General features: G+C 38.3%; 4 protein-coding genes across 8 annotated transcripts; 2 read left to right on the forward strand and 2 right to left on the reverse strand.

The window, feature by feature from the left end:
• The first annotated feature begins 4078 nt into the window (after positions 1 to 4078).
• On the forward strand, positions 4079 to 5449 carry LOC107788082 (transcription factor PRE3-like). Its single transcript, XM_016609734.2, has 2 exons — positions 4079 to 4592; positions 5118 to 5449. The coding sequence occupies exons 1-2, from the start codon at positions 4461 to 4463 to the stop codon at positions 5265 to 5267; spliced, it is 282 nt and encodes a 93-aa protein (XP_016465220.1). The 5' UTR covers positions 4079 to 4460; the 3' UTR covers positions 5268 to 5449.
• Positions 5450 to 21061: 15612 nt separating this feature from the next.
• LOC107788086 (vacuolar protein sorting-associated protein 29) lies at positions 21062 to 25487 on the forward strand. Its single transcript, XM_016609742.2, has 3 exons — positions 21062 to 21401; positions 24009 to 24146; positions 24888 to 25487. The coding sequence occupies exons 1-3, from the start codon at positions 21270 to 21272 to the stop codon at positions 25185 to 25187; spliced, it is 570 nt and encodes a 189-aa protein (XP_016465228.1). The 5' UTR covers positions 21062 to 21269; the 3' UTR covers positions 25188 to 25487.
• A 1095-nt stretch (positions 25488 to 26582) lies between these two features.
• LOC107788085 (uncharacterized) lies at positions 26583 to 28896 on the reverse strand. Its single transcript, XM_016609741.2, has 5 exons — positions 28644 to 28896; positions 28489 to 28538; positions 28238 to 28361; positions 28047 to 28145; positions 26583 to 27347 (listed from the first exon to the last, which is right to left on the reverse strand). The coding sequence occupies exons 1-5, from the start codon at positions 28813 to 28815 to the stop codon at positions 26731 to 26733; spliced, it is 1062 nt and encodes a 353-aa protein (XP_016465227.2). The 5' UTR covers positions 28816 to 28896; the 3' UTR covers positions 26583 to 26730.
• Positions 28897 to 32171: 3275 nt separating this feature from the next.
• On the reverse strand, positions 32172 to 40778 carry LOC107788084 (ABC transporter A family member 7-like). 5 transcript variants are annotated; one of them, XR_012710973.1, is made up of 18 exons: positions 40529 to 40778; positions 39585 to 39966; positions 39401 to 39480; positions 39143 to 39287; positions 38384 to 38503; positions 38161 to 38285; positions 37424 to 37582; positions 36252 to 36414; positions 36037 to 36162; positions 35805 to 35888; positions 35068 to 35423; positions 34786 to 34983; positions 34508 to 34617; positions 34314 to 34398; positions 33773 to 33901; positions 33582 to 33687; positions 33170 to 33272; positions 32172 to 32898 (listed from the first exon to the last, which is right to left on the reverse strand). XR_012710973.1 is itself a non-coding variant. In XM_016609738.2 (18 exons), the coding sequence occupies exons 1-18, from the start codon at positions 40604 to 40606 to the stop codon at positions 32599 to 32601; spliced, it is 2724 nt and encodes a 907-aa protein (XP_016465224.1). In that variant the 5' UTR covers positions 40607 to 40778; the 3' UTR covers positions 32172 to 32598. The 5 variants fall into 5 exon arrangements, 3 of the variants coding, with proteins under 3 accessions (XP_016465224.1, XP_016465221.1, XP_075112066.1); XR_012710972.1 differs by having other exon boundaries at positions 33170 to 33355; XM_016609738.2 differs by having other exon boundaries at positions 33170 to 33258; positions 34572 to 34617; positions 34833 to 34983.
• Between the last annotated feature and the right edge of the window lie 30764 nt (positions 40779 to 71542).

Genomic DNA, 71542 nt, shown 5'->3' on the forward strand with positions numbered 1-71542 from the left:
CCAGCCCACTGAATTTTGAAGAAAATGGAATAAAGAAATAAAGCTCCTTGTGAGTTAGAGCTCAGTCCTCGCTGTCTATTGGATCAAAATCATGTGCTCTCTCCCAAAAGGTCGCTGAGCCTTCTTATTTTCCACTTAAATTAATCCCAGTTTATTTTAGTCCTCACATTTAGTTAAAAAATATTAGTTGTTCTCTTTGTCCTTCTCCCTCTTTCTCTCTCTTTTATTTCATAATGATATCCCTACACATGAAATAGAACCTCTTAGAAGCTTACAAATTTTAATATTAAGAAGAAAGAACGTTACCTTGTATTATAATAATGGACTTTGGATTGGTAAAAAGAAAGGTGGTCCGAATGGTCATTTAACAGTGCACTACCGCTAGCGGTTATACTTTCGTAAGTGACGTAAGTTTTACTTGCACATACAACAATAATAACAAGTTCAGTAGAGTTCCACTAATATGGTCCTAGAGTTCCACTAATATGGTCCGGGCAAATTAGTGTGTACGATATCCTGGAGAGAGACTTACTTGCACATACAAAGTTTTATTTTGATGAGAAGTCCAGCCAACTTACTATTTCTAGTAGACTAATCTAATGTTAATTAAGTTATTTCCATAACTGAAGAATGAAGTGCTTGATATCGTTTCATTTGCATTTTATTAATCAACGATGCTTTCTTTCAATGAGGATACCTAAGCTTGATTTGTAATTTCATTACATGGTGATTAATATAATGTTTAGTTACCCCAAAAAAAATCTTTCAAAGTTGGAGTTTGAAGGGGGAAAAACTAACTAAAAAACGGAATTTTCATAAATTTGTTTCATCAAGCCCCGATCGAAGTATAAAAATGTCGAGTGTTATTGTGTCCAAGCTCATTGAAAAATTGTCAAAATAGCACGTACTAGCCATTTTTCGGATTGTAATCGAAAAATAACTAGCGTTTGCGAAGTCATTAGAAAATAGTCATTATTTTGCTAAAACACGAAAAGTTCCAGCATAATATGCAGTACTCCCTCTGTTTCAATTTATGTGAACCCATTTGACTGGGCACGGAGTTTAAGAAAAGAGAGAAGACTTTTGATCTTGTGGTCTAAAATGAGGCACATATATTATGTGTGGCTATAAATCTTTGTGTAAAGGTAAATTATTTCCAAATAAGGAAAGGGGTCATTCTTTTTGGCACGGACTAAAAAGGAAATAGATTCACATAAATTGAAACGGAGGGAGTATTATGAAGCTCCCGCGTATAAGCATATTAGTATGTTGGAACTCCTGGACACGAAAAGTTCCAGCATAATATGCGAAATTATGGAGCTCCTACATATGAACTTCCAGCATATTGATGAAACTCCAACACATTATACAATTTTAGCATATTATGCTGAAAGCTCTTACGTGAAAAATTCGAAGTCCAATATATTATCCTGGAATATTTCCGGATTTTAACAGTATTTTTGTTCAAATTTTATTTCTACATGAAAAATGACTAAATTTTGATTACTTTTGAAACTATGACTATTTTTCAATTGCCAGTTATAAATCTGGCTATTTTTGAATTTCACTCCTCATAAAAATTTCCTTCTGCCAAAACTCCAAATTACACGTTTGGGCATCAATATTCAACCGTCCATATACTATATATGACCAAATCTATCTTGAAACACCTGAACAATAGGGGATGGAAAAGACAAATACATTATTTCCTGTCGATAGAATCTCATTCCATACAACTATTGGATGCTTTACAAGCATGTGTTCATGTAAAATCATGTCAAGTACATATTTGTAAAAAAATAATAATAAAGTAAATTTTAGCTGAAAAATATTACAGAAATGCAAGTACTAAACAGACAGACCACGTTAATGTGCACATAGTCTCCTCAGCTATTTAGTTAAAAGAGAACAAAAACGACTTCGTATGTATTGCACAGTACTCAATCAAAATATAATACAGGTAGACAAGTCATGAAAACGATAAAAATGTGTACTTGAGATACAAAAACCATACTTTCATAAGATTCCTTTAATTTGGTCTTTTTCTTCCTCTTCGGAGGGCATAGGCACCTTGGTTCAAGAGGTGTCACGTGATACCGCTTCGTCGTAATTTTTTCTTAATTAATCTATATCTATAAATAATAAGTAAAATTAAAATATTGAGTATAAATATATAAAAAACGCCTTGCCATTATAATAATTTATTCATTTGTTCATTTTTTAAATATTGACATTGCTTACGAAAATTCATGCACTACCTCTTAGAATCAGCTAAATTAAAGGAAGCATATTCATGAATAATAGGCTACAGAAGCTTATGTTTTAAACTACAAATGAAGCTTCCTTGGGGGGAAAAGAGTGAAACTTTCCTATTAGGTCTCTGCTAGTTTTTTACCACGCAAATTAAATCACATTGAGAGAATATGACACAAGTAGCAATTGGGAGATTAAGAAGGGATATGTATTAACAGAATGTATTTAAGGTATATACCATGATAATGTAAAGAAAATTTTCACTATTAATGTAATTTAACACAGCTGTCAGTGTAGTTTATAACAGGTAGTGCAATCTAATTTTCAGGTTATGCTTGCAGTGAAAACTTATCTATTGTTCAACTTAAAATATTATACAGGGTAAAACATATTGTATTTAATAAGAAGGTATTGAACTAGTCGTTTAATTTGTTCAAAGTTGCTTTAAAATTTAGTTTACATCTCGTCGCCTTAGAAAAGAGTAGAGAATATTGTACAAAGTAGATATATGAATACATATATAATCGGTTTTATCGTCAATTACAAATGTTCTTAGATCTAGTTATACGACTCTTTTCACAAAAAATCGGCAATATAATTTGGAAGATGAATAAATAAAATATGGAAGACCTTTATATAGTCGTTTTTCTACAGATTTAATTGTAATTGGTCGTCATTAGAGATCAATTCCTTCATCAATGTTATATTTATGCTTGGATTTCTTGAATATGAGTGCACCACTTAAAAAAAGAAAAAAATACTAAGTGAAAATTGATCCATATTCCTGTAGGTAAATAAACCAATATTCAACCAAGTGCATCCTTTAGTGCTTTTGGAGCATGAGTGATGCATGCCAACAGATAATATTTGACTAATTCTAAAAAATACGTATATAAAATAACTAATTTGAGGGAAAGACCATCGATTCTCGTGCCCCTGATTTGGGCTATAAATCCACCCCTACTTATGCGACGTAGTAATATATGAGATGGACCATCTACAAAATATCTAACACATTTATTTATAAAGGTAAATAGAAAAGCCAAGCTATTGAATAAACTTCTTAAAAGAGCGTAACTGAAAATGTAAAAGAAATATAGGTGTAGCAGAACTCGGAAGTTGCAGCAGATCAGTTACTGGACAAAAAAAGCTGTTAAACAGGAAAGCTAAATTGATCTGTCAAAGTTCGTAGATAATATACTGGGGCCGAGAATCAGATATGGATTCATCCCCTTTATAACCGCTCATGAATCATAACCTCATGACTATACTACAAACCTATAATATGTCGGTAATTGCATATATTCTATCGAATAACATTAATTAATAATCTAGATTAAATGACAGTTATAATAAATTAAATTACACCGATACTGATGAAATAATAATCTCAGCAAGAGAGTCGTCGAGAAGCAACGCTTATTTTTGCTTTTCTTGACGTGTTGTTTATATGCTTTCGGCTTTCCGTTTGAGGAAAATATATACATATCTCTGCATGCAATGTGAATCATATCCTTGACTGGTCAACTCCCCCATCTTCTCCAATCTTTCTTAATTTCCTCTTCCTCTTTGACTACGATACTAGAAGTCGAGTTTGGAAAACTTCCCTCAATTTTATTTCACATTTTAATAAAAGATTTACTTTGCCGATATCTTGATTAAGTTCTCTTTTTCTCTACACACACAAAAATAAAAATAAAAATCACATTAGTGCATAAATGCAATAAAATAACACGGTGTCTTACGTGTAGTTTCTGACGCTCGCCCACTGAATAGAACAGTGGTGCACCCTACTCCGATGGGAGGGTGGGTAGGAGATGAAAGCTCGTTGTAAAGCCCATTTGAGATCTGGTCTAATTAATTGGCAACTCAAGGAATTAAGAATTTCATGTAGAAGGGGATATCTCCCGAAAGTTGATATTTTCTTCTATCTCCCAAAACCCTATTTAAAGACAAACTAAGCCCACTTCTTTCTCCAATCTAATTGTCTTCTTCACTATTTGTGTTCTTATGCATTAGTCTTGATCTCTTTCATTCCCCTTTAATTAATTAATCTTCTCCAAATTAAAGCACCATTATATTTTCTCACTCGATCTCCATAAGGTTGTTCTCCACATTGCACACTCAAGACTCAAACCGCCTTATATCATCACTAGCTGTATTAATATTTCTTCAGAAACATATTTTAGAAAGTTTACGTTTGAAAAATGTCAAGCAGAAGATCGTCACGCTCAAGACATTCAGGAGTTTCTTCAAGGATATCTGAAGACCAGATAAATGATCTTGTTTCCAAGTTGCAGGACCTTCTTCCTGAGCTTCGTAATAGGTCCTCTGACAAGGTACGTACTTGTATGTTTAGCTCCCTTTGAAAAAAAAAAACTCAGTCCGGTGCATTAAGCTCTCGCTATGCACAGGGTCCGGGAAAGGCCAGATAACAAGGATTTATTGTATTAATTTTGATCTTTTTTGTTATAATGGCGTATATACGAGGTGCATGGAGTATAAAGAAGGAAGAACCTAGTACAAGCTATAGTCTTTATATATGATTACCTATATTAGTTAATCCTAGTACAAGATAAATTAAGAAGTTATAAGTCCCAGTGGTCCCGATGACCTTTCCTAGGTTTTAAGTTCTTGGTTTCTCAAGGACCTTAGAAACCAAGCGAAGCGATAATATAGTTAATTTTAACCAAAGGATTCCTTTTGTCCCTTGATTCATTGAACTTACTACACTTTTTCTCTACATATATAGATTGACTCTAAATATATAATCTTACTATTACACAGTACAATTTATGTTTAATAAATTAAAACATACAATATTTTGATATGAATTAATGTTCTTTTATTTGTAATTGGCGAAGGTTTCATCAGCAAGGGTGTTACAAGACACATGCAACTACATAAGAGGCTTGCACAGAGAGGTTGATGATCTTAGTGAGCGCTTATCTCAACTCTTGGCCACTTCAGACACCGCCCAAGCTGCACTTATTAGAAGCCTACTTTTGCAATAGAGACCATATCTTCTCCCTTTTTTCTTTTTTTAATTTCTGTTTCCTTCATATTTTGTTTTTGCATTTCAAATTATTCTTCTAGGAATTTCCGCACACTCTCTCCTTATTAATTTTGTTGACTACTAGAAAATCCTTACGTAGTAGGAGTATCTAAGATCTTTAATTTCTTCGATCAGTTTAAGTTGTGTGCAATAAAAAGAAGAGCATTTTGATTCTCATTGTCTCTAATGGAATGATGTTACTTTGGGTGATCATAACGGGTGAAATATTTGGATAATGGGTTGGAAATATGGGTAATTGGTTGAGTTGGGAGTTTCTAGAAATTTTCACAAGTATAGGTATGTTGTTTGGGAATATATAGTCGGAATTCATATTAATTTCGGTGGTTTGTAGTTTGTTTAATATATAAGTATAATTTATGTATAGTCATCTATTCTAGTTACTGAATTAATTTCGATACTTCTGTATGATAACTCATTAATTTGTGTATCACTATGAAATTCGTCCGACAAGTAATCAAGTTTATCTTCCACTGAGACTAAGAGGTAACTGGCTACAGTTATATTATATATACATATGAAGCAAACTACCACCATTGCACAGCCAACCAATTAAGGATAATAAAGGCCTATTAATGCATATTGAGCATTATATCTTGAATATCTAATATATAGAATTTACCGATAGTAAAAGATGAATAAATGAAAGGAGGATGTGGAAAAAGGGGGTACTAGGCTATATATACTAGCTAACAAAGTTATCCGCTCCAGATTCAAAGCAATACGTGTCTTCCGTAGAAGAAAAAAGTACACAGTTCAAACCATTCTTAATGAGTGGTCTTGAATCAGGTCCCGAGTGGTTTAGAAAGGAAAAATTTAAATAGGAGAATACCTTTCTTTAATGGACTTACACAACGTGAAATTTGATTAGAAGGGGTTGATAGAACCATTAATTGATTATGAAAAATGAAGCCTCCTGTGGGCAAATGATATACTCATAAGAAAAACTAAGAATAACTTAGAACCTTTGCAAATTTCGACATGCGAAACTAATTAATCATGAAGAAGCTTTGCCTGAGATCCATTCATAGCTAAAAACTGATAAATAGGGTGCCTGACTAAGCATATTTTGATACGGTATAGTTCTTAAGTTGTCGCGAACCATGAAAGAAGATAATTACAAACTGGAAATTATTATTCCAATTATATTCAACGTAAGTGCTTGACCAAAAAGTCTTAAACTTTTTTGTTAAACTAAGTGAATGATAATAGGTAAATTCTAATTAAATATAATAAGTTCTAAATTCAAGATTGGTGGGAAATAACAACCTAGAAATCGCATTTAAAGCTATTTAAGGCAAAAACGTGGTTTAATGATATTCTTGTGAATAAATGATAGAATAAAGACAAGCAATAAATATGATGAATGGTAATGGTTGTAAATAAAGAGAATAAATTCACCCAAATGTGTCATGAGGTGGATGATTCTCTTTCTGACGATGATGTAAGATGGCCAAACATGTGAACATCAAACACTTTATCGGACCTAGTGTGGAAAAGCTTGGAACAACACAACAAATCGAATATTGTATAAAGATAATGTTTGTAGTTATATGGGAGTCAACTTCTCTAGAGAGAGCTTATCAAGATCAATAATAATTTGATCCCTTTCTTTCTCTCTCTCTTTCCCTATTTATATGGGACATTCCCCTTACCTACTGAAAGTACAAATACAGAGAATATTCCTCCGAATATTATTTAGAAATTTCTTATTGCTAAATTAGTCGTTTGGCCGATCTGGGTGCTCGACCTCGGCATTCACTGCTCGGCTCGCCAATGTTGCTTCTTAAGTATGACCTCGGCCTAATTGATTCTGGATTTTCCTATTTCAGGCGAGGTTTCTTCGATTAGATATTGACCCATACAGTTAGTCCCTCCACCCGTCGGGGTTGCTTTTGGGCAAGCTCGGTGAGCTGATGTCGCCAGTTGGAATTTTGAGAAGTCTGAGCACATTGAACGAAGAATGACCCTTTTTGGCGAGGTGGTGATGTGGCGCTTCAAGAGCCACATCTGACTGTTACGTCAGTTTGAAATGACATCATTTCCATCATGCGTCATTATCGTGCTTGTTCCCCATAGTTACATCATTTCCCGTGCCTCTTTCATTTCGAAATTAATGAGGCGGCGTTTGGGCTTTCTCGATTGGGGTGCCCATATTCTTATAAATAGGGATAGGCACTCCTCATTTGAATTGTTGCATTTCTAGAGCTTTTGAAACTTGATTTCTTCCTTCTTCGAGTTTCCAGCTTCTATGTTTTCTTTCTCCCTTCTATTTCCTTTGCTATTGTCATTTCCTTCATCTTAGTATCTCCTTTTCACATACAATCAGGAAAATGACCAATGCTTCCTCTGATCTTGTGACGCTGGCTATGGACGCAACTCCTCATGAGGAAGGAACAACCACGGTAGAAGATGAAAACTTCCCCACTGTGGATAAGATAATCCCACGTTTCGGGAAGGCTAGGTCAGACTTCAAGAACCTACCTGAGAGTGAACTGAACCTTTTATTTCTGCGATGGATGTGGTGGCGATTGCTGCATTTAGGGCTAAGTGAAGAATCCCAGCCCACGTTTAAATCATTCCCGCTAGTAGTGATGTAGTGCAAATACAACGCTCGGGGTACTGCACATTTTACACGTACCCATTCGCCGTCGGCTACACACTTCCCCTTCCTTCCTTGGTGGAGGATTTTTGCCGTTTTTACAATGTGTGCCCGGCTAAGCTCTCTCCATACATATACAAGCTATTCCTCATGCTTATCAAGTATGCGGAGCTGTCCAACAGTGGTATTTCTCTCAGCCATCTACTTCACCTCTCCGCCCCAAGTTTTCATAGAGGTACGATGATTCATATGCGCCACCATGGGACCAAGGGGTTGGTGGTGAAGATGGACGATAAAACTAATCATTGTTTTTGGGAAATTTCTTCTACGTAAAGACTGAGCACATGGTATCGAACCCCAACGGATTCCCCAAGGAGTGGGACTTTGCTCGTAAGTGTTTTCCTTCCAAATGACTTCGTTGTTTATTTTAGGTAATCTTATCGTTCTCCTTTTATTTTTGTAGCCGAGCGCGAACCTCCTTCACCAATCGTTGACATCCGCGATTAGGTGAGTCAGGTTTTGCCTCACACTGTGGAGATTCGTGAGTGGTCGCACTTCAATGAGAGGTTTGGCCATTGACCTGCGGCCGGATAGTTACCTTTGACTTTGATTGTTGACCTTTATATCGCCGTTTCTATCTTCTCTTATTTATCTTTCTTTGTTTAAAGGTCGGAGGGCTTCAAGGAGGGCGAGGGCTCCTACGCCTGATTTTTGTCAGTTGGGTATCTCGGCCGAGCCCGTACTTACTGTAGCTGCATGTGAACCTGCTCAAGCCGCTGGTATTCCTCGGACCCCGGCCTCACATGGTCCTAGTCGCCATGTCACTACCACACTTGATGAAATTTCGCCTTCTATGGTGTTTCACTTGGTCGATGAGTTAGACCAAGGCAAAGACGGAAAGGCTCCGCTAAAAAGGCGAAGGGTAGAGGCTGATAGGAGAGTGGTTAGAAAGGAGTCGGTGGGGAGTGGTCCTGAGTTGTCTACGGCCAAGCCGGGGGGTGGTATGGCCTTGGATATGGAGACCGCGCCTCCTTCAGACGTAGAGATCACCTTTGTGGAGGAAGGGGAGCGACCGGAAGCTATTGTGATCACTCAAAGTGGTCCTCAACATCAAGGCAGGCAAACGTTCCCCCGTCGGCTGAGGAGAAGGCAAATAGAGTGTCATAGAAGATTACGAGTCTGGCTCCGATGTCGATCCTGAGGAGGTGAGGATATTCGATGAAGGGCTTATGTGCGTGGAGGTTAGAACGGATGGATCCTCTCGCTCGATCCTAATTCCTTTGGACTGCAATTTGTTGGAGGATACGATGAGCATTTTTCCCTCCTTTGCTCATATTTGCTCTATCGCCGAAAACAGCACTCTTCATGCGCTTCGGGATTCCGACTTGTCACTGGGCATATCCGGGTTGGCTTTGAGGGTAAGTTTTCATATTATTTCTGCAACTGGCATCTTTTTCTTCTTTTTACTGGTCTTCTTCTTACTCTCTTTTTCTTTTTCAGACTTTCATTTTGGAAATTGAGAGTGCCCTCTGAGAAGAGAGGCGGAAGGTTGTTTTTCAGAAGATGCCTGCGAAGTATGTCCATTATCGTGACAAGTCCCGTGAGATGCGTGTACGGTTTAGAGCAGGTGGTAACTCCCAGTCCCTTAGGGAGGAGTTGAATCAAAAGGACGAGGAGCTTGTGCAAACTATCAGTAGATGCAGTGATCTCGAGGGGATGCTCAGGGCCAAGGACGAAGAGCTCGAGGTGGCAAGGGGGTCGTGGCCGAATGCGTCGACCTTCAAGTGCATGTGATGACCTTGCGGGTTGAGATTTAGAAAAGCTCGATTAGAGTTACCGATTTGAGTAGTGAGTTGACTGAGAAAGTGGCCGAATTGGTGAGGTCCGATGAGGCTTAGGTAGCGGCTGTGGCAAAGGCGGCGACATTAGAGATGTCTATTCGACTCCTTTGGTCTGAGGGTGCAAATGATGCGGAGACGGCTGTGCTGAGTGAGACGCGTCTTGATGAGCGGATTGGTGGTCTTGAGAAAGAAGTTGAGATCCTAAGTGAGCAGGTCGCCGCCCTCGAGGCTGAGAAGGCACAGTTGTTGGTTCGACCCTCTTCCTCTCGTGCTTCCGCTTTTCTCGATGTTCCTCGTGATTTGTACGAGATGTGGATCCATGTTGAGGCGAAGCTAGGAATATATAGAATTTTGATGGCGGCGGGGAAGGTTCCTGATACCAACTTCGAAGATGCCCGTGCTAAGGCACGTGATGCCAGGCTTGCATGTGGTTATGACCCCGCTACGTCGGGGAACGACGATGATGAAGAGGACTTGGAAGGGTTTGCATTCAATCCTTGGTACGCTGATGAGTACGCTGATAGCGCGGGCGAAGGTGGAGATGGTGCTGCTGGGCCGGATGGCGAAGGTGATGATGGCTCAGGCGGGGATGATGCAACGTGATGATGTAGTGTGATTTTATTGTACTTAGTTTTTTTTCTCTCTTTTTTTCGGAGGAGGGGGGGGTCTTTTTGTCCCTTTGTAAGATATTCTATTTTGGAATGGAATGGCTATTGTCTTTTGGTTGTATGTTTTGGCTCCTTTTATTTTTTGTTCGTATGTTTTTCCTTTTTCTTCGTCGGTTATTTTGAGTGAGATTGAATGCGAGTCTATTTGAACGAGGTCAAATGTGTGACTCTTTAAATGATTTAAACGAGGTCGAATGTAGATAAATTCAAGCGAGGTCGAATGTGAGTCTATTCGAACAAGGTCGAATGTCTGACTTTAAATGATTCGAACGAGGTCGAATGTAAATAAATTCGAGCGAGGTCGAATGTGAATAAATTCGAGCGAGGTCAAATGTGAGTCTATTCGAACGAGGTCGAATGTCTGAATCTTTCAACGATTTGAACGAGGCCGAATGTAAATAAATTCGAGCGAGGTCGAATATGAATAAATTCGAGCGAGGTCGAGTGTGAGTCTATTAGAATGAGATCGAATGTCTAACTCTTTAAACGATTCGAACGAGGTCGAATGTAAATAAATTCGAGTGAGGTCGAATGTGAATAAATTTGAGCGAGGTCGAATGTGAGCCTATTCGAATCGAGGTCGAATGCCTGACTCTTTCAACGATTCGAACGAGGCTGAATGTAAATAAATTCGAGCGAGGTCAAATGTGAATAAATTCGAGCGAGGTCGAATGTGGGTCTATTAGAACGAGGTTGAATGTCTGACTCTTTAAATGATCCGCACAAGGTTGAATGTAAATAAATTCGAGGGAGGTCAAATGTGAATAAATTGGAACGAGGTCGGATGTGAGTTTATTAGAACGACGTCAAATGTATGACTCTTTAACCGATTCAAATAAGGTCGAATGTAAACAAATTAAAGTACTCAAAAATATAAAACTAAAAATGTTTATTGACAAATGTTTTGTCCAAAACTAGCAAATATCGACCCAAATAGAGAAAAATGTACATAAAAGAATATTTTATCATTAGAAATGTCTTGTTACTTGTTTAGAGTTAATTGATGAACTTTGAGAATAAAGGAAAGTAAAATTTTAGATTTTTCTATTTATGTTATAATTGATAATATGTGTTTTGTGTAATATAATATATATTTCGGTACGGTATCGGTATTTCGGTATTTTATCTTAAAATACCAAATACCATACCTAATACCATTTTTTTAAAACTTAAACCAAATACCAAAATACTGTATACCAAATACCAAAATTTTCAGTTTCGGTACGGCAATTCGGTATTTACCAAATTATGCTCAGCCCTAGGTCGAGCAATGAATTTATACCAAAAACTCTGAGACGCTCCCTTCGTTGCCTCTTAAAAACCTCCCCGAGAAAACCCAATTGGGACAAAACTCGAGTAAGGAAATGTAACGACTCGAACCGTCGTTTCCTGTATTTTCATCCCGTATTCCCTGTTAAATGCTTATTCATGTTTCAATATGTGTACTTGGTGAATTTGAGTCAATTCGGATCGAGTTTGGTATGAAATGGGACAATTAGTCTCTTTAAGGAAAAATAAGTTTGGAAAAGTCAATCAGACGTTGACTTGTGAGTTAGAGGGCTAGGAATTGAATTCCGATGATTCGGTTAGTTTCGGGGGATGATTTAAGGCCTAGGAGCGCAATCGGAATTAATTTTGGAGGTCCGGTGAAGAAATTAGCTCATTTTGGCGAAGTTAGTATTTTGGCGATTTCCGGTTGATAGGTGAAATTTTGATCGATAGTCGGAATGGAATTCTGAGAATTTCTATAGCTTCGTTATGTCATTTTGGACTTGTGTGCAAAATTTGAAGTCAATCGGACGTGATTTGATAGGTTTCGGCAACAAAAATAGAAGTTGGAAATTCTAAAGTTCATAAAACTTGGATTGTAGGTTGATTCATGATTTTAGCGTTGTTTGATGTGATTTGAGGCCTCGAGCAAGTATGTAATATATTTTGGGACTGGTTGGTATTATTGGTCGGGGTCCCGGGGGCCTCGGGTGTGTTTCGGATGCCCAACGGGTCATTTTGGAAGATTTTTGCTGTTTTGAGCATAAATGTAATGATCTAAAGGTTCATTTTTATTTTTAGAGATCCAAATTTGATTTCGAGACTTCAAGAATTTAAATCATGAATTATAGGACTGATCTGGAAATTTTGGTTTAATTTCATCAAGTCGCGATTGGGTTTTTGACGTGAAATGTGAGTTAATTGTTTAACGAGCGAAATGGGTATTGAACTGGGCAAACGATCTCCGAATTGAGTTTCTATTAAAAGGTTATGTTCGTATTATTATTTGTGACTCATAGGAACAAGAATCGTCTTATTCCGAGTTCGTATGATGGAGTTAGAGCCATTTTAGTGAAAAATGGTTGTGCTGCAAATTTCTTAAAAGTTGTTGTATTTTCTGTAGCAGTGAACAGTACCCGCGCGTGAACAGTAAACGCACGGGTGAACAGTGAACAGTGGCCTCACGCGCATGAACAGTAGCCTCGCGTGAAGAGTACCGAAAGTTTCTGGACAGATTTAATGTCCAGCAGTCCGAGTTTGGTCATTTTTTTGACTTCCAAGCTCGAATTTTGGGCAATTTTTAGCAAGAAATCTTGGAAAATCTTGAGGTAAGTCACTTGTGATTATTTTTACTCCATAATATTGAATTATCATCGAATAATCCGACTATATTACATGTTTTTTAGGAGTAAATTGAAGATTTAGGCTTAGGGATTTGAAAATAAGATTTGAAGATTTGAGGGGTCATTTGAACTCTGATTTTGGTAAATTTTATATGTACGAACTCGTTGAGAGACGAGGAATCCGGTGATGTGACTTTCGTAATTTTTCGAGAAGTGGGCCCAGGGCTCGGGTTTTGCAAATTTCGTAAATTTCGATATTTTTCGAGTCTTTTCGATTGGGTTATATTCCCTTAGCCTATTGTAATGTATTCGTTATGGTTTTGACCAGATTCGACGCGCGAAGAGGTAAATTCGAGAGGCAAGGGCATAGCGGAGTAGACATTGGACCGTCTTGAGGTGAGTACTGATTTTAAATGATGCACTGAGTGTTTGAAACCCCGGATTGCACAACATACTACTATGTTGAGATGAGACACGCGTTGTATGATGAGCGCGAGTCATTTACTATTGGGAATTGTGACTTGGTCCATCCCAGTTGATATTCTTACCGCGTAATTGATAAAGATTTATTGTTTTTCACTATGATTGGGCTTATTGCCATATTTGAGCTTCGTGCCAATTATCTGAAATCTTTTGTGAATTTTCATCACTATTTTCCTCACGAATTGAAATATTATTTGAACTCAGTCCAATTGAATTATATTGTTTTGTGAACTCAGCTACATTTATACTCAACTAGAGATTTAATGATATTTATAATGTTGTTGAGCTGAGCACTATTGTTTTACTGATGCCCAAGAGGCTTATGATTATTTTCTGGACTGGTTGAGGCCGAGGGCCATACGTGAGGATATGTTGAGTGATGTGAGGAGGCTTTCAGGCCTCGAATGTTATATGAGGAGGCTTTCAGGCCTCGTGTGTGATGTGTGAAGGCTTTCAGGCCTATTGATATTGCGCTTGGGCTGTAGGAGCCCCTCCGGAGTCTGTACACACCCCCAGTGAGCGCAGGGTACCCAGGTGAGTTGGGAGTGGGCCCGAGAGGCCGTTGCTTGTGTGTGGTGAGTTGGGAGTGAGCCCGAGGGGCTGATGTTGTGTGCTGGTGAGTTGGGAGTGAGCCCGAGGGGCTGATACTATACTGAGATTTACATATTGAGCCCGAGGGGCAAGCTTTTGATTTATCCTTTTTGTGGAAATTATTTGTCTTTACTGTTTTAATAGAAGAATTATCTGATACTCACTATTTTACTGTATAACTGATTTTACTGCTTGGGATAGCGCTATATTGTGCCGTTATGAGATTTCATGTTTTCAATCGTTATTTATTTTTATTACTCACTGGGTCGGAGTACTCACATTACTCCCTGCACCATGTGTGCAGATACAGGCAGAGCTGAGTTCGCTCCTGAGCACTGATTCTTTCCAGACCAGGCAGTGACTAGGAGTAACGAGGTAGTTGTTGACGTCCGCATCCCCGTTTTCTCCCTTATCTTTGTTATTTATGATAATTACAGACTTTGTAAAATATTAGTAAACTCTGTAGTAGCTCATGACTTGTGACACCCCGATTTCGGGCTGAATTGGGAGGGTTTTCCTTGTTCTATCATGTTTATTTCGCATTTAAGATTATATTGCCCATGATTTAGACTTATTCCTGCTAAGTAATTATAAAGAGATGTACTATTTTGTTGATTGGCTGGCCTTGTCCTCACGAGAGGCGCCATCACGACCGGGTTCGGATTTTGGGTCGTGACAGGAAAAAAGAATACGACTCGGGAGATGTCTATTCTTAGAAGTTAAAGTATTTGAGGTGGGCGACGTTCCAATTGTTTGGTAGTCATTTTCCTTCCATTGTTTCCAGTTGGAATGACCCTTTGCTTGCTGACGCCGTGATTTTATATGGTCCATCCCAATTGGTTTCCAGTTTGCCTTCTCGTAGGTCTTTGCTTGCTTGTGTTTTGGCTTTGAGTACATAATCCCCAACTTTGAGTGGCCTGATTTTGGCTTTTTTGTTGTAGTACTGTTCTGCCTATTGTTTTTGAGTTATCATTCTTATGTAGGCCATGTCTCTTTGCTCTTCGGCTTCATTGAGGTCTTGCCTTCTATTCTCGTCGTTGCCTTGCCCGCTTTCATTTGAGTATCTCAAGATGGGCTCCCCGACCTCGACTGGTATCATTCCATCAGTCCCATTTACTAGTAAGTATTGTGTTTCCCCTATGCTTGTCTTTGGCGAGGTGCGATATGCCCATAAAACTTGTGGTAGCACTTTCGGCCATAGCCCTTTGGCATCCTCGAGTTTCTTCTTTAATATATTCAATATTGTTTTGTTGGAGGATTCTGCCTGACCATTGCTAGTTGGATGATATGGCGTGGAGAGTATTTGCTTGATGCTCCATTTGTCAAAGAACTCGATCGTCTTTTTTTCCGACGAACTGAGGTCCATTGTCGCAGCTGATTTCTTTGGGAATGCCGAAGCGGCATATGATGTTTCTCCATATGAACATGATTACTTCTTGTTCTCATATTTGGGCGAATGCACCTGATTCTACCCATCTGGAGAAATAGTTAGTTAAAACTAGAAGGAATTGTACATTACCTCATCTTGCTGGGAGGGTTCCAACGATGTCCATTCCCCACTTGATGAAAAACCATGGCGAAGTGACTAAATGAAGATATTTGCTCGCTTGGTAAATCATGGGGCGTATCTTTGGCATTGCTTGCACCTTTTGGCAAAATCAACAGCTTCCTTCTTCATTATGGGCTAATAGTAGCGTGCCCGTATGAGGCATCTGACGAGAGCTCGGTTGCCGGTGTGAGCTCCGCAGTGGCCCTCGTGTACTTCTTCGAGGACACTCCATGTTTGACTTGGCTTTAAGCACTTTGCTAGAGGGCCACCAAATATTCTTTTGTACAAATCGTTATCGACGACACTGTACCTAGTCGCTCGCATTCGAAGCTTCTTGGATTCTTTTTTATCGGGTGGGAGCACTCCATACTACAAGTATGAAATAATACGATTGCGCCAGTACCAAGTCAGGTTTATAGAGTGTACCTCGATTCGGTCTAGCGATGAATGGAGGAGAGTGACCACGCCCCCTCTTCGGTTATGCTTTTGGTGGCCGCAACCAATTTAGCGAGGCCATCTGCTTCAATATTCTATGCTCGAGGTATTTGATCGAGCTGGCATTCGTCAAACTCGGGTAATAGTTTGCAAATCTTGGTCTGATATTTCTGTAGCCGCTACTCCTTAATTTGGAAAGTCCCTGTGACCTGATTGACAACGAATTGCGAGTCACATTGAAGGATGACTTGTCGTGCTCCGTATTTAAGTGCTAGTTTCAACCCTGTAATTACGGCCTCATACTCGACCTCGTTGTTAGTTATATCAGGGCATCATATGGATTGGCGAACCACTTCTCCTGTTGGGACCTCGAGCACGAGTCCCAGTCCAGATCCAGATGCGTTAGATGCGACATCGGTGTACAAGACCCACAGGTTGCGTACTTCGGTAGGGGTAGTGGCGGTTTCCTTCTCAAGCTCGTATGTTATCTTTGCACTAAAGTTAGCAAGAACCTGCGACTTTATCGATGTTCATGACTGATAGGTTATATCGTGCTCACTCAACTCTATGACCCACTTGGCCAATCAACCTGACTATTCGGGTTTGTGCAAGATACTCCTTAAAGGAAAAGTTGTGACCACCGAGATGGGGTGGAACTGGAAATAAGGTCTAAGCTTCAGTGAAGCTACGACCAGGGACAAAGCTAACTTCTCGAGGTGGAGGTACCTCATTTCAGCGTCGACCAAAGTTTTGATAATGTAATAGATCGGAGATTGCGTACCTTTATTTTCTCGTACCAGGACTGCACTTACTGCGACATCGGACACAACCAAGTAGATAAGAAGGCATTCCTCGAGTTCTGCCTTAGCGCGCAACGGTGGCGAAGACAGGTAGGCCTTCTGTTCTTTCAAGGCATTGATGCATTCGGTATTCCATTGGATCCCAACTTCCTTTTTGAGTACGCCAAAAAATTTGTTGCACCTATCAGAGGACCGCGAGATGAACCTTGATAATGCGGCTATTCGGCCGGTCAGTTTTTGCACTTGTTTTTTGTTGGTTAGATTTTTTGGGATTCCTTCTATGGCCTTGATTTGTCGGGATTGACCTTGATGCCTCGTTGTGATACCAAGAAGCCGAGGAATTTCCCGGATATCACGTCGAAAATACATCTCTCGAGGTTTAATTTCGTGTCGTACTTTCTGAGTATGTCGAAGGCCTCAAGTGGTCGATATGGTCTTTCTTTCTTTTTGACTTGACCAACATGTCGTCAATATATACTTCCATGGTTTTGCCGAGCTGTTCTTTGAACGTTTTGGTCACCAGCCTCTGGTACATTGCCCCCCATATTTTAACCCGAACGACATCACTTTGTAGCAGTACGTCCCCTGGTGGGTAATAAAGGTGGTTTTTTCCTGATCCTCATCCTCCATGAGGATTTGGTTGTAGCCCGAGTAGACGTCCAAGAAACTCAACAGTTCGTGCTCGGCTATAGCGTCGATGAGATGGTCGATGTGAGGTAGTGGGAATGAGTCTTTCGGACAGGCTTTGTTCAGGTTGGTGAAGTCCACGCACATGCTCCACTTACCGTTCTTCTTTTTCAACATGACTACGTTGGCGACCCATTGAGGGTACTTCGATTCTCTGATAGAACTGTTCACTAGTAATTTCTCGACCTCTTCACGAACTGCGTCGTTTATTACCGAGTTAAACTTTCGTCTGATTTGTCTTACTTGGGATAAAATAGGTTGACGTTCAATTTGTGAGTTGCTATTTTCTTTGGGATTCCTAGCATGTCTGCATAGGAAAAAGCAAACAAGTCCACGTTATTTTTTAAGAATTGATGAAATTTACTTGGGTCCTGGAGTTTATGGCCGATGAAAGCTTTCTTGTTGGGGTTGTTGTCGTCTAATTGGACGGGGTCGAGGTCCTCTATGGTTGATCCTGTGGCTTCTATGAGTTTAGGGTTTTGGATAGCGTCTTTTGTTTCCTCACCATCCGACCCCATCTTTGTTAATTGTTGTGCTTCCTCGGCTTTTTCATTCAACTGTTGGGTGCATATGCAATCTTGGGTGATGCGATAGCATTCTTGGGCCGTGCGTTACTCTCCCCGGATGCTCAATACTTCCCAAGGGGTGGGAAATTTAATGACTTGGTACAAATCGGAGGAAAAACTTTCATGCCGTGTATCCATGGTCAGCCTGTGATAGTGTTGTACGACGTATCCTGATCCATGATGTGGAAAGTGGTCTCCAAGGTGATGCCGCCAGCCAAGACGTGCAGTGATTTTTCCAGATATCCGCTCAACTGCAATGTTAAAACCTGTTAGCATGATGCAACGTGACACTATTATGTCCTCGAGCTTCATTTGGGTGAGAACTCGAGGATGGACGATGCACGCGCCGCTTCCATCATCGACCATGATATGTCTTACATCAGTATCAAAAATACGTAAATAATGACAAGGGCATCTTAGTGAGGAAAGACCAAATCGTGGGTATCTGACTTATCGAAGATGATACTTTCTCCGAGTTCGTCATACCGTTCATGGGTCATTGACCGCTTGAGCTTGTATGTAGTGGTGAACTTCACGATACTGATAGATGTGTCGTCGCCTCCCCCGTTGATCATTTGAATGGTCCGAACTGGGGAAGGTGGTTTGGGCAGCCCCTAATGTTGTTCTCGCCCTCGTGCAAAGTTGGCCCTTCCTCGATCGCTCATCAACTCTTTCAGGTACCCTTGGTGAAGCATGTTCACGACCTCTTGTCTGAGGGCGATACAATCCTCGATCTTGTGACCTCATGCCTGGTGGAATTCGCAGAGGGCATTTGATTTTTTGGTGCTCGGGTCGGACATCATTTTCTACGTCCATTTTACCTTTGGGCCTTCCAATGCGTAGACTATTTCTGAGGGGGAAACACAAAAATTGTGAGATGATAACAAGGGGGCATACCTCTTTCATTTTGGTGGGTTCCCGTTCGCGGTCTAGATAGACCTTTGTCGTGACGTGGATGTGGCATGAGGGTGCCTCTAATGTAAGGTTTATGTCTTTCTCGATTAGGCCGTGACCCTACTAGATCTCTTCTATTGTCGTTTCTTCGATCTTTCCTAGACTCCATTTGGACCGAAGTCAAGCATTGAGTAGGCCCGTTGAGATCATCCTCATCTGCTCTTACCTCGGTACAGTAGGCATTGTGTATCTCATCCCAAGTGGTTGAAGGGTATTTCATGAGTCAGCTTAGCAGTTTCTTGGTCTCCCTCGACCCATTTCTGCTCAGCCCATTCTGAAAAGCGACTATCGCCATTCCTTCAGACACATTCGGAAGGGTTATTCTTACACGGTTAAACCGGGCGAGGAAATCCCTGAGTCCCTCGCCAAGGGATTGCTTGATAGAGAATATATCGTTCACCCTTGCCTCTGCTTTCTTGGCCCCGGCATGGGCGGTGACGAACTTGTCAACCATTTTTTCGAACGTTTCTATGGAGCGCGCAGGCAACTGTGAGTACCAAGTCAGGACCCGCCGGTTAGGGTTTCTTCGAACTTCTTCACCAATATGGACGATACTTGTTCCTTTGCGAGGTTGTTGCCTTTCACTGCAGTAACATAATGGGTCACATCATCTTCTAGGTCTGTCGTGTCGTCATATATTTTCAAATATAGTGGCATTTTTAAATTTTTTGGTATAGCATGTGGTGCGGACTCATCGCTATATGGTTGTTCCACGAACCGACCGGCATCCTGTTTTGGTAGGAGCTTTAGGGCGCCCGATATCTTATCTACCCTTTCTTAATTCTCTTTTATTTGGTCGCGAAGTGCTTTATTCCTGTTCTCTATCTCTTCCATTTTTCTATAAATGGCAGTGAGGGCGTCATTACCTGCATCATTAACAGAGTGAGTGGTACCTGTTGTGGGAGGTTGGGTGTGTTGTTCATTGGTGGTTGTGGCGATGTTGACTCGCACACTCTCTCTGCTCGCCCTCTGAGCGGGTTTGTCTAGTATGTTGTTAAGTGTATCCGTTAGCCATGCTTCTAGTAGCCTTTTTACCACTGGTTGTGCTTCTTCCGTAGTGGACGTAGAGGCTTCCTTTCCACGAGAATCGGTAATGCTGCCATGAGGAGGGGTGAATCACTTCGCCTAGGTGAGGTGCTTAGTGTCTCATTCTTCTCGTCCTCTCCGTGAGCTTCGTCGATAGTGTTTAGGAGATTGGCGGTGAGATCGGTTATCGCCTTTCTTTTTTCTTCTTTATTGCCTGCCATGTCAGATTTGTGCAAACACGAGATACGAGACTGGTATATAGTCAAGTTCTCCCTTGGCTCAAAGCTTTGTATGACAAAGCTGAAGCGTAAAGTTTGAAATAAAATAAAGAATAAATTGCATTAATATAACCCGTCGTGGTAGATGATGATGGTTAACGATAGTGTTATATTGGTGGTTGATAGTAGCGATGACGATAATAGAGGTAATTGCTGGTAGGCTGGCATCGACAATGATGCTGGTAGTGGTAGTTGACGATGATGGTTGACACTAGTAGAGGCTGAAGGGGGTGGTTGTGCAACCTTGTCGGGTGATGATTCTAAATAGAGTTACGGTGAAGCTCATTTTTCCTAAAATCATTGAATAGCCTCTTAAAACTTTTAAATATTTTGTTCAGATTTGATTGATTCAACTTTATTCGTAGATACCTATTAAGTGGTTAAATTTTTAACAAAAACATATGTACTTAATGGCATGAGGTTTGAACTATTCAGTTCCAAATCTCCATTAAAAGTAAGTAAATGGGGCCTAAATATTTGATTTAAAATTATGAGGGGTCTATCGTTGATCAACTCATCTATAGGGGGTTTTAATGTAATTTTTCCTAAAATAATTCCAAGGAAAAAAAGAGAAAAAAAACTTCTCGAGGTCACGTGGGCTTCATGTGAAGTAAAAGGGCAAAGTTGAGAACAAATTGAAAATACGAACAAGGTAACCAAACGGCGTCGGATCCTCCATGGTTTCAGCGATCAAACCGGTGCTGGAGTGCCAACGACAAAGCAGAGAGAGGGTTTAATGGGCAAAACCGAAAATCTCTAATTCTTCAAATTCCTTGATTTTGATTTAAGTGATATTTCAGATTGTCGATCGTATATTGAAATTTTGAGTAGTTGATCGGGTTTACAGGAGGATGGTGCTGGTATTAGCATTGGGCGATCTTCACATCCCGCATAGGGCTGCTGATCTTCCCGCTAAGTTTAAGTCTATGCTTGTTCCTGGAAAGATCCAACATATCATCTGTACTGGTAACCTCTGCATTAAAGTGAGTCTTTCTCTTCCCTTTAATTCATCCAAATTAATTAGTATTAGTTAGCCGATTAAACTAAGAAAATTCTGTTGCTATAAATTAATGTTGTTGCATGTATTTTTTTTTGCTATACCTAATGGGCTATTTTATAAAACTAAAAGCAACAGCTGTTTAATGTTAGCTATTGTTTTCCAATATCGTTGCAAGCATCCGAATTGTTCTAAAGGATAAGTTTTTCTATTAATGAAATCTTTTATTTCATCAAAAAAAAAAGTTTTTTGATTTCTTTTCCAGCGAAGAATTTAGATTGAGTAATAAATAGACTTCTAAATAACAGTAAATGTAGAAACTATGAAAGGGAATTTTGGATAGGTTTTTATAGCTAGACATGGATGTGTCTTGAGCAGCTCCTGGCAGAAAGCATATAAGACTGTTGTGAATGGCTTTGGATATACAAGCGAGCAGAGTATAACAAATAATTTTATTCACGTCTCACCTAAGGCAATGAGTTTAAACTTCTTTTCCAGAGGAAATGAAGTAATTGATTGCAGTAACTATCAAAAAAATTAAAGAATTAATGTGGGCAAATTTCCCCCACTTATATGCTACAAACTATAACATAAGTAGAAAGATCCCATGTTTTATCACCCATGGATGTTTATTATTTGGTTACTCACTTCTATAAGTTCCCTATTGATGTATCCTATGGCTTGTATACAAAATCCTTTGTTTCAGTGAGGAGTAATTGGTAGTTAGTTTAAATGCACTCTTTCAATGTCACGATTGGATATAAGTGTGACCGGATTTTTTTTAATTGAATAACCTCTTGAGTCATAGTTCTTTTAGATCGTGCTTGCCTTTACTTGCATTTTTTTCTCCATAATAAATTCTATTTCCAATAGTTTAGCATTAGAAATTCCGTGGCTATAATTCCTGGTTGCTGCAGACTTATCACTTTTAACCTCAGCATTATTTTGTTCTCTCCCAAACCCTATAATTTTTTTTTTTCAATTCGACTGTTTAAAATAAAACAAAGAAATTTTCTGCAAATCATTTTTTCTGAAAGCTTTGGTTTTTGCCTATTACTCTACGTAACCTCAACTTTCAAGGTTAAACTTATTAGTTGCTTACGCATGAGGGCAAGTATCTTTGATGTGGTTTGTGCTTTTGTCAAAGATATTCTACTATTCGAGCTGTAATTGAATAAGAGAGGTACCTTATATCTGTCCCATTGCTGTCAAAGGATTTGATGGAAAGCGCAAAAGTGCAAAGCGCAAAGAACAACCTAAGCCGTGAGCTTTATTGTTTAAGCATGCTTGAAAGGATGCCTTTGAATCTAGTGTTGGCTAGTCAAGAAATCTCATGTCCAGAAGATGAAAGTAGCAGAGATGCGGATATTGAGATGGATGTGTGGGCATACCAAGAAGGACTCGATTAGGAATGAAGTTATTAGGGACAAGATGGGTGTGGTCCCTGTGGAAGACAAGTTGCGGGAATCGAGGCTGAGATGGTTCGGGCATGTGAAGAGGAGAGACATCGATGCCCCGGTGAGGAGATGCGAGAGGTAGACCATAGTGGGCCGGATGAGAGGTAGAGGGAGACCTAGGAAGTACTGGAGAGAGGTAATTAGGCAGGACATGGCTCTACTTCAGCTTATCGAGGACATGACCCTCGATAGGGAGGTGTGGAGGTCGAGGATTAAGATTGTGGGTCGACAGGTAGTCGAGAGTCTCTTCTAGTCGTATTAGTAGTACTAGTACTAGTTTTGTATTCTCCTATTCCGAGTTCCTTGTTGATTAGACGATGTGGCATTATTGCCGGTAGTTTTCGCACTTCTCTTATAGCTTCGTATCCCTAGTTCTTTGCTATTACATGATGTGCTATTTGTTTCTTTTATCTTATTTCCTTGCCATTGTTAATGTTGGTTTATTGTGTCCTTGTCACTGTTCTTGAGGCGAGGGTCTATTGGAAACATACTCTCTTCCTTCATAAGGTAGGGGTAAGGTCTGTGTACACACTACCCTCCCCAAACCCCACATGTGGGATTACATTGAGTTTTTTGTTGTTGTTGTTGTTGTTGTTGTTGTTGTTATGTTGTGCACCTGTGGAGAAAAATTGGAGATGCTAAGTGTCAGCTCTGTGTTATGAGATCAATTTATCATTGTTTCTTTTAATCTGAAATAAAAAATCTGCAAGTCAAACTAATGCTTATATTTGGAGTAATTAGTCATTTGGCATATATCTTTTCAGTTGACCATGTGAAGTGTAAATTGAAGACCTTGCTCCTTGGCTTATTAGGATTTTTTTTTTCTTTTTATGAAAAGGTTTATCTATTTATTTAGGAAATTCAAATGCATTTAAATCAGTACTGTTTTATCTGTAGGCTACTTCCACAAGCTCTAATTACACATTGTGCATCTAAGCTTTATTAAACAACTTCTAGGAATAACTACTCCAACAAATTTATGATATAGTTTGATTGAAAAATTTGTTTTGTTTATTATTCCCAAATACATAATCCATTTAGTGTGGACATTCATGTTCTAGATCGTTTGGCATCCAAGTCAGGTGTAGGTTCTTTATAAGAATGTATTAAATACCTCATCCAATCTACATCTGCAGGAAGTTCACGATTACTTGAAGACTCTTTGTCCTGACTTGCATATTGCTAGAGGCGAGTATGATGAGGAGACACGTTACCCTGAGACCAAGACGCTAACAATTGGTCAATTTAAGCTTGGATTATGCCATGGCCACCAGGTCTGACTCACCATTCTTTCTTGTCACTTGCTGTCTTGCATTAAGCTGATGAGGCAAAACAATTTGGTTATTCAGGTGGTCTGAATTCTTGTCAGGGATAAACCTAACACCTAAGTACTCTCTACTTAGTTGTATGGTATGTAGCAGATACATATGTATTAACATGCACCCTGTCCCCTTTGTACATTTTTGTGCTTTCCATGCCTTCAGGTTCTTAAGTATGCCTCATTCTATATATAAGTGCTTATGCCAAATTTACCTATTCAACTTGTTAAGAAACTTTTGCTAGTATGTCATTGTAAGAGAGTTAATAACTTAATATACTTTCAAGAACATTCTAGCTTTGTATGAGATTGAATTTTTGTTGCATTTGTTAGATTCCAAGACATTTATCTTGTACTGCCAAAAAATCCCTGCCGTATATCGTGGATCCTTCCTCAAGATGTATTACCACGTCTCTCCAATATTCCCACAACTAACTTAAAAGAATTATTATGGCTAAATTTGTACTCTATCCTGGTCGCTGTACTCATCTTTTTCACTTTTTGACCCACTATCTCCTTTTGGTCTGTTTTAAACTTTTTGCTTACAATTTTTCAGAATAGTCTTCCGCTTTGAAATCTTTAACACTCTAAACTGAAGCAATGATATAAGAATTATTTGAGAAATATGCTTAATCCTCAAAGCATGCCGCCATTTCTATTTGTAATGGTGTCTTCCACTTGTTTTATTGTCCTCCAGGTTATTCCATGGGGTGACTTGGACTCATTAGCCATGCTTCAAAGGCAATTGGACGTAGACATACTTGTGACTGGTCACACCCATCAGTTCACAGCATACAAACATGAAGCGGGGGTTGTTATAAATCCAGGATCTGCTACTGGTGCCTACAGTAGCATCACATATGATGTCAACCCTAGCTTTGTTCTAATGGACATTGACGCCCTGCGTGTTGTGGTCTATGTTTATGAACTCATTGATGGAGAAGTCAAAGTTGACAAGATTGATTTCAAGAAGACAACAACACAGAATGCTAATTGAATAGCATAACTTGAAATTCAGCTGATTTTAGTGGAATCCTAAAGTCGATAAGACATTATATTCCTCTGTCTGCTTGTTTCTGAGGTTTTTTCGGCTGTCTTTGTTTTTTATTTTCCTGTTGCTTCTGATTATTCAGGTTTATGTCCAGTTACTTGAGTCAGTGTGCATTGAGAATTCAGTTGGTTAATTGGAAAGTCTTCTGGGGAAAGAGGGCTTGGAAAAAGTTCACTATTTATTGTGCTACTAAATTCCTTTGTTTTTTTTTATATTTAATTTTTTCTGTTTGCAAGTTGATAGACTGATTGTGGCTTTTGCAGCGATAGCAAAGTAGAAACCTTAAAAGTATGCATAAATGTTTCTATTAATATCTTCTTTTGTGCATGAATAGATTCTCTATCTTGAAATTAGACTTTACTTATCGAAAGGTTCTCTAATCCCAGAATCTGGAGTAGTTAAAGGTAAAGGGATCTATTACCATTTTACCACATCCCTACGGTGGTTACCTTGAAATTAGTTGCTGCAACATTGTGCCTGACTAGCTGGCTTTTCGGACAAACCTGGTAGACCGTTGAAGAGGCTCCTTTCGGGGTTGTTCGGATACGGATCAATTGGTTTTGTGGTTCTTTACAAACTTCTTATTAGTTTTATGACCCTACCTCTTATTTTTCACACGAGAGATTTGATTTTAGATCTGTCTTTTACACATAAGAGATCTAAAAAGGTCATTTTCTTAATTTTAAAATTATAAAGGGCCATAATATACAAATATGTCCGCTACAACCCCCAATGAAATGTTATTGCCACTCGGCTGCAGTGTCTCATAAGGTGAATTAAGCAAACATGTGCGTCTTAGAATTCAATTCACTGGACTGAACATTCTATGTGTAACCTCTTCACACCCCAATTAAGGACTAATGTGATCATTGATGCATGACCTGTTGATTAATCTTAACTATCGCCATTTGTTGAACCAACGGACACGACTCAATTGTATACATGCATTGAGCTAGAAATGTCTAGGAGATGGGATGCCATTGCCATTGTACTAGCAGCCACTCGTGTCCTACGTTAGAGAAGACTTAGAGAAGGATACAATACTATCGATTATGCCAAATATGAATCACAATTTAGATATAAGTGGAGAGACGGTTTCCGGGAGACCCTCGGCTCAGAGACAATAAATCCGTAACAACATAAACCAAAAAAATAGTATTAGCATCGTAAAGTACAGCACTAGATATCAGTGAATCGTGCATGTATTATGTTGTCTGTGAATTTTATTAACCAGAATCGTAAAGTACTGCTGCATTGGAAAGCAAGGCATAAAGTACATCATCTAGTTGAAAAATAGAAATAATCAGTGAAATATGAGATAAATTGGTAACTCAGAGCTACTTTTTATTTGTTAACCCCAGAATAAAATGCTACTAATATAAATGGAAAACAAGAAAGGTCTCGACTATACCATGACCATGAAAAAGAAAGGAGAGGGGAAGAAATAAATAACTAAACAACCCTAGTGTAGCAATCTTAGAACTTCCTATTAAGCAGTGAACCTATAAACCATAATGTGTTTATAAGTTTCCCCTGGATTCACAATCTGAGAAGGAAAATTGGGATGATTAACAGAATCTGGGAAGCCTTGTGTCTCCAAACAAAGTGCAGCATACTTTGAGTAAACAAATCCACCTTTTCCCTTAGCATTTTCCAACATATTACTTGTGTAAAACTGCACACCAGGTTTATTAGTCCACAATTCCATCTTCCTACCTGATTTGCTTTCTTGAACAATTGCCACCCTTTGCAAATGTTTTCCCTCAGTATTATCCAACACATAGTTGATATCATATCCACCTGGTATATCACTGAACTTGCTCCCTATTGTCCTTGGCTTGAGGAAATCATAGGCCGTTCCTTCAACCGGAGTAATTTGTCCGGTGGGGATCAACTTATCATCGACAGGAGTCATCTTTGATCCGAAAAGCTGAATAGTGTGAGAGAAAATGTTGCCGCTGGTGTGTCCACCAAGATTCCAGTAAGTATGTGATGCTAAATTCACTGGTGTTGCTATGTTTAGAGGCGTTGCTTGCATGTTTATGGCTAACTTGTTTGTACCAATGAACATGTATTTCACCTTGACAGAAAGATCACCAGGAAATCCTGTTTCACAATATTTGATTATCAATATTTGTCTTGGAAAATTTGTGCTTATAGTCACCAATTTTGATTTTGGTCCTTATGATTTAACATTCACATAATTGAACTTGTGCACATGTGATTCCCATGCTAGTGAATCTTCAAAGGTTCAATGAACTATTACTTGTTAAACCATTTAATTACAGGTGAAATTTGCACTATTTTGAAGGCAATATATAGCCTGTTTGGCCAAGCTTCTCCACGGCCAAAAACACTTTTTTTTCAAGAAAAAGTGCTTTTTTGAAAGTTGAAATGTTTGGTCAAGCTTTAAAAAAAAAAAAAGGTGCTTTTGAGTAGAAAAAGTAGTTTTGGAGAAACAAAAAAAAGTAGTTCTCCCAATAATACTTTTGAGAAAAATACACTTAAAATCACTTTTTAGAAACTTTGTCAAACTCTAATGGCTGCTTAGAAGTACTTTTTCAATTAATTAGCCAAACACAAACTATTTCTCGCCAAAAGTAGTTTAGAAAAAAGCGCTTTTAAGAAAAAACACTAATCATAATAAGCTGAGTTTAGAAGTTTGGCCAAACATGCTAATAGTCTTAAATGATAGTCTAGATATAACATATTTCTCATATAACGGGAACAAATATGCACAATTTTGATTAATTGAAGGTTAAATATTTTAGCCTAATATCAACAAAGGGGATAATTTATGTATACCTTGTTCACCATCAAAGCTCTTGTAGGTAAGAGTAAGATGACTATCTGCTTGATAATCTTCCACTGTCCATATCACATCACTGAATCCTTTGCTTCCCCCTGATTTAAAACGAATATGTTTATCTTAATCAAGTGAAAAAAAAACATTAAAATGGAGAACTTTTACAACAAAAAGGCTGATAACTAAATACCATGGAGTGTGTTTCCATGATCATTAGCTGGTAATTTGTATTCGACTCCATTCAACTCAAATTTTGCTCCTCCAATCCGATTCGCTACGCGCCCAATAAGGCCGCCAAAGTATGTGGTGTCGTTCTACAAATACATTAAATAAATAACCTTAATCAACAATAAAAAATACAAAAATTCCAGATCTTTCACAAAATTCTGAGAGATTTGGCCTCATAAAAACATTATGAAAAAAGGGATCACAGAAACTAACCTTGTAGTCATCGATGGAGTTGTACCCAAGAACAACATCATCCAATTTTCCTTAAAAACAAAAAACAAAAAATGGGTGTTACAAACAAAAAGATATGAACTTGACAGTCATATAAATGTAAGAATAAAACAGAGAAGTGGGGGAGAGAGGTATACCATTTTTATCAGGGAGTACGACAGAAAGAACTGTTGCACCATAGTTTGTGATCTTAACAGAAAAATCACCCTTCTTCAACTCGTACACTTTGATTTCTTCCTCTGCTCTACATATATTTCCAAGAATAAGAATGACAAGAGCAAAACAATAGAGAAGAGAGGTTTTGGCCATTGTTGATGGGGACGGAGAGAGATGAATCGAATATGAATTTGCGTTGGCTGGTTTATAAATAGTTGAACGTGAAGTTGTTAAATGACAAAAAATGGTGGAAATTTAATAAAAGATTTGGGAAATTCAGATAATCATGTTGATAAGGAAAGATATTTGAATAGTGTGGATAAGGACAAATATTCTAATAGAGACAGTAGTAAAGACGTATTAGGATTTTAGAGCAAGTGTGATGCCAGATTCTCCATTATTTTATGTAGTACTATTTGTTAGCTAAAATTATAAATAGCCAAAAGAATCTTTTTCTAACTGAAAATAAGTTGAGTAAAATCCTCACTTCTTAAAGCCACCATTATCCTATACTAAATAGGGATAGTATTATTTTTGGTCTCTCAATCATTGATAAATTATAATTTTGGTCCTTGTAAAATATGATAAAGTATACTTAACCTTCAAACTTATTAAAATATACGTTTTGCTCCATTTATATATGAAATATATTATGTTTAGACTATTGTTATAACTATATTATCCTCAAATACAGAGTAACGCGATACATTAATATAACACATGGATAGTCTGATGATGTAAGATTATATACCTCACCGAAGATTCACCAACAAAAGGATCAAAAGTGCATAGTTAACATGCTTTGCCAGATATCTAAAGGATCAAATTCAAAATTTGTCGATTTAAAGTGCAAATTTCCCCACTAATAAATACTATACTTGGTACATTTGAAGAAAATATTTAACATATATCTTTTCTTGATGGAGCAGGGGTTCATAAAATCGATACAGAAAAAAAGATATATACTTTGAAATAACTAAAATTATGCACTCTTTAATTTTTCTAAGATGTGATAAAAGTTGTAGTGATGATCTACTACACAATGCTATATATAAATATTCTTTCATTTAGTTTAGGCTCAGTCCATAATGGTTTTGCTATTTCTTTTCAAATATAGGAGATTTGAAATGAACATTAACAGAAAGATAAGATGAAATATCTTTCTTTTTCCTTTCTTTTCTAGTAGGTGGAGACCATTCTTGTCGATTAATTCCAAGCACGAGCTCTGACTTCTTTTACACTATGCAATTTAATTTTTCCACTTTTTAAATATTTTCCAAAATGTGGGACAGAAGTCAATAGGAGACAGGATTAAGATAAGTCAAGGGTATAGCAGATGGCTATTATACTTGTAAGATTCCAAATAGTATCCTTTTTCAACTCAACTTCATATACTTCTTTTCTTAATTTCAAGAAAACCTTGTAATATAATATAACTTTTAAGTAGAGCTGTCAATATGGGCTTGGCCCGTTGGGTCAGCCCAGCTTAACCCGTGATTTAGCAGAGCTGGGCTAGAATTTTTGGAGCCGCTTAAAAAAGAGGCTTTTAAGCCCGACCCGAGTAAGCCCGTGGCCCGTGAGACTTGACTGAGGCTGGCCGGGTCGGCCCGTGGACCTAATAAAATATTTATTTAAAATCTATAAAAAATAAAAAGTATACTGCCTTTAGAGATGGAAAGTCAGAATTGGATCTTGACTAAGAGGAACCAAAACGTGATCTTGAGAAGTTTCAAGAGATGATGTTGTCATGTATTGGAAGGACCATTCTAGAAAATATCCCGATCTTTCAATGATGGTGCGTGATGTACTTAGCATTCTTATTACCATTGTACCATCGGAATCAACATTTAGCATTGGTGGCGTGTTCTTACAAAGTACAGAAGTTGCATTTATTATGAAAATGTCCAAACACTTGTTACTACTTGAAATTGGCTGCACAGGTTTTCCCGAACTCAAAGTGGTAATATTTTTTTATGTGAATTTAAATATTATAAATTTTTAAAATTTAATTATTTTTGCATATGAATTGTAGATGAAAGTGAAGATGTTAAGACAACCTTGTCACAAGCGGATTCAAATGTGTTTGATGAAGATGATGTGTTGGATATCTCATAAGCATCATGAACGTTCTCTTGAATAGTTTGTTTTAAGTTTTGACTTTTAGTGAATGAAATATAGTCCTGTCTTTTACTTTTTTTAGTATTTATTGTGATATATTGGAACAATATAAAAAGTTATTAAATTTTGCAAATTCTTTCCAATAAGATATTTTTTAACTTTTAAATAATTATCTTTTTTTAGGTCAGAACTTAAAGAAAAAATATAAAATTATATTTTTAAAAATGATGGGCCGGTCCGTGGGGGCCTGCGGCTCACATAGGGCTGGGGTGAGCTGACCATTATAAGGCCCATCAAAATGGTGGGCTAGCCCAGCCCAGCCCGTCAATTGCTAAAGCTTACGTGGGCCGGGCTAGCCCGGCCCGACCCATATTGACAGCTCTACTTTTAAGACGTGGTAGATATACTATTCAATCCTTCAAATATTCTTTTAACATTTTTTTCTCGGGATATTATCACTTTTAGCATGCGCCAGAAACTATTTACATCTGAAAGTGTATAAAATTTGTATAATTTTTGTATATAACATACAAAATTTATATATATACAAAAAAATACAATTTTTATACTCGGCTATTATTTTTACCACGGTTATACAGTGTCATTTTTCCTTTTTTTTCTCAACTTATCTGTTTGGACTTGTCCGTCACATTAACTAAACCTTCAATTTAATGGCGGTAGTGAAGGTACTCAACCACTTTAAATTCTTTTTTTTTTTTTTGGTCATAACCTTGCAAGTAACATTGCTTGAACGTAAGTTTTCTTATTACTTTTTTTTTGGAAATTTGAAATGATAACGGATATAAATATAAGAGCATTTTCAAGCGTCAAACTGAGTTGCCATTTGTTCAGATGATGTGAATATTAAATAGAATATATAATTTTAACGTAGATGTTCAAATTGAAAGGAGAAATAGCTTGTCAATTAAGGCAGCAGGAGCTCTAACCTTTTATACATTATTTAATCTACTTTTTTCCCTTCTTTTTAACTTGTAATTTACAAAGTATTAGTTCTATCACGAGTTTCACTCAGTTCTCCTCTTATGCAAAAAATCCTTAATATCTCTAATCTATTTCTTTATTTATTTTCCACAAGTAGTTCTGTTAAACGACACAAGTATCTTGTGTTACTTCAACCATTCAAATAAGAACTACGAATTCAATTAATAAGTGTGCCTTTACATAGAAAAACTACCACCCATGTATTGACCTTTCTTTTTTCCTCAAAAAAAAAAAAAAAAAAACAGAAAGAAATTTGTCAATACGCGTGGGTGATAGATAGGTCTAACACCAAGACTTTTTGGCTCATTCTTTCGAACCGACACCATTGTCTAGGGAGAAATTCAAAAATACCCGCAACTAATAATTAAAAAATAATCACATATAAAGTACTCGAAATTTTGCTACTTTTCATATAAAGATAAAATCTAAACAAAAATACTGTTAAACCAAAAATATTCCTACATAATATGCTAAAGTTTGATTTTTTTTACATATGAGCTTCCAACATAATATGCTAAAATTTTATAATGTACTGGAAGTTTATATGCAGGAGCTCCATAATCCCGCATATTATACAGGAACTTTTCGTATCCTGGAGTTTCAATATAATATGCTGAAAATTTATATGCAGGAGCGCATATTCTGCTGAAACTTTTGCGTGTTTCAGTAAAACAGTGACTATTTTTCAATGACTATGCAAATACTGGTTAGTTTTCGATTACCCGTCCAAAAAATGGCTAGCCCGTGCTATTTTGACCATTGTTTGTTCTCAAACTTATGTTAAAAGATCCATAAGCTTTTTATAAATGATAACTGTCAAGAGAGAACGTTGAAAGCGTGAGTAGCGCGAGCAACCTTGATAAAAACGTCCTCTAAAGTTGTATCAGCCAAACCCCAAGCATAAACCGTGAATTTACTCTTTACTTTCTCAACTGCTTGAAATACATCTGCAATTCTAACCTCTTGCTTTGGCAACTCAAACTTCTGTGTCCCAGATATATGGTATATCTTGTTGGCATTTGGGGATAGGCGTCGCACCATGTGCTCCACTTCTTCTTCATTATCTGATGATGTTGTCATTGTAAACACATAAGACCCTCCATATCTTGCCTTCAACTGTTATCCAACAGGGGAAGAAATGGTGAGAACAGTTTGAGAATAAAAAAGAAGCAAATAGGGAGGTCAAAAGAGCAATATACTGACTCAGCCTGGTAATCATTACTTTCCAAAGCCTACCAAGTCTTCATTTCTCTTCATTCTTACTTATGTGCGCACATTATTATTATTAGTATCAGAAGAATATCTGACTCCAGTAGCTCACCACAGCATCAACACCACAGCATCAGCATACAGAACTAACAAAAATTTCTTAAAAGCTTGGAATTACCTCTTTGGGATTTCCTAGGCACTGCAAGCTGCCATCAACGAATATTCCTAGTCGATCACATAGATGTTCCGCTTCTTCCATGGAATGGGCTGAAATTGTTATCCTTATGAGTAGTCATATTAGTGATCTCATTAACCAGTGGTAAGAAAGGAACAACGAAAGAATTCAGGTGTGCAATATGCTGGGCTGAAATGTGAAATTCACATATGATTAGAGTGGAATGACAAAAACTAGTGTACAATGAATAATATCCCGTTGTCAGTGTTTTGAAGATTACTTTATATTGTTGTATAAGAACAAGCAAAATTGGAGAAACACTAAATACAATTGGTTAGAACTACCCTAAGTTGCACAATGTTTGTTCATTTCAAAGGCGGCAAACAAAGAAACAAGAGAAGTAATGTTAAATTACTTGTGAGAATAATTGCTCTATCTTGCTTTGCACGTTTGACAACATTCCACAAGTTATTTCGTGAAGCTGGATCCAGTCCAGTGCTGGGCTCATCCATGTAGACTACCTGGAAAATTTCATAAACCACAAGAATATCAATACACATAACTCCCAATGTTTTCCCATGAGGATGGATGGTAGAATTAACATACCTTAGGATCACCAATCAGTGAAATAGCAACACTTAGCCTCCTCTTCATTCCTCCACTGTATTTCCCAGTTTGCTTGTCAGCAACGCCTCCATGAAACAAGTTGACACTCTTAAGAGATTCTTCAACCGCCTGTATGCAGAAAAGTATAAGTAACCAAAACAAAATACATTATCTGCTTTGGATAACGAGTCAAGTCTATTCAAGATTTTGTCTTTCAAGTTACCTCGACAATTCGTTTCCCATATTCCTATAACACCAAAACATGAAGATTACAGGAACTTTAAGGATTTGTTGTGTCAAGTCTGCTCCTTTAAGATTTTTAAGCCTTCCATAGAAAAGTAGGTGCTCCCTTCCTGTTAATTTTTCCCAAAGCAAGCTGATATAAATTCCGAAACGAAAAAGACAATTTAATCAGTAATGCTAATCGGATGTAACTTAGGCTGGATCAAGATATCTTTTGTAACAGATTTTGGACAATAAGTTCAATTTTACAAGCATTAATAAGCCAGAGTAAAAGTGAAGAAGTGAGCCATTAGCCTACTTGTGTCAAGTCTGCTCCTATAAGATTTTTAAGCCTTCCGTAGAAAAGTAGGTGCTCCCTTCCTGTTAATTTTTCCCAAAGCAAGCTGATATAAATTCCGAAACGAAAAAGACAATTAGTATTAGGATGCTGATATTTGCAGGAAGGGGGAGGGATCAAATGTCAACTTGACTTGAGAGAAAATCATTTTTTACTCATGCTGCGGACATACACCCATGTTGGTGTATATCATATCCATGTCTGTTCGTATATCCATACCCTGAGCATATGCAGTACCGGAGCTTGGTTTTATGAGTCCAATCATCTGTTAGTAAAAAATTGTCACTCTAAGGGTGTTGTAGAGTTTTCATTTTAGCAATCTAAATAAATAAAAAACGAATCAGTATACAGCACATCTGCCGACAAAATGAAGGGCACTCAGAATGTGATTTTAAAGTTATTGACACATTAGAATCACATCCACATGACTGACCATATTAATAAAAGTAGTTTTGCCAGCACCATTGGGACCAAGCATACCAAAACATTCCCCTTGCGGCAAAGCAAGTGACAATCCTCTCACTGCAAATTTCTCAGGGTTTCCATCTTTCCCTGGATAAACCTTTTTCAAATTGTCACAAATGATGGCATGAGTTGTACTTGATTCGAGTAACTGTTCAACTCTCTCCCTCTGTTGAAAGGATGTTCCATATGGTTAGTTTCGTAGATAGGAAACCCAAGAAAATGTTTTTCACGAGAGAAGTTAAATGTTTACCTCCTGAGCAACATCAGGTTTCTCCATTTGTACGAAAACTTTAGAACCCTGCTTTTGTAAACTATGTTTCCTGAAGGAAGGTGAAGGGTTCTTTCGGGAGTTCCACAAGAAAAATAGGGGATCTTTCCCTGATGATGCAATCTGATCAACGTAATAAGAAAGAAAGAGAAATACCAACCACTGCACTAACATAATTACTAGGACCTCGTTCATCCCATTTTTTCCATCACTCAGATCATTCCATCTCATACCATCTGTTCCCAAATAATTACCATTGAAAGCATATTGGGAAAACTCATATAATCCACGAAAAAGAGAAAATCCAGGATATAGCTCCATAACTATAATCCAGCCTCCTAGAATTTCATGACAGCATTTACCAGAAGATTAGTACACAAAATTCAAAAGCAAAGGCAAAATCCTCTGACCAATCTTTTGGCCTCTCCTATCCATCCTTTCTCCGACAGTATTCTCCTTCACTTAAACAATATTTAGTATTTTCTGAGAGCTCTAGGTAAGCAGATAAAACAGACAACCACGCTATTAAGTTTCACTGTAGAAATTGAACGATGCAATCCGTAATGAACTGCAGGTCAGTACAAATATACTGCTCCAATATAACAGAGTTATCATCAATTCGGAGGGTGACTAGGTGGTGCAACTATGAAAATCATGATTTATAATTCCAGCTAGACATCAAAGAGTTATCGAGACAGCTGTAATATTTTTGAACTTACTGGGAAATGATTCATCCTGGAGAAAGAACTGGAAAAGGAATGCTGCCAAGAGTCCGTTTGCAAACACCATTATATAGCCGATGACTGTTACAATGTCAAGTAAGTAGAATTAGTTATATCAAGTTAGTTGCTGAAAGTTAATAGGAATAATTGGTTCATCCTTCTCATAAACATTCTGATTCATATGCAATCCTTGCAATATAAATAGCAAATTCTATTGCAGAAATCAAACCTGTGGCTGTCTTAACATTCGAGAAAAACGCAGCAACTAGAAAAGAAAGGGACACTTGCAAGTTCATGTAAATGAAATAAAATACGAACTGGATGCTGTAATCATTAAGCAAAAAGAACTTCAAGCCTGCAAAAGGGAAAAAGGGGGGAAAAGGAAAGTTTTGTCAGGCAACTCTAGTTAATAGAAAGGACTCAACTGAGTAGCTGTAGGATTACCTACTAATGAGCCGAAAATCACAAAACATAACATGTATATAGAAGATATGACCAAAAAATAAGCATAAGAAATCATCCAGTAGGGACCATCCGCAAGTCCATGCATTTTCATCATGATTCTTAGTTTCTGCTGCTTCTCATAAACCAGAGCTATCAAAACAACCTGCAACAATTAATCATGCAATAAATATGACGAGAATAAAAAATAAATAGAATCATATGATAAATAAAAAGATAGCATCTTTATAAAGTAATATGTATATGCAATTACTGTATTACAAATTAATATGATAAACTTAACCAAGCATGATAGTGTTTTAAAGAAAATAAACAGTGAGGAGTTTCAGAGATATGATCGTCGAAAGCTGCACTACATTCTGAAAAACCTCATGTTGACAATGTACTGAGTTAAAGAAGTGCGACACTAGAAAAGAAGTTAAAGCCCCTGCATGTTCACTATGATGAATACTTATTTCTTGGAGTAGCTAAGATAACAGTGTAAGAGGTTTAATAGACCCCTCCATCCATTTCATTTTATGTGTCTTACTTTGATGTACGGAATTTAAGAATGTAAAGAAGACTTTTGAATATTGTAGTCTTAAATTAAAGGTGTGTATAACAATACCAAAAATACCCTTTAGTTCTTGTGGCTTTAAACATGCCATGTCAATGATGTCATCCCTACCAAGGAGTGTCATTAAGGGTAAATGGGAATGTTGGAGTTAAAAACTTAGAAAAATAGAAAGCGGCAATATTTTTTTTGAAACAGACTTATAACTAAAGTCAGACACATAAATTGAAATGGAGGTAGCAATATTTTCTTAGCTCTTCCGTCAAATAAATCAGATTTTCATTCTCATACATGAACAAAGCAATAAACCATGTTCAGCCAAAAAGGAAAAAGAAAGATTTATAAGTCATATTGTGTGACTGAATAAGGAGTTAATGTTCACTCCTCATGACTCCAACACATAAAAAGAGGTAAATACTAAACAAGGCAGTTGATGAATGCCAAGAAAGTCGTCTAGGAAATGGATAGCTGAAAAGTTGGCATCAACGGATAGCATTAATAGAAAACTGATTTGTCTGACATGATTGAGACGGTCAATTTAACAAGTCCCGTCACGATAGAACAGAACAATATCACGACAGAACAGAACATATTTACTTACAGGAAAAAGCTGTGAAACCACCCATGAAAAGAATAGTGGTCCCAGGATAGAAGCAAAGTCCAGGCTGAGTTTTGTTTCTGCTTTGGGCATTTCTTTGACAAACTCAAACAGCACTCTTGCAGAAGGCCCACGCAAAAACTGAAGGTAGGCATTTGATGCCTGTACATCAGTTAAAACATCAGTTACTTAAATAGGTTTAGTACAACTATAACCAGTCTTTCATCAACACAGATTGTAGATGTACATATTCATTGGATTCAGTCAAGAAGTATAACAACAGCTATGCCTCAGTCTACCTTGTGGAGGTAGAGAGGCTGTTTTCAATAGACCCTCGGCTCAGAAAAGCATAGGTACCACAATAATAACAAGAAAACAAGACGGGACAACACCGAGAAACCATGTAAAAGCAACATACATAACAGGATAGTAAGATGATCGAAATACAAAAAAACGACAGGTATTCAAAGGAACCTAATACCAACCAAATGTATTTGAGAGATTAAGGGCTCCATAAAGCAGGGGAAAAGGGGAACAATAATATTGAAGCTAAAATGCACTGAGTTCTCCAAATATTCATCCGTTGCCTAGTCATGCCCTACTCAAGGAAGTGGAACTAATTTTCTTAATTCTATTTAGGATTCCCTTTACTTTTCTATGATCAAGACAACACAAAATTTACAAGGATCGAGGATAATTTGCATATTGAAGAACATCGCAGTAGAAATTGGAAGGTTTACCAAATTCACTGTACGAGGAATCCTTGACAGTGCCATTGGTAGATTGCCTTTGTCTTTCTTATAGGTAGAGTTATACCAAATATTCACATTGAAACCATTTCTATTTGAATTATGGAAATCATATGCTGCCAAAAAAAAAAAAAAAGGAATCATACATAGTAAGCTGATACTGAAATAGCATGGCTATGCTAAAGGATATTTATGCAAAGAGCACCAGAAAAACCTGTTAGTATCTCGTTTATCTTTCCCTCTTGATTCCCCTTGCTGTAGCCTTTATAAATCTCATCATTGATCTCATAAGAACTATTACGCCACAAGTGTAAACCTTTTAAGCAGTTTATCTCTGTAGCAGAAAATTAACAAAGCTATAAACTATGCATAAACCCAATATGGAAAGACATAAACTTGTTTGTGTGGAAGGGTGGTCTACTTTTCTTTGACAACACTTGACTACTCGTATGTACCAATATGGAAAGACATAAACTTGTTTGTGTGGAAGGGTCTACTTTTCTTTGACAACACTTGACTACTCATATGTACCAATATGGAAAGACATAAACTTGTTTGTGTGGAAGGGTCTACTTTTCTTTGACAATACTTGACTACTCGTATGTATATGGAAGCTTTAGTTCTAGACAGGGTGACCGTGCATGTGCTTATCTTCCCATTGTTTACAAATTTGTCAACGTAACAACCTAGCCATTCAATAAGATAGTTTAAAAAGTATGTCTGGAGCTGAACTTCAACATCTCAAAGCTAAAAAGATCTAGAAACTTATCCTACTTGAGTCACACCATAACCATGCAATGTAGACTCAACTTCAATGGTGAAAGCTTAAACTAACCCTGCGTTACTTATGCACCAATAGAGGCCTACTTTTTCAGCCTAAGCCTTGTGCCTTTTTCCTGAATTTACACATCAATATCTAACATCAAAAAGGTTAAGGTTAGTCAGAAAGCAGTAATGAACATAAATCTACTACCTTGCTGAACAGCTACAGAACCAAATTCTAATGGAAGAGAAAATGTGGAATTTGAAGAACACTGCGATTGGACGTAGTAGACTGGCAGGTTGGAGAAGAAAGCTGCCTCAAGAAAATTCACATACTCGGTGTGTGACTCGGAGCCCTGAAATTTTGGAAGGTGATTCATCATCAAACAAAGAATAAAGTTTCAACCTATGTACAGTGAATCTCAAGGGAAAAAGAAAAATAGAATAAGCTAAATGGAGAAAGACTAACCAAGATATTATAGGCTAAGCTATAGAAAATGTCAGAGGAATTTAGAGTTGATCCACTGCTGAACAAATTTCTACCCATACCTATCAAGTTCCACATTAGTTGGACATATATTAGAAACGGTATCAGAGAAAATACTCAACTTAATTCTGGTATAGTACTAGGATCAAAGGAAAACAAATCATACTTTCTCCAAAAGTCTGATTACTTCCAGTGAGAAGTATAGTAGCTGGACAAGAACCCAACATTTTACATGAATCATCGGGCAAGCCCCCATATGAAATAAAATCAGTTTGTACAGCACGATACTTCAATGCTGGTATCTGTAACAAGGGAGGCCATTCTGATGGGCTAGGAATCGGACAGTTGCTGGCTTGGCCCAAATCTGAATATTCAATACCACATACTTCTTCACATTTTCCGTCACCATTTTTGTCTACACATTTGCAGCCACATCTGTTTGATGGTGTATCCAAATTTTTGTTGACTAAATTTTGAATGAGAACTAGCAATAAACAAAGTATTATAGGGACTGAGATAAGGCGAATATTTGACTTGACATCTCGTTTCTGCAATAAAATGAGATGGGAACAGCAAATATAATATTCCAGACTAGAATCATGAAATGATATAAAAACTAAATTTGATATGTAAATATCACATTTTTACCTGAGGAAGACTACTTAACAAAAAAACATACGTAATTTTTGCTTTAGGTACAAATAGAACCCCTCAATTAATTATTGTTCTGAAAAACTCGAAGAAGACACAACCTTTAAACGTCAATCATATATATAATTTAAAACATCACGGACAGAAATGAACCCAACTGTTAGGAGTAATATCAGAATGTCAGCCTGTGATACAAGGGACTAAAGTGTACATAATAGAAGTACTGGGTTAGTGATTTGTTAGCTAATTAGCTAGATATTTAAATAGGAGCAGTTCTCTTTCTACGAGCTAAGCTCCTTTTTAGTTCTTCCCTCTGCATGTGAGCTTCCTTTGATGTTTTAGCTCAAAACCAACAACAGGCCAAAGAGGTAACTAAATCTTGAACTTGAATTCCAAAAAGCAGATAAACTCGATTTAACCAAATTTCGAGACAATGTAAGAAAACATAGAGAAACAAACCTGAAAAATCAAATTCTTTCTCAGCAAAGCATTGGCTTGGGTCCAGAAGCTTGCGGGACCATGCACCGAATCCGCCATGGTCTGAAACTTGTTGCAACTTATTTCTACGAGAGTTAAATTCTTCTTTACAACCAAAAAAAGGAAGTTCGATTTTTTAAATTGTTTGAAGTAATTAGTTGCAATGAGTTCGTTGGGCAGTTTTCATACAAGTTGAGTGCCCTCAGCCCTTTTTTGGGGGGGACAAAAACTCCCCTTTCAATATTCCGGATTTTTCTGGTTAAAAGGGGATACTTCAATGACTAAACTACCCTTTACATTACGCAGTTTATTTTGTTCTTCAGACGATCGAAAAATAGATAAATTGCCACCTAAATTTAAATTTCTTACGACCTTTACTCTTGTTCTTTTCTGAAGTAACTTTGACTGGCAGAAGAAACAATCTTAACTAGCTAATTACTTAGGACTTTGCCTATTAGTTATAATACTAAGATGTGACATTATAAGTTTTTAATAAATGTCAGAGTGCCACTACACTCACTAGTTACTTGGGATAATAAGTTATGGACTCATTAGTATAATTAAGATAGTCATTACAAAAATTTCCGTTATATAAAGTTGAAGCTAGAAAGGGTGGGTATGCCTGAGATGCATATATTCACCAAACGATTATATCGTATGATCATCGATTTAAATTTTTACTTGTTAGAAAAGAAATACGTTTATTTAGTTGTCACAAAGGCAAACTAACCGCTGTTGTCAGCTTCTTAACTCTAGTAGCACTACCGATTAACAGGTTTTGTTTAGCATTAATTATCCAATCAAAATAAAATATTCACTTATCAAAGTTTACACTCAAGTCCGTAGTGGTTAAGTTACGTTCAAGTAAACTACGAATTTCGAAATACTGTAATGGATTCATGGCAATTAAGATTCACCTAGAAACATGCAACCAACTATGAGAGCCAATGAGACTGGCAGTAGCTTCTTATCACTTAAAATCGCACGAAGATCCTAACAAATTAAATATTGCAGTTTATAAATAGATTTATTTTAAAAATTGCTAGAAACTCGATACTTAGTTTGTACAAATTATATATATATATATATATATATATATATATATATATGATGAACTTTCTTTTGTTGCAAATTAGAGCAAATCAAAAATAGAAAACACCCTTTTATAAGGGTTAACTTTTTTATAAATCTATGTATATGATTTACATAATGTACTTTTTTTTATATAGTCAAACCTCTTTACAAATGCCTTTTTTATTCTGATATATATCTTTTGGCTTCTATAGTGAAGTGTTGTTATAGATGACATATATTATAAGATAACATAAAAATTTGAATTTTATAATGAATGATTATTATATAAGAATATTATTATAGAGATGTGTGACTGTAATCGGGAAAATGATATCACCGTCCATCAGAGCCATAGTACTGTTAATCGTTTGGCAGTAACATAACAAATAAACAAATATTATTAGGTAAAGCCAGTATTCGCAGTTAATTGTGCTAATCAATAATTAGACAATGATAACTAAATCGCCATAAATAGCGAACCGATTTGGCTGATAGTTTGTCTCTCATGACAAACTTGCAATTTGGCACAATTTAAATCAATTGTACAGAGTAACATTTTTGACAGTAGTTGAATGAAAATGTGCTCAGTACGTATAGCCAGTTTGATCTTTGCACACTCTCTGCGTAAAAGGGGAGTAACGTTAAAATACCACGGTATAGCCAGTTTTCGGACTGGTCATTTAAAAATAGACAGCGTTTACGGAGTCAATAAAAAATAGTCATTATTTTGCTGCAACAGAGACCGGTCCAGCATAATATACTGGAGTTCGGTGCACCTGTGTATGAACTCCAGCATATTATGCTGGACCGGTATACTTTGCTGACTCCAGTATAATATACTGAAGACTGGAGAACCGGTGCTCCAAACTCTAGTATATTATACTGGACAATTATACTTGCTGGAACTCCGGTATATTATGCTGAAGTTCTAGTGTACTTATGCTGGAACTCCATCATATTATGCTGGAGTTCCAGCATACTTATCCTGAAACTTCAGTATAATATGTTGGAGTTCAAGTATATTTATGCTGAAACTCCAGTATAATATACTGGCGTATTTTCCGGGTTTTGAACTGTGTTTTGGCTCAAATTTATCTTTACATGGAAAGTGACTAAATTTCGATTACTTTTAAAATTAGGCTATTTTCGAACGGTCAGTTGTAAATCTGGCTATTTTTAAATTTCTCCCGGTAGTAACGTGCTTTCATAATTAAAGTTTGCTTGGAACCCACTTAACAGAAAATTCTCAAATCTCAATGAATCTCCATACCAAATAGGCAAATAACAATAGAGAAAGCTGTAGAATTTTAATTTCCTGCATCGTCGTGGACAAATCTTTCTGAGTTTTTATATTCCACTGTTATACTAGACCGTTTTAAGTTACAAGAGTTCGACATTACTTATGGTTTCATCAGCTTTGTTTTTTTCTTTTTTAAAACTTATTGTTTCAGTCTTTCAGACGAAGTGATAAACGGGGAGAAATTAAAAAATAGCCAGATTTACAACCGATCGTTCAAAAATAGTCCAGTTTAAAAAGTAATCGAAATTTAGTCACTTTTCATGTAAAGATAAATTTGAGCGAAAACACTGTTCAAAACCCGGAAAATACGCTAGTATATTATACTGGAGTTCCGGCATAAGTATGTTTGAACTCCAGCATATTATACTAGAGTTCCAGGATAAGTATGTTGGAACTCCAGCATAATATGATGGAGTTTCAGCATAATATACCGGAGTTCCAGCAAGTATAATTGTCCAGTATAATATACTAGAGTTTGGAGCACCGGTTCTCCAGTCTTCAGTATATTATACTGGAGTCAGCAAAGTATACCGGTCCAGCATAATATGCTGGAGTTCATACACAGGTGCACCGAACTCCAGTATATTATGCTGGATCGGTCTCTGTTGCAGCAAAATAGTAACTATTTTTCATTGACTTCGTAAACGCTGGCTATTTTTGAATGACCAGTCCGAAAACTGGCTATACCGTGCTATTTTTACTAATAAACGTCATGGAATAGTTATTAATCCGTAAGTACTTACTCACACTGAATGTTTATATCAATCAAGTAATTTAATTTTGGAAGTTAAAAATTAAAATGAAAATATATATATATATATATCACGAATGCCCTTAGCGAAATGTCATTTACCTTTTTTACCCTTTAAGAAGAGTTAACACTAGATAAAAAATTTATTTAATTATTTTTAAATATTTATAGGGATAATTATTTGATTAATTCTTTAATATTTAAAAATAGTCATTTAATTATATTCTAAAAACTTAGGACATCGAAAACAACTAAAATTTCTTGCTGAATTTTTCCTATTTGAATTAGAATTATTTTTCTTATAAATTATATTTGAACTCCTTTTGTGTATGGACTACATACAACATCATCAATACTAAGACAAGCATCAACTAAAATTTTGGGGGTGCTTTTTATACATGTGGACAAAGAATTTGAGGTGGCTTATAAATTTGTTATTTTTATACGTAAATGGTTTGATTATTAACGAGAGATAGAGAAGAAGAAAAAAAAAAAGAGAAAAAGCACTGGAAAAACAACTACAGTAATTCCACGATAAATTTTCTAAGCTTAGCCTATGAGATAAGTTTGTATAAATCTTCTATTTCACGCACATAACAGTTGATTTCAAAATATTAAATACTAAAATAATTATGAAAGAAAGATAGAATAATTTGTGAAATTTTCTCCAATTGTATTCACGGTACACAACCTTATTTATATAAGTATTTCTGCATCTAAGATAAAATGAAAATAAAAAATAAAAGAATATTTCTATACACTTGTACTATTTTTATTGCTTACATGTATAACCTCCTAACAGAATTTTATTCTCCTACATGTGCTCATCATGTGTAGAAAGCTTCTATTATTTGTCAACTCAGCTAAATCGAACGGTTGAGATTTATTCTTCAGCAATTAGTCTTGTGTTGTGTGATGCTGACACGTGTAGAAATTTACCTATACATTTAGAAACATAAGGGTGAGGACATTACATAGTAATGTCCGAAGTCTCTAACTCGAACTCAGGCTTCCACACTTCGACCTCTTCGCCCTTTCTTCTTCCTCATCCTTCTTCTGTAAATTGATGGGCTTTTTATCTTCAACATCCCCTTTCAAGTTGGAGGGGGAGAGAATGGACCCCCAACTTGTTCAAAATGTGGCGGTGTAAAGCCCCAGATAAGGGTTTGATGAATAGATCTGCTAGTTGATGCTCTGATGGAAGAAAAGAGAGGGAGATTAGCCCAGAAAGGAGCTGCTGACGGACTAAATGGCAGTCCAGCTCGACGTGCTTAGTCCGTTCATGAAAGACGATGTTGCGAGCAATGTGAATGGCGGCTTGGCTATCTGAGTGAACAGGCACTGGTAAAGTGGGGGTGCTGATAGATCGGCAAGCAAGCGGACTAACCAAGTGATTTCTGCAATTACTCTCCTCATAGACCTGTATTCCGCTTCTGCTGAGGATAAAGAAATGGAGATTTGTTTCTTCGATTTCCAAGAGATTGGAGCACCACCAAGAGTGATAAAGAAGCCGCTTACTGAACGACGGGAATCTCCCGCCCAATCGGCATCACAGAAGGCAATCAAATCAAAAGAAGGATCAGCAGATAAAAAGATTCCTTAGGAAGGATCTGTTCTCAGATATCTCAAGACACGCAAAGTCGCTGAAAAATGTGAAGAACATGGTCTTTGCATGTACTGACTTAAACACAAGACAGCGAAACAAATGTCTGGTCTTGTGTTCGTCAGGTAGTTCAATTTACTAACTAAATGTCGATAAATAGTTGGATTCTCTAATGGTGTCCCTTGGTCTGCCTGTAGCCTGCACTATGGATCCAGAGGAGAAGACACTGCTGCTCCTGAGCAATCAAACTCCTGCAGCAATTCTAGGTAAATTGTCTCTGACTGATGATGAAACCCTGCTTTTCCCTTAAAATTTCCATGCCCGAAAAATAGTGTATATCACTTAAATACTTGACTTTGAATTCTGTGTTGAAAAAAGTGCAAATGTGATTAATTTCCTTTGTGTCATTGCCCGTAAGAAGTATATCATCAACATAAACAGCTAAAATAGAAATTAGGCCATTTTTCTGTTTATAGAACGGGGAATAGGCATTGAGAGAACTGGAGTAGCCTTTGAAACTCAGAGTCCGGCAAGCCTAGAATACCATTGTCGTGATGCCTGCTTCAAACAATAGAAAGACTTCTTTAATAGACAGATTTAATTAGGCATTGGGGGAAGAAGTCCCGCAGGAAACCTCATGTACACTTCTTCCTGTAAGTCCCCGTGTAAGAAAGCATTGTTAACATCTAATTGAGAGACTTCCAACCTTTCTTTATAGCCACTGTTAAAAATTATCGAATGGTAGTCATTTTCACCACTGGTGAAAATGTTTCAAAATAATCTATGCCTTCCCTTTGAATGTCCCCCCTCACTACCAACCTTGCTTTTAATCTCTCCATTGTCCCATCAGAATTGTGTTTTACCTTATATACCCACTTACAAGGTAAGGCTCTCTTTCCATGTGGCAAGTCCACAATGTACCAAGTGTGATTAAGTTTAAGTGCCTCAATTTCTGCTTCCATAGCTTTTCTCCAACCTGGATGTCATGCTTGAGCATAACTATTTGGTTCTGAAATAGTAGACAATGTTTGAAGAACCTTTTGGTTATTGAGTGAAAGAGCACCAAAAGAAAACACACTAGTCTTGGAGGGTTGAATGAAACAAGAAGAGGTAAGGTCAGAAAGAATGATAGTGTTGCAGACATAGTCATTCAAATATGTAGGATTCTGAGTAATCTTTTCTGACTTTCTGATTGGAGGAGGTGGAGTGGGAATAGGACTCTTAGACAAACTTGGAACTGTAGAATGAATAGGAGATTGCCTATCAGTAGGGAATGGAATAGGACTAGTTTGTGAATTGGTTCTAGGCACAGTGATAGGAGTAGCAGGAGAGTCTGAGTGATTTGTGTTGGGTAACTAAGTGAAATTAGTAGGTAGTTCTGTTGTAGAATCAACAGGTAATACCTTGTCTATTGAATCTGCTTGAGCTGCAGGGGCATGATAGAAAGGAAAATCAGATGGTGAGACTGATGTGGTGAAAGGAAAATAATGCTCATGAAACTTGACATCTCTGGAAACAAAAATTTTCCTGATGTCCATATCCAAAACTTTATACCCTTTTGATTGTGAGGGTAACCTAGAAACACACAACTCTTAGCTTTTGGGTCAAACTTTCCTCTATTATAAGCTACAGTGGAAGTGTAACATAAGTATCCAAAGGATCTTAGATAGTCATACTTGGGTGGCTTCTTAAACAGTACTTCATATGGTGTCTTCCTTTTCAAAAGTCTTTTGAAGGAAATTTATTTATTAGATAGGTGGCAGCCAATATACATTCTCCCCAATATTGAATAAGGACTCTTGATTGAAATAATAATCCCTTGCAATTTTCAAAAGATGCCTATGTTTTCTCTCCATAACATCATTTTGTTGTGGAGTAGCTATATAAGATATTTCTTGTGTCTCCTTCCCCAATTTCAAAGCATTGTCAAATCTTAGCTTCTTTACCTTCTTGTTAAATTGTCTTTCCACCATAGTAAGAAAAGACTTTAAAACTGAAATGCATTACTTTTAGTACTCAAGAGGAAAGTCCAGGTTACTCTACTGAAATCATCACCTATGGTTAAAAAATACTCGTATCCATTGTATGTACTAGTCTTAAAAGGTCCCCAAGTGTCTATATAAATAAGATCAAATATGCTTGAAGATCTGATTTGACTAATTGGGAAAGGGAGCCTAGTTTGTCTGGCTTAAGGACATCACACACATAATCAAAATTTGAAGGAAAATGAATGAAACTGAGATTTTTCATTGCTGCAAAGGGAAAGTGCCCCAATCTGACATGCCATTCTCTTACATTAGATATAGCATTAGCAAACAGAGGTACTGAAAAAGTGTAGCACCCCGGAAAATTTTGAAGTACTTAAGCGCTATTAAGAAAGTTAACGTGTGCTAATTGTACTATTTTATGTGCAGACGAGGACTATTAACATGATGGATACTAATTGAATATGATAATAAGTGTACTATGTGTATTTTAAGTGACATAGGTCATAAGGAGAGCCCTTGGGGCAAATTAAGATGGAAATTATATGGTAGACTAAAGTTCCAAATGAGTACACACAAGATCTAATTTTGGATAAACATATCAATATATGTATAAGGAATTATGTAATGTACAACCTATAAAATGAAAGGTCTTTGAGTCTAGTTTCTAACTCTTCAAACCGTTTGTCATTTGGATATTCCTACAAGAAGTTATGACTAAATTATTAAAGGCTGGCGGAGGTGCCTGCGGATGCGAAGCATCCGAGGCCGCGTCCGAAAAGAGGGGCTGGCAGTGAAGTGCTGCCATAGCATCCCGGTCAGCATCCGAGCTCCTGAGAGGAGTGAACTGGGGATGCGAAGCATCCAAGGCCGCATTGGAAATCTGGGCCTATAAACACAATTTCGAGGTCCATTTTCCCCATTTCATTTGGACGAATCTTGGGGTTCTTATTCACTCTCTCAAGACCTCCAACTCCTCCCATCTTCAAGGTGAGAAATCCCCATTATCTTGGTGTGGAATTTCATCATTTCTACACTAGTATTGATGAAATCTACACATAAAATACTTAGATCTTCAAGAGATTTCTTCAAGAACTCAAAGGAGGGTTTTGCAAGATTTCTTCCAAAAAGGTAATCCTACACCCTTAGACTTACATGTATGGATTTATTAAGGGAATATGAGTATGAATAAGTATTGGAACTCTTGGTATGGATATTGGAAGCCATAAGTTTCCCATTTAATTACATAACTACTGTAGAGATTGAAAGATGATTATTTAATGGAACTTTGTTGGTTGGGTGTGGATGGATGGTCATATATGTGATGTTGGAAGTTATAAATTGGTTAATCATGATGGTAGGATAAATTATTGATGAATGATGGTAGTTGGATAAGCTAATCATATGGTGAAGAGATGTAGAGGTTTATGCCTACAAGGTATTTGATAATATGCCTAAATGGCTTAAGTTATGGAATTTGTTACTAATATTGGTTCCATTGGATGTTGCTATTGTCGATTGAAGGTTCTTAGTATTGTGGACCATTGTAGATATCGACATGTTGGTGATGTTGAGCATTTTAATCAATATTGGAATGATGGAAGAGGATTGAAAGCTAGTGAATATTAATAAAACGAAAGCGAGGTAAGTTGATTAAAACTTACTCTTCTTGAGGGACTTTCTCTAAAAGCATATTTCAAGTTAATACTTAAGTTGTTTGCAAATGTGCTTTCGTGCTTGTGGGGACAAACAAGTACGGATGTCTCCATATACTAATACTATGTTGCATATGTAGTGTCATGTCGTAAATCTTGTTGGCAAAATGACACTCAATGTAAATGTTATAAGTTTTTATCAAAACTTACGTATTAACAAGAATATACATATTTGAGTGCTAGAGATAAGTTTTCATGGAAAGTATTTCTTTTAGAGTTTGATATTAAATTGCTAAAGGCTTTAGCATGAAAAAGGTTGTTTATTAAAGTTTTGTTCAAATGATTTGGAGTTTCTATAAATGCTATGATTTGATAAAAAAAAAATAGATCCTTTGAAGCTACTATGCTATGAATCTATTTTTAAAGTATCAAATATTTTGGGAGTTACTTGTGTTAACCGAGATTGACTTCGGATATATTGTGTTTGTTGTCATGAAACTACACGTGTCGGTGTAGGCGTAGATGGCCACTTTGTGGTATAGACTACGACAGAGTGCTCTCCCTCGAGAGAGTACTATTTTGTGCTATTATTAGCATGGCTGAGACGATTCGGACATTACGATGAGACGACCTGATCAAGTAGGGTAGATGATACTTGTCGCTAGGTACATAACCTAGTTGACCTTCTTATGTCGGTGATGGTATGGTACTTCCAGTGAAAGGTAAGGATGAATTTCTTATGATTAGGCCTAAGGAGCCGAAAGCGATTTCAATGACTTCAAGTATATGAAATGATTTTGTATGATTTATCCAAAATCTTGGATTGATATAAATGATTTAAAAGTTTATATTGCGAGTTATATTTCACTTGATTGTTATTTAAAATAACAAGGGTCATGAATTGATAAAATTTCTTATCGTTTTATATCAAATATTGGTGCATTAATTTTTATAAAGTTTGTCCCAAGAACTTAAGTAGAGAGAGTCTATGACACTTATTGAGTACCGTTGTGGTGTACTCAGCCCCTAGGGGCCCCTCTCCAAGGCCCTGCTTACTTTACATGTTTCAGGATGATGTATGATGCATGGCATGCGGTTAGTCCAGGATGACTCTCTTTCCAAGGTATTATGAAGCACCACCTTTATTTCGTGGTAGCTATCATGTTCTTCCTTATTTTATTTTGTTGGAATTTCTCCAACCGTTGGTTCTATTCTTTGTTATAGAGGCTCCATAGATGGTTGTGAAATGTTGTAGTAACGGGGTTGTACATGACATTCATGAAAGTATATTTGTTTTACTTACTCTCATTATTATTATCATGAAAGGGCGTCATGTGTGATTTTGAATTAGAAAATATTTTATCATTTAACTTGAAAATGTATATGGTTTTCGAGGAGCTTCCGCAGTTAAATTGGTTTTCATGCATATGATTTGGGTGCATCATATGGGTTGGTTCACTCGGGTCGGGTAGTGTGCCGGGTGCCGGGCACGTAGATTTGGTTCGTGACAAACTTGGTATCAGAGCACTAGGTTCTAAGTCGAGTCCTAGGAAGTCCATGGAGCCGTGTCAAGTAGAGTCCCTCTTATCGGTGTGTTGCCGGCCACACTTATAACAGGGAGGCTACAATGACATCTAGGAAGTTTCACTTTCTTCATACTCTAAATCGTGCGTATGTGCCTGAAGTGAGTGTACGGATTCTCAATCATACTAATTACATGCTGAGGAAGGTATAGAAGTAATGAGAATAAAGCTCAAGGTTCAAGTTATAATGCAAGATGTTTTGGCTAATAGCCAGAAAGTGTCAGATTTGTTCGAAATAGAAAGATAAGTTGAGAATAGATTGGGACTGACACAATCAACATGTATGACTTGGTGAATAAGAATTATAAGTCAAATACTGAGAAATCACGTAAGAAAATAAGGTGATGATATCATCTAGTATTGTCAGGATGGTGTCCTGACTTATAAAGAATTTTACTAATGGATGCGAATAAGGGCACCTATGTTAGACCCTGGATTTCAATTCATGGTTGTTGGTCAAATTTTTGGAGCGATTCTTTACTATGGTAATCACCAGTAACAAGTTAAGCACAGTTAAAAAAAATGTAAATGAAGATGTTGCATCTTAAACTATCATGACAAGATATAGAGAGGTGATATGGATCTAATTGATAAGTCAATGTGAATCAATCAAGTTTGTAGTAAACATAGTATGGCTCACAATGAATATGTCATAGTTAAGACAGTGTCAACAATGACCAAAGACACCTTCTTGAAGGAAAAAGAACAAGACTTTCTTGATTATCCATAAAAGGGAATAATATTAGATGAGGGAGATGACCCTTAATTATACTAGAGATCGGGTTTCCTCTGAGCATTATAGGTTATCGTCATGATTGTGTCATATGTAATAGAAGTGAGACACAAGAAATAAAGTGCCACCTGTAAGTAAGAGTTGAGGATAGACGAAGCATGTCATATGTAAAAGATGGGCATGACAACCTTGAGTTCCTCCAGATGATGAATGTGATACAAGTAAACATCAACCTCTAATTATGCATGCCGAGGCATGTAAGGATAGAGTATGCTGACTTAAATGGATAAGCAAGAAAATATTAAGGCATGAGATGCACAAAAGGCGTAATCTTGAAGGTTATAAGAAGCAATATAGATTGTCAAAGAAGGAAGAAAGAAAGGAAAAAAATTGACATGGAATAATAATCTTGAGTCTCTGTGTATGCCTAATATTGAAAGCGCAGTTAACTTGTGAGTGAATGGATCCTTATGATTTAAAGAGAATAAATACTGAAATGGCTCATGGGCTAAGTTAAAGTTGTTGGAAGGTTATACATATAATGTGTACGACGTAAGGCTCAAAAACAAAAATTTAAAAATGGTTATGGTACGGATTTGGAGATTGAGAAGTGATAATTTAGGATTTTAACATGTTTTATGCCCCCACTTGCCTATGCTTTGATCATATATTGTTACAAAATAGTCCTAAAAGGCTTACAAGTTGTGCTTGATTGCAAGTCTTATCGACAAAGTGACGAAATATCAAAGATTGGCTCAAAAAGGAGTGAAACCTGCTCAAGTATCAAAGACCAAGGAATCTAAGAAAAGAAGGCCTAGTGCGGACCGCACAAAATGGAATGCGGCCGCACTAGGTGGTTCAGAGAGTTAGTGATTCAGGCTAGAAGAAGCGCGGCCGCGGTACACATCTCGTGGTCCGCGGTGAAGGCTCCGCGACCGCACTACTCTTTTGTACGGTCCGCGGTTATGAGATTCAGAGAGATGAAGTTTTCAAAGCCAAAGCCATGCGGTCCGCGGTCGTGAGTGCGCGGACCGCACTAGCTCCCTCCGCGGCCGCAATCCATTCTACGCGGTCCGCGGAGTCCAAGTTCAGAGAAGCAAAAGTGAACCCAGTGCGGCCGCGGTCCATTTAATGCGGCCCGCACTGACCCCGCAGGGGTATTTTTGTCCAGTTTTTCCAGCCTAGTATAAATAGAATATTTTACCATTTTTTAGGTATTAAGATAGATCAGTTGATAGCTGCGCTCGTGAGACCGACTTTTGTAGCCATTTTTGGCACTTTTGCTTTACATTTACAATAGATTCTTATAGATTAATTTTAGCAATTAATTAATATGCTTAGTTCTTCATCTATTTCTTCAATTTCTTTATCTAGCATGAGTAGCTAAACCCATTAGCTAGGGTTATGGCTCAACCCTAGTGTGAGTAATTGATGAGTGTTGCCATCTAGTGTGAGATTGACTATGGATGTTTGCTATTTGGGTTGATTTTATGTTTTAATCTAGAATTGGTGGCTGCAAACACTGATTCAAGCCTTGTGGACTTAATTCTTCTTGAGAAAGAGAATCTATGACCCCAAAATTAACCCAAAAAGGAATTGGGATGGACTCATGAGAAATTATAGTCCCAACTAATGGGTTAAACCTCGAGAGAGTAATTACCCTACTTGAACCCTAGTTGCTTGATCTAATTTGCCTGCCCATTTATTCTTAAGAGAGTTAATTGGGCAAAATCACTCTCTCTACCGAGAGGTGTGAGAGTGGGTAAAATTATACAATGGTTATAGTATAAGCCCCAATTATGTCAATCGAACCTTAGTAACATATACCCGTCAATTAGCCATCTAGTTAGTGTCACGACCCTAGTGCCCTTCTTCCTATTAGATACAACTTAGCACTATTCTCGTAGCATAATTTAGAGTTACTCAATAGTTTTTTTAAAATTTGTTATAATTCGAAAACTCAAAAATGTTTGAAGTGACATTAGGAGTACAAACACATCTCTAGGATAGACAGACAATCCAACTCCACTTCTAGCTCCCTGAGGAAATCGATCTTGACCCTCATATCGAGTAAAAGCTATTGCGACCCGCTCTTCCTACCTTAGTGTAGCGTCGAGTTGGTTGAGATCACTTTTTGGTGCCGTTGCCGGGGAGCTTACGGTGTTGACTATCTGTTTATTTAGTTTTGTGTTTTGTTTCTCTTTCCTTCTTGTTTACTAATTTTATTTGTGTCGATCAATCAGGTACAAATGGCTCTTAATGCAAATGACCCTCTCGGCAATGTGATAGCGGGGGAGGAGGTAGAGGATCTAGAACAAGATGAGGTCTTACCTCAAGTTCCACGGAGAGGCCGAAATGCCAATGTAAATGCAAATGAGAACAACAATATTCCAGACCCTCCTCCGGCACCGCCGAGAGTGGCTCCCAGAGTTTTACCAAATCAAGGATACGCCAGTGCTATTGTTCCTCCCCGAATCCGGGCAGGGAACTTTCAAATCACAAATGTTATGTTGACCTTGATCGAGCAAAGAGGGTATTTCACGGGCGCCTCCGATCAAAATGACTACAAGCACTTGAAGGGGTTCGTGGATACATGCTGGGGTAGCAAATAGACAAACGTGTCCGAGGATGCGTTGAGATTGAGGCTTTTCCCGTTCTCTATTCGGGGTAAAGCATTGGATTGGTTAGAAAGGCTCCCCAATTATTCTATTACAACATGGGATGAATTGGCGAACAAATTTATTGCCAAGTTCTTTTCTCCAGGTCATATGAAAGCTTTTCGGGATGAAATTCTAGCTTTTAAGCAAGAGCCAACGGAACCTTTGCACGAGATATGGGAAAGATGTAGAACAATAGTGAAAGAGTGCCCTAATAACGACATGACCGAGGCTATGATTCAATAAACCTTTTATCGGGGCATCAACACCACGAATCAATGCATTGTGAACCAATTGGCCGGAGGGAACTTTATGAAACTTTCTTACCAAGAGGCATGTGATGTACTTGATGAAATGGCCGACACCTCTTTGGCATGGCAAAGCTGAGCAAATGTGCCCCAAGGTGACCCCGCGGTAATCCATTTGCACAAGGAATTGCACGATCATGGCCAAGCCATCGCCAAGCTTACAACAACTATGAATCAATTGGCAAATGCGCAATTGCAACAAGTCCAAAACCCGCGCTAAGTCAATGCAATGGAAGGTGTTTCTATGTTGAAAAGGAGGCAAAGAGAATAACAACCTCAAGGTAATTGTGAACAATATGACAACAACAATAATGGTGGTGGTTATTCAAATGAGTGTTATGATGAGCAAAGCAAAGAGGTTCAATATGTCAATAACTACTAAGGGAATAGAGGCAACTCTTCGAATCAACAATGTCATCCTCAAGGAAATTGGGGCAATCAACAACAAGGTGGAGGTAATTGGAATAACAACAACCAAAACAACAATTGGGGTAATCAAAGCAACCGAGGGAATTGGAATGGTAATAACAATAATTGGGGCAATAACAATAATCAAGGAGGGTGGAACAATAGCGGGAACCAAGGCAACCGGGGGCAAGGCTTCCAAAGGCCCCTCATGTACCAACAACCGAACAATTCACCCCTTTTCCTTCTTAAGGTTCGAGTTCTTCCGGAAGTGATGTGGGGAGAATTGAAAGCATGTTCGAGCAAATGATGAAAAAGAACCAAGATTCCGAGGCCCAATTAGCGTCTCATAACACATTTATCCGAAACTTGGAGGTGCAATTAGGCCAAATCTCTCAAGCATTGAATACTTGTCCCAAGGGTGCTCTACCAAGTGATACGGTGGTAAACTCGAAGGGTAGGAATAATAATCATGTGATGGCGGTTACAACAAGAAGTGGGAGAGGCAGTGATGTGAATGCCTCAATGCAAAAGCAAGTTATGGATGAAGATGTTGAGTTGCGAGATGATGATGTACCTTTGATTGTTGATGATGTGGTTAATCAAAATGTGAACAATGATGTGCGGATTGATATTGATGATGAATTCGAGTTAGAGACTCAAGATGCCGTGAACCCGTCTAGGGAACACGTGATTGACATGCCCGAGCCGGCTGTACAAAAGGTCAAAGCACCTTTGCCTAGGCTACCTCCACCTTATCCTCAATGGTTAGCAAAGCAAAAGAGTGCAATCAATTCAAAAAATTCATTTACATAATGAAGAGCCTCACAATCATTGTGCCTTTGGTGGAGGCACTTGAGCAAATGCCGGGGTACGCTAAGTTCATGAAAAATTTGGTAACAAAGAAAAGGTCAATGGAGTGCGAAACAATTAAAATGACTCATCAAGTGAGTGTCATAGTGCATTCAATGGAACCCAAGCTTGAGGACCCTGGAGCTTTTACTATCCCTTGTACTATCGGAAGTGCGGATTTTGCCAAGGCCCTTTGTGACTTGGGAGCTAGCATAAATTTGATGCCTTACTCGGTCTTCAAGACTTTGGGAATTGGACAACCTCGACCTACCTCAATGAGACTTCAAATGGCGGATAGTTCGATGAAGCAACCATTAGGCATTATTGATGATGTGCTTGTCCGGGTGGATTTATATTGCTAGCCGACTTTGTCATATTGGATTGTGAAGTGGACTTCGAAGTGCCGATTATTCTTAGTAGGCCTTTCCTAGATATAGGGAAGGCATTGGTTGATGTTGAAGTGAGTGAGTTGACTTTTTGAGTAGGGGATGAGAAGGTGGTATTCCATGTTTGCAAATCAATGAGACAACCTAATAGCACGGAGGTGTGTTCATTTGGGGACATTGTCACAACTGTGATAGTTGATTACACAAGTTCCATGATCCATGTTGAAGATCCCCTTGAGTCTGTGATTCTTAATATGGATGTCAATGATGATGCTAGTAGAGTGGAGTGCGTGAATGCATTGCATGGTATGGGTTCATATTCTTATGAGCCTAGGAGGCTATCTTTAGATCTTGAAAACCGCAAAACTCCACCAACAAAGCCATCGATTGAGGAGCCACCGGTCTTGGAGTTGAAGCCACTTTCTCCACACCTCAAGTATGACTTCTTGGGTTCAAATTCTACTTTACCTATTATTCTTTCTTCTTGCCTTACTAACATGCAGGTTGAAGCCACCTTGGCGGTTCTTCAAAAGCGAAAAAGGACAATCGGATGGACATTAGCTGATATTCGGGTAATAAGCCCCGCACTTTGCATGCACAAAATCACCTTGGAGGGGGATGCAAAGCCTTCCTTTGAGCATCAAACAAGATTAAATGAGGCGATGCAAGAGGTGGTAAAGAAAGAGATTATCAAGTGGCTAGATTCTGGGGTGGTTTATCCTATTTCTGACAGTTCGTGGATTTCTTCGGTGCAGTGTGTGCCGAAGAAGGGTGGTATGACCGTGGTGACCAATGACAACAATGAGCTCATTCCCACTAGAACGGTCACCAAGTGGAGAGTTTGTATGGATTACCGGAAGCTGAACAAGGTGACTAGAAAAGATCATTTTCCATTGCCATTCCTTGACCAAATGCTTGATCGTCTTGCGGGCCGGGCTTTCTATTGCTTTCTGGATGGTTACTCGGGGTACAATCAAATTCTAATTGCCCTGGAGGACCAAGAGAATACCACCTTTACATGTCCTTATGGCACATTCGCTTTCTCTAGAATGCCATTTGGATTGTGTAATGCTCTAGCGACCTTCCAACATTGCATGATGGTTATTTTCACCGACATGGTGGAGGATATCTTAGAGGTCTTCATGGATGATTTTAGCATGGTTGGGGATTCTTTTGAGGAGTTCTTGGTATACTTGGATAGAGTGTTGGCCCGATGTGAAGACACCAACCTTGTTCTTAATTGGGAAAAGTGCCATTTTATGGTAGAAGAAGGTATAGTGTTGGGTCACAAGATCTCGAAGTGAGGAATTGAAGTTTATAAGGCCAAGATTGAGGTTATTTCGAGTTTGCCCTACTTCTGTCAAAGGGGTGAGGAGTTTCCTTGGGCACGTGGGTTTCTACTGGAGGTTCATAAAGGATTTTTCTAAAGTGGTACATCATTGTGCAAGTTTCTAGAGAAAGATGCAAAGCTCTTGTTCGATGAGAGTTGTATGCAAGCATTCGAGATTCTCATGCTCAAGTTGACTTCTACCCCTATCATTACCGCACCAAATTGTAGCTTGCCTTTTGAGCTCATGTGTGATGCTAGTGACGTTGCGGTTGGGGCTGTTCTGGGCCAAAGAATCAACAAGATGTTTCATCCGGTGTACTATGCAAGCAAAACCATGAATGAGGCTCAAAGAAATTATACAGTTACCGAGAAAGAATTGTTGGCTATTGTGTTTGCTATGGAAAAGTTTTGACCTTACCTTATGGGGACCAAAGTTATAGTTCACACCGATCACGCCGCCCTTAGGTATTTGATGACCAACAAAGACTCCAAGGTGAGATTAATCAGATGGAAGTTACTTCTTCAAGAGTTTGATTTAGAAATTGTTGACCGGAAGGGTAGTGAGAATCAAGTGGCGGACCACTTGTCCCGCTTAGAAGAGGAGGGGAGGCTGTGTGACGGCCTTGAGATCAATGATTCATTTCCAGACGAACAACTCCTTGCGGTGTCAATGAAGGATATGCCATGGTTTGCCGATGTTGCCAATTACCTTATGACCGGAATAATCCCGTGTGAGCTCTCTTCTAACCAAAGGAAAAAGCTCAAGCGGGATAGTTCGGATTTCTATTGGGATGAGCCATACTTGTTCAAGATTTGCACGGATAGTGTGATTCGTAGATATGTCCCGGAGGAAGAACAATTGAGTGTCCTTTAGGTTGCCATTCTTCACCCTATGGTGGCCATCATGGCGGGGTGACAACGGCTTCTAAAGTGCTTAGTTGCGGATATTATTGGCCCACCCTGTTCAAAGATGCGGGCGAATTGGTGAAGAGATGTGATGAGTGTCAAAGAGCCCGCGGAATTTCAAAAAGGGATGAGATGTCCCTCAATACAATTCTTGAAGTGGATATTTTTGATGTTTGGGGCATCAATTTCATGGGTCCTTTTGTGAGCTCTTGTGGGAACACTTACATTCTCGTGGCAGTGGACTATGTCTCAAAATGGGTTGAAGCCGTGGCTTTGCCCAACAATGAAGCCCGGAGTGTTGTGGCTTTTTGAAAAAGAGTATTTTCACAAGGTTTGGCACTCCTCGTGCTATCATTAGTGATGGGGGGTCTCACTTTTGCAACAAGGCTTTCGACACGTTGCTTTCTAAGTATAGTGTCAAGCATAAGGTTTCGACCCCCTATCATCCCTAAGCTAGTGGCCAAGTGGAAGTCTTCAACAGCGAAATTAAGAGTATCTTGTCTAAAACGGTCAATGCTAATAGGACCGATTGGTCGAAAAAGTTGGATGATGCTCTTTGGGCTTATCGGACGACCTACAAAACTCTGATTGGTATGTCACCATATCGGTTGGTGTTTGGAAAAACTTGTCACCTTCCGGTGGAATTAGAGCACAAGGCCATGTGGGCTTTGAGGAAGTTGAACATAGAATGAGATATTGCGGCAAATCTGTGGGTTGAACAACTTAATGAGCTTGATGAGTTTAGATTCAATGCCTACTCCAGCTTGTCCTTGTACAAGGACAAAATGAAATACCTTCATGACAAATATGCTCGGGGTAAGGAGTTCAAGGTTGGAGATATGGTTCTCTTGTTCAATTCCCGGTTACGTCTGTTTTCGGGTAAACTCAAGTCAAAGTAGAGTAGGTCGTTTGTGTTACAACCCATATCCACATGTGTTAGTTCATTCCATATATTAGTTAACATAAATCCAAGAAGGAATTATCTTTTAGATGATAAGAAGTCAATCCTATTGGTCTTAAGTGATACAAGAGTGTATAAGGGTGATTAACCAGTATTAGAAGTTAAACGAATCAAGGATGTTGTAACTCGTATTTTCAGGTAATCTAGCGGTGCTTAATACACTCAAGAGGTCATTTATTAAGGTATTTTAATCATATAATATCCTTATCATAAGTCTTGAAGTCAAACGAGTTATGAAACAAAAGTCGACAAAAGTTGTCGCAACTTAGGTTCATAATTTTACTTAAACATTGGGTCAAATGTTTCTAATCTTTTCTCATAATTTACAAGGAATTACGAGGTGATCTACCAACCAAATTAAAGATCTAGGAGTCTAATTTCCAACGCATTAAACCGTTCATCGATACGATCTCGGAGTAGAGATATATTCGCGTTTTCGCGAGACTGCGCCAAGCACCTCTCTATGGGGCCCACTAAGTCGGTTTAAGATATTTGGACCTATATAGGATGACTCCAACCCGTTTTAAGTCATTTCTTTTCACTATTTTCAGACCTTAGAACCCTAGGAACATCCTCTCAAGGTTCTCTCAAGATTCAAGACCCAAAAAAGGGCAAACAACACAAATCAAGTGTCGGGAATTCTGTGGCGCTAGTAAGTCTCTTGTTCTTCTTGTTGTTGCTCATTTTTGTGTCGTTCCAGCTCGTGTGGGAGGTTGTTTTAAAGGGTTTATGTTCTGTAAATACTCCCTCATGTTCTTAATATCAATCCTAGGTGATTTCAAGCCTTCTAAAGTGATTCTAGTGCCGAAAAACACTAATTGATCGCTAGTTTCGCTTTTTTGTTGTTGTGGCAGCATTGGAGGGATATTTCATGGAAATTTAAGGTCAAATTGGAGTTGTTATTTCTGTATAAAGGTAAGGAACCTCTTACTCTATATGTATTTAAGCTTATCCAAGTTGCAGCTAAGCCATTGAAGCTAGAACTTGTGAAATATATATCGAAAGGCTTGGAAGTAATGTTATTGTTTTGTGGACTGTTTTGCGTTGTTGTTGGGCTGCGTATTTTACTACTATCTTGTGGAGTTTTGGAGGAGGAATGGTGTGGAGAAACACCATATATATGTAGGGTTATGGGCTGATAGTTATTTGTAACATTTCCAGGTTGTTTGACACGACTACGGTGGTCGTCGTATGTATGGAGTGATTAGGCTATGTGTGGACTATTTTGGGAGCTCAATATGTTTATTATTGATGTTGTTTGGGCTGTTTGGTGACTATTTTGAATGGTGTGAGGTCATATATATAGGGGAGGTACTGTCCGTTTCATCGTAAAATAGGTTGTGGTCGATACATAATAGTTATGACGCTTAAATGATAACGATAGTATCGTTTCTCTTATTGTAGACTAAGGAGTTTTGACAATTGCATAGCTTGAGATTGGGGCAGTATATACAAGGTATGTGAGGCTATCCCTTTCCTTGTTTTGCACGACTCCGATTGCACATAATGTAATGAACGATCTTCCAAGATACTCTACTCTTAGAAGCTAGCAGTACTTACATTGTTTTCCCTCTTATGGAACGATTGATGTTAATGTTGCTTCTCTTAGTCTTATGTTATCAATGTTGTTTGTACTTCCTGATTCTTATAAGGTTCATAGTGAAGAGTTAGTCCTAATAACGTGTACAGAGGATACCGACCTTACGTCACTCCGAAAGGTTTAGAATGTGATTCCATGAGTCGAGCATGCATTATATATATGTATCTATTTTACTCTACCGAGCCACGCTATAGTTGGCCGGGTACGGCACCTATTGTGCAACCACTGATCAGTTGGGTTTTACCGAGCTCCATGTGGCCGGGTACGATTCTACCGAGCCTATTATGGCCGGGTACGATATGATGATGATGATGCCCACAGAGGTGAATGCTTTAAAGGTTTATGTATTTATACATATGTATCATGCATTTCATGTAAGTAGCCCTCAGAGGTACTAAGATGTTACAGGTTGTATATTCTCTATCCTTGCTTACATTACTGATCGTATTTATGGTTCCTTGCCTTACATACTCAGTACTCTATTCGTACTGACGTCCTTTTATTTGTGGACGCTGCATGTCGTGCTGCAGGTCCTAATAGACAGGCAGGTGCAGCTCCCCCACCACAGTAGACTGTCCAGTTCAGCGGTGATTGGCGAGATCCCTTCTCCGGACTTGCCTTGGTCTTGGTATGCAATTTTTGTTATAGACATTATGGGTATGTCGGGGCCCTGTTCTGGCTATGTTGCAACACTTATGTTCTTTTAGAGGCTCATAGACAGGTGTCGGCTCATGTATAGTTTGGTATGCCTTGTCGGCTAGTTTTTGTTGTATAGTCTTTCATAGTAGCGTGGTAGCTCATACCTTATATGTAGTTTCTTGATTGTCTGGTCATCCCCTGCTATGTATGTTCATGCCGTCATATTTTATTGCTGGTTGTCCATGATCTAGGTCTACCATTTATATTGATCTCGTCAGCCTTAAAAGATAATAATGAAGGTTAGATGAAATGTACGTTGGTGCTCGGCAAGTGTGGTTGGGTGCTAGTCATGGCCCTTCAGTTTGGGTCGTGACAAACTTGGTATCAGAGCAAGTCTGTCCTAGGGGTTGTCTATGAGCCGTGTCTAGTAGAGTCTTGATTATGGATGTGTAGCGCACCACATTTATAATCAGGAGGCTACATGACATCTAGGGTTGTTACCTTCTTCCTGAATCTAGATCGTGCGTAGAGTTGAGTCGTAAGTGTTTGTCTCTAATATTCACCTTGTTTTTTTCAGTGATGCCTTCGACTAGGAAGCAAACGATTAGTAGACGGCTTGATACAACAGCGGGAGAGGGTACCAGTCAGGTTCCCCAAGTCAGAGCAGGACAAAGTGAGGCTCAAAGTGAGATGCCCTCTCATACCTCATCTACTCCATCTCCTCCAGAGGATATTAGAAGGCACCCAGCGCCTCCAGTTCCTCCGTCTGGCACTCCAGACCAGGATATGCAGAGTGCTTTGCAGTTATTGACTAGCTTGGTAGCTGCTCAGGCTCAGAGGCAGAATACAGGTGCTGCTGAGAAACCAGTTAGTACAAGAGTTCGTGATTTTATTAATTTAGACCCTCTAGTGTTTACCGGATCAGACCCCAAGGAGGACCCACAGACTTTTATTGACCAGGTTCATCGTACACTTCGGGTTATGCATGTTAGTGATACAGAGGCAGTAGAGTTGGCTTCTTATCGGTTACGGGATTTAGCGGTTCTCTGGTATGATAGTTGGGAGAGATCCAGGGGTCTGAACCCTCCTCCAGCTGTGTGGAAGGAATTTTTTGAGGCCTTTCTTCGTCACTACTTGCCAGTTGAGATACGACGAGCTAGAGCTGATAAGTTCTTGAGCCTTAGACAAGGTAATTTCTTTGTCGGAAAACTCTTCGTGTTTCCAGTCAAAGAGGGGCAGCTGTAAGCACGTGATTTTTGACCCTCCCCGGGAATTTTTACGCTCTTAGCTTAAAATATCTAATTTAGGACTAATAGAGCTATTTTAACTATTTTTTACTTTATTTCGTTGCAAAAAGAAAATTTCAAAAAATATATATATAAATTTTAGTTTATGTATTTCCCATAAACTTGAAAAATACAAAAATTGCACTTTATTTTTGTACCTTATATAATTTCGAAAAAATACAAAAATAATAATTCTATTAAAGTTTTATAGGCATTTTTAACTTTGAAAAAATACAAAAATATTACCTCATATTTTATCTTAATATTTTAAAACGAAAATTACAAAAAAAATAGTTTTATTAATATTTTGTAGCTATTTTAAACCTTGAAAAAATATTTAAAAAGATATAGTTTTGTTTAAATACTAGTCTTATTTTTGGTAGTTATTTTGCTTACATAGGACTAGTTAAGCAACGTGTTTCTATTTCTCGGGTCCGGGCAAAAGAATAATATTCGGGTTCAAACTACCCGGTTTTAGGCCTAATTTTCGGACCTAGCCCATAATTAACCGTGTCCAGGACACGTGGGGAACTCCACCACGCGTGGGGGACATATGCCTCGAACCCCACCACGCGTGGGGCTCATTTTCATGGGCATTGCATTACAAAACACGGACCAACGAAAAGGGACGGGGAACTTTTAAAAAAATGGGAAAAGGGGTACTGTTCCCTTTTCTTCTTCATAAAGAAGAAAGAAAGGAACAGAACAAAGCAGAAGAAACGAAAACAAAGAAACACTTTGGATATTTTTGAATGGAAGAAAGAACGGACTTTTGGAAAAGTGGGGAAGATACTACTGTTCATCTTCTTCTTCTTTGAGAAGAAGAAGCACAAAAACCCTATTGTAAACGACGCCCTAACCGGAACATAACCATCTCCTCACGTCGACCACCAAACCAGTCGCCCTCACGTCCAAGCTCCAGCCATCGCGACCAACCAGTCACCACCTTCCGGCACCCCCACGTACCATCCCCGTCAACCTGCTGCCTCAAAACCACCATGGACGACCGCTAAAAACTCCCTCCATCGCTGCACCCCGACGACCTCAGCTGTTCGTCGTCCCAGTCCGGTCGTCGACCACGTACCATCCCCGTCAACCACTGCCCGCAACCACCCCCCGTCGTCAACTGTCCAACGACTTCTTTGTTGCAGCTTCACGCAACAGTGCTGCGCCGAAAAATACAGCAGCTGTTGCTGCGTCGCTGCGTTGCTGAGTAGCTCAGTCGTTGCTTCAGTCCGGTGAGGTTGTTTTGTTCGTCGAGGTCCGGAACGTCGAGGTCGTTCCGAGTTTTCGTTGTTGTTCCTTGTTCGGTGAAGTCCGGTTCAAGTTCCGTAGGAGGCACTGTTTGTCGTTCTAGGATTGTCGAGGTTCGAAGGTTGGTGTTCTTCGTCCCTTGTTTCATTTTGTTCGTTTCGCATGTTATGATTCAAGGCAATAAATGAAAATATTCTATATTTATGAATGTCAACGATGCAATTTTTGTTGTTGTGTTAAAAATGGTATTTTATGTTTGGTTACTGCATGCTTAAAGTAAATATGAGCATATGAACGAGGTTATTCTATTTTTCATTTTTACCATGGATCTTATTACCTGTTAGAATCGTTTTTTTCGGATGGCTTCACTAGTAGGAAATCGTAGTTGTTTTAAGTTTGCCCTTAAATAGTAAAAATGAGACGAGCCTCGCAAAAAAAAAGAAAAAAAAGAAAAAAAAAAGAAGAAAAGAAAAAATGCACAAGCCGCGGGGCCCTCTAAATGTATGTATTAAACACTTAGATTCCGGGACGGGCCGTTTAGAAAATTTCACGGCCCCACCTAAAATAATAATGCGCTAGTTGCTTTAGGCGCGCCTTTAATAATGTTATCTCCCTAAACTCGGGTGCACATTTATGTGACCCAAATCCAAATCTCAACGGAGTCGAAATATGTCTCTAGTCACGGGCGCATTGATTGTGGCGTGGCCCGAGATGCATTTCCATGACGTTGCAAATTCTTTTAAAAATAATGAATGAGACGAGCCTCGACAAACAAAAATGTAGAAGCTGCGGGGCCCTCTAAATATATATATATTAAAAATATTTAGAATTCAGGAGGGCCGCTTAGCGAATTTCGTGGCCTTCCCAAAATAATAACACGATAGTCTCTTTAGGCGCGTGTTTAATAATCTACTTTCTTAAACTCGGGTGTGCATTTCATGTGACCCAAATTCAAATCTCAAAACATCAAACAAAATGCGTTCCGGATTGTGGGTGCATTTCATGTGACGCAGTCCAAGGACGTGTTTTAAGCGATGTTCACATTCTTGCAAAAACAATAATAATAAAGCGGTTAAAAGTTAAAATTTGCACATAAGTTCATACTTGTATAAAATCAGATAATCAAGCCGAATATAACAATTGAGCGACCGTGCTAGAACCACGGAACTCGGGAATGCCTAACACCTTCTCCCGGGTTAACAGAATTCCTTATCCGGATTTTTGGTACGCAGACTGTAATATGGAGTCATTCTTTTCCTCGATTCGGGATTAAAATTGGTGACTTGGGACACCCTAAATCTCCCAAGTGGCGACTCTGAAATAAATGAACAAATCCCGTCTCGATTGTCCTTTAATTGGAAAAAACTCCCCCTGCGCCCCTCGGGCGCGGAAAAAGGAGGTGTGACAGCTCTGGCGACTCCACTGGGGATGTAAAACCCAGAACCACTAGTTCAGGGTTAAGAATTCGAGCTTAGAATAATTGTTGTTATTTGGCTTTATTTATTATCTGATTTTATTACATGTTTTGAGCCTAATGTGCTAAATGCTGCTTTTACTGCTTTGATATTGTTTGAACTGTACATATAAACTGTGCCGAAACCCTTCTCTTCTCTCTTGAGGAGCGCACGCTGGTCGTGGCTTCTTTCTGTTAGTATCATATGCCAAAATAGAACGAGGATTCGGAGGAGTTGCAAAATCGGATGGCCTTTTGGTTACCGGTACACAACTCCCATCCTTGGCTCGAGTTGTCCGCTCGGGTAAGCCAGGTCTAGAACAAACACCCAGGTTCTGAACTTAGTATAACAAAGCCACATGCCGGATCCCTAGTAGGAACGTTTATTTGCATCATGTGCATTTGACTTAGGGGACTCAACACAGGGGTTGGGTCCGTCTAGGACAAGCAACCTGAAAATAATAGACCATCTTTGGCATCCTATGTGCTACATGTTGTATTTAGTCAAGGGCGTATGGGTCATTTGGTCATTTCCAGCATGATGTTATTTTAATCAAAGCATGGGGAATATTTGTGGAATCCAAGAAGCCTTGGAATTCCCTATGTCCCCCACGCTTGCTTTTTGGGAAAGCACATGGGGAACATTTGTGGAATCCAAGAAGTCTTGGAATTCCCATATGTCCCCCACGCTTCATATGTTGGGAAAAACGCATGGGGAGCATTTGCGGAATCCAAGAAGTCTTGGAAATCATTATGTCTCCCATGCCACATTTTTGAAAGAAATAATAAATATGAAAGAAAAAAATAAAAATACAAATAAAAACAAAGCATTAAAATTCAAAAAGATTTTGTATGTTGTCATCATTTTTCACATATAAGAAAATCGTGAAAAAAGGAGAAAATAACAGCATAGAAGTCCGAGTAGAATCGAAACTCTGCCGAAATTTTGAAAATGAAAAAGTGTCTTATTAGTTTGTTTTATTAAAAGCAAGGAAAAAATAGAAAAAAAAGAGTAGTGGCTTTGTCTTGTTTTTCAAAAAAAAAAAAAAACAAATTGAAAATAGTTTGTCTTGCCATAAAAATGAAAAAAAGAGTCTTGTTTTGAAATGGGGTTTTATTTATTTATTTGTTTATGAAAATACCAAAATAAAAATAAAAAAAAAATAAAATAGTTTGTTTTTTTTAAAAAAAAATGGTTTGTTGTTAGTTGCAAATATATATATATAAATCCAAAGGTTTTTCATTATCTCCTAAAATGTGTATAAATCTTTATTTTTGTTGCAAAAATGTTTGTCTTGCAAAGTCTAGAAAAGTTCTTCAAAACAAATAATCCAAAAATATTTTCCATTATTAACTTCTTTCTAGTTGTTTCTTTAAAAAATAAAATAAAAAAAAAATATAAAAAATATATAATATATAAAAAAAACAAATCCGGAAATATTTTGATTCTTCTTTCAAAAATTGAAAAGAAAATTCAAAATTCAAAAAAAAAACATTTGAGAAACATTTCTTTTATCAAAAGCAAAATTCCGAAAAATATTTTCTTCTTCTTCTTTGGAATAAAAAAAAAGCAAATGAAAATTCCAAAATATATCTTAGAAGTGTTTCTTTTAAAAAGAAAATAAATCAAAAAAATGCTTCCTTTCTTCTTTTAAAGTAGTTCTTTTGCCCGAACTACGCGGGTTTGATTCTCACCGGATGTGAGATACGTAGGCAACCCTCATCGGGTCCAACCTCACCTTTTGCTAAAATAGCCAAAAATCAAAAAATTTAATCTTGTTATAAATAAGTCGGGTGATGTCCAAACCACCTTTTGCTAAAAAGCCAAAAAAAAAACAAATAATAATAATAATAACAAAAAAATACCTGTCAAATTTTAGTTTTGTCATAAAGAAGTCGGGTGACGCTGTTTTATCAAGACATAGCCGAATGTTCCCGAAGGGACGCCGGAAGGCTGACTTTGCGTAAACAACCACCTTTTGGGTCATGTCTAGGAGTTTGGTCCAGTTGACCCACACAGCCTTAAAAGGCTTCGTCCCCGAGACGTCGAAGGGCCGTGTTTGCAACATAAGGTTTTTATCATAATAAAAAAAAACAACAAAGAGTAAACGGTAGGGTGAATGCCGTTTGGATGTTTAGTCAAAAAAAAAACAAAATGAAAAAATAAAATAAGCCGAGCCAGCTTCGGCCGCGTCTTAAACCGTTCTTGCCGAAACAGCCTTAGAGTATCTTTCAATTGTCGAAAGGTTGTTTTCGTAAAAGAATGGACAAGTTGGTAAAAGTGTCATAAAATAATTCTCCCCGGCCTCAAAATTCATGTGAGAATTGGAAGGGGCCACATTTGCAAAAATGACCATTTGGTTAAAATTAGCAAACGGAGGAAGGAGTTTGGCCATTTGTTTTGAAGTTTATAAATCTTTTGACTAAAATATGCGGGTTGTTCGATTCTCAAGTTGGTGGGTCATCTTTAAATCCTTGAAACCCATAATAAAAAAAAATGTTTATTATTGTTTATCTTTTATTGTCCGAACTACGCAAGGTCTGATTCATGCGGGGTCATGATACGTAGGCAATTTCCATAAGATTCGACCACAACAAAAAGAAATAAAAAAAAAGGAAAAATGAAAAATCGAAAAAGAGAAAAGAAAAAAGATCGAAAGAAAAAGGAAATACAAAATAAATACAGGGGTTCCCAAAGTACTTCAAAGGGGCAAATAAACAAGTCGGGGTGACGCATGTTGTTTAAAGCAAAGCATGTTAGAAACGGTTAACTGCCTAGGGGCATTGCATCCTCAATGTGTTGTTGTCAAATCTGTTAAACTCTAAACGCTAACAAGTTTGTTGTTTTCCGAATCTCAAACAATTAGTTGTTAAAGAATTCTGGCAACACACCCTTACCAAACTATATCCAAAGGACCGATAACAACAAGCATGGCTACTTCAGAGAATAGTACCGAAGAAGAAAGGCCGATGAGCCAGTTGTTAAAGGAAGCGATGGGAAAGATAGAAAGGATGGGACTAGATATGAATGCAATGCAGGTAGCTCTAGCCAAAGCACAAAAGAGCCCTGAGCCATTGGGGCACATGCCGGAATACCCTCACTCCGGCCCTTCAACAAGCCTCCCAAATCCCCGTTACCATCAAGAAAGAAGCCCTCATGATTCCCAGGCTCCACCACCCCATCAACCTCTCCCAACACCCAATATTCCCATTTTTGTGGGACCTGCATCAGCCCCTTTGCAGCGAACGACCAGTGAGCCATTGTTTCAGGCTCACGATACACAATACTATCCCCCTGAGCCTACATTCCATGCACCCGAACCACAGGCTTACAATCCCCATTTGGAAGTACCGGCAGAGGTTGAGAAGCCGGATAAGGCCCCTGAACAGGATGAAGTGTTGAGAAAGTTCAAAAGCCTGGAGCAATCCTTCAGGAACTTACACGGGCTGGGCAATCAAGTCAGCGTGGCATACAAAGATCTGTGCCCTTTCCCAGATGTCCAACTCCCGGCTGGGTTCAAGATGCCCAAGTTTGATTTATATGAAGGGCACGGTGATCCCATGGCACATTTGCGGGGATTCTGTAGCAAAATGAGAGGGGCAGGAGGCAAGGATGAGCTTTTGATAGCTTATTTCGGCCAAAGTCTGAGCGGATCTGCACTGGAATGGTATACCATGCAGGATTTCAGCAGGTGGTACACGTGGGATGACCTGGCACAGGCTTTCGCAGGTCATTTCCAGTACAATCTCGAGATAGTCCCTAACCGTCTCACATTGCTGAGGACTGAAAAGAAGCCCGGGGAAAGTTTTCGTGAGTTTGGTTTCCGCTGGAGAGAACAAGCGGCCAGAGTTGATCCTCCCATGAAAGAGGGAGAAATGGTGGACTACTTCTTGCAAACACTTGATCCAACTTACTTTGGTCACTTAGTGACAACGGTTGGGAAATCCTTCAATGAAGTGGTAAAGATAGGGGTCATGATAGAGGAGGGCCTAAGGTCTGACAAAATCCTAAATTACTCAGCGCTCAAGGCAACGACCCAAGCTATTCAGAGCGGCGCGGGAGGTGTGCTCGAGGTCGCATCAGTCGAAGCAGGTACTGGGTCCAAATTCAGAGGTCCTTCCCCTCACTACCAGCCCAGGCCCCACACTCCATACAACCTTCCACAACCCTACTATCCACCATCAGAGCCACTCTTTTCAGACCATCATGCCCAAGCCTGCCCCCGAGCTCCATATAATCCGCCTCAATATTATCCTCCGAACAAAGTCCGGTCGCAGGGTCAACTATCAGGTCACCCCCGCTGGCGAGAGCCAGCACCACGTAATGCATTCTTGCCTTCACAACGTTTTCAAGCACCCAACGACCCTAGAAAACAGGGGCATGGGGGAAAACAAAGGCAAGGAAACAATTTCACGCCAATTGGGGAGTCCTACGCAAGTTTGTTTGAAAAGCTAAAGCTTTCAGGACTGATTGAGCCGCTCCTTGGCTATACTCCAGATCCATATGCAAAAGGGTTCAATCCTGCTGTGCGATGCATGTACCACTCTAATGTCCAAGGACATAGCATTGAAGATTGTCGTTCTTTGAAAAAGGAAATCGAAAGAATGATTCAGGAAGGGGCAATTGTGATCAACGACAGTGACAGGGAGCAGGCGAATCATCTTGAGAACTTGTTGATTGATGTTGATAATACTGAAGTTGGGGATGGTCTTGGCAATGTTGATATAGAGCTCAATGGCTAAAATGTCATGCTTTGCAGTTGGAAGATACTCCATTTTGGGTCAGCCGGAGATGCCGTGCTTGGATGGTTGGAAAAACACTCCATTTTGGGTCAACCGGAGAGGATCTTTGATGGTTTATTTTGTTGTCATTTCTGTTGTTCGGATTATTAGGATTGTAATTCCGATTTGTTTTGTGTCAATATCTTTCCGCTTATCTTTCCGTTTTGTCATAGCGGTTTGTTTAAGTTTTGTCCAAGTTGTTTAGGATTTTATTCCGGTTTGCTTTGTTTTTAAAACCATTTGTTCAGTCCAATGCAAAAAATTCAGTCTTTGATTATTCCCAGTCATCTTTCTGTTTAGTCATTATGTCATTTTTATTCAGCACCGATTCTAGTGACATGACATGCGCACACAGTTTGGGCCTAGTCTTTAAAGTTAATCATAAAACCCCAGAAAGGCGATCAAACCATTTGAAGAAAATAAGGACGGTTTGAGATTATTTGGAGCCCGAGTCATGTGGAACTGGGGTAAGTTAAGCACAAAGAAAACCGTTAAAAGCAAGATTCGCCAAATTGGCATAAGGGGCGTTCATGATAATGAGAGTATCGCCCAGTGGTGTTTAGAAGTGACAAATGAACAAACAGATGTCGAATATAATTGTCAAATCTAGCACCATCGGAAGAGACTATAAATCTATTGTTTAATGGTGTTGTTTGCACTTGGCATGTCTTGAAGACTGGAATGACGAAGGCATTTTGTTCTGCTACCTAAACACTTTATCCTTCGTTACCCCTTTTAGCCTTATTTATTTTTCTTTCTTTCATACCCCTCGTTCGGAATCAGTAACAACGAAAAAAAAGAGAAAGAAAGAAAACAGCAACGAAAAAAAAAAAGAAAAAAAAATGAAAAGAGACAAGAAAAGAAAATTGATAAAAAGAAAAAAAAAAGAAATGAAAAAAGAGGAATTGGGAACTACGTTTGACCTGATTCCTCAAAGAGGATACGTAGGCGCTTCACGGCTCGGTCATAGTTTTGAAAAATGAAAAAAAACAATTAAGATATCCCCAAGCAAGAAACTGGGGCAGAGGTTGCGGTCGTTGTAAATAAATCTAATTCCGAAGGTTGTAACTAATAACCCAAAAAAATTAATGTATTTTTGAGCCTTTTATACCCTTTCTTTCTAGCCAATCCAAAAACCCACATTACGGTCCAAAGAAAGACCTTCCGATCAGTCTTCAAAAGATGTCAAGTCAGACTAATGAAGAGTCTTGTCGGCGAGCACATTCTGTTCCACAGCAAAAGGGACTCTAATCTCCAGCAGAAAGAGGCATACCGGCGACACTCCAAATCCCCAGCTGGAAAGTGATACAAATGAGAGAGTCTTATCGGTGAAAACCTTCACAGGCACCATAAGGCGATGAAAGCTGAGAGAAGAACCCAAAAATGAGAGAGACTTGATAGTGAAAACCCTTCGGGCACTACAAGTCGAATAAGATTGAGAGTCAGAGGGGGAATCACCAATTGAAGATCTTAAAAGATGATTGACGGTAAAG

Source organism: Nicotiana tabacum, chromosome 6, assembly GCF_000715075.1.
Source record: "Nicotiana tabacum cultivar K326 chromosome 6, ASM71507v2, whole genome shotgun sequence".
Lineage (NCBI taxonomy): Eukaryota > Viridiplantae > Streptophyta > Magnoliopsida > Solanales > Solanaceae > Nicotiana > Nicotiana tabacum.

Excerpts from the sequence above, each read along its gene's own strand:
- LOC107788086 (XM_016609742.2), top strand. The coding sequence starts at position 21,270 with ATGGTGCTGGTATTAGCATTGGGCGATCTTCACATCCCGCATAGGGCT. Across the intron at positions 21,402-24,008 it reads CTGGTAACCTCTGCATTAAA|GAAGTTCACGATTACTTGAA; the intron begins GTGAGTCTTTCT and ends CTACATCTGCAG. Across the intron at positions 24,147-24,887 it reads GATTATGCCATGGCCACCAG|GTTATTCCATGGGGTGACTT; the intron begins GTCTGACTCACC and ends ATTGTCCTCCAG.
- LOC107788082 (XM_016609734.2), top strand. The coding sequence starts at position 4,461 with ATGTCAAGCAGAAGATCGTCACGCTCAAGACATTCAGGAGTTTCTTCA. Across the intron at positions 4,593-5,117 it reads GTAATAGGTCCTCTGACAAG|GTTTCATCAGCAAGGGTGTT; the intron begins GTACGTACTTGT and ends TAATTGGCGAAG.
- LOC107788085 (XM_016609741.2), bottom strand. The coding sequence starts at position 28,815 with ATGGCCAAAACCTCTCTTCTCTATTGTTTTGCTCTTGTCATTCTTATT. Across the intron at positions 28,362-28,488 it reads ACTCCATCGATGACTACAAG|AACGACACCACATACTTTGG; the intron begins GTTAGTTTCTGT and ends ATGTATTTGTAG. Across the intron at positions 28,146-28,237 it reads TCATGGAAACACACTCCATG|GGGGAAGCAAAGGATTCAGT; the intron begins GTATTTAGTTAT and ends GTTTTAAATCAG.
- LOC107788084 (XM_016609735.2), bottom strand. The coding sequence starts at position 40,606 with ATGGCGGATTCGGTGCATGGTCCCGCAAGCTTCTGGACCCAAGCCAAT. Across the intron at positions 35,424-35,804 it reads CCAGGATGAATCATTTCCCA|GAGGCTGGATTATAGTTATG; the intron begins GTAAGTTCAAAA and ends ATGAAATTCTAG. Across the intron at positions 34,618-34,785 it reads AAACTACTTTTATTAATATG|ATGATTGGACTCATAAAACC; the intron begins GTCAGTCATGTG and ends TTTTACTAACAG.